This window comes from Leptosomus discolor, chromosome 4, assembly GCF_034619465.1.
Source record: "Leptosomus discolor isolate bLepDis1 chromosome 4, bLepDis1.hap2, whole genome shotgun sequence".
NCBI lineage: Eukaryota > Metazoa > Chordata > Aves > Leptosomiformes > Leptosomidae > Leptosomus > Leptosomus discolor.
In genome coordinates, this window is record NC_141394.1 from 25,990,910 (window position 1) to 26,062,998 (window position 72,089).

Here is a 72,089-nt window from a genome sequence, read left to right on the forward strand (position 1 = left end):
AGACTTACTTTAAAAAAGTATGTATAATCTACAGCTATTCCCCATGGAAATGGGATTTTCGGGATTGATGCATCTCTTTAGGTAAGTGAACCAAAAAAAAAAAATCAGGCTGAAATATGTTTAAGGCACCAGCTAAGCGCACAGTTGAACCTACCATAGCTGAAGAAGGATGTCATGGAAGTGTACAGGTTACAGTTAATGGCTGGAAAATATGTCAAAGCCTAACAAGCAGCATAGCGAATGTATTTTCCACTTTTTGATATAAAGCTGGTAACATGGCAAAACAGTGAGACAGTTACTTATGCTGCATAACTTGGATACAACAGTTCCTCACTTGTCACAAAAAGTTTCAATTAACATTTCAAAAAGACATTTTATACTTTTCAGATGAGACTGACATTCTAAAAGTAATATTTAATTTGTATGTCAGCAGCTAATTTTCCTGATGTATTATATCATTTTGTGAACATATCTAGAGAATATAGACCATTAATACTAAACATCTCTCTATTTTTTGTTGTTGTCACTTTTGGAATAATTATGGTGCAATTTTTATTAATGATGGAGAATGATAATCATTATCATAAAATGGAAATCTCATGTTCTGTGCATCTGTAACTTGCGTGAAGTGAATAGGACACTCCATTATTACCATTGGCAATAGCAACAACAATTCTTATTTTTTTCATATGAATCAGGCTTTATTAGTATCAGGATAAACATTATGTATTATGACAGAGTAAGTCTCTCTAAGTATGTGGGTAATGATGCATTGCTGGGGCACAAATGAGCAAAAAGGAACTGTGGCAAACTTTGGGTAATCCTGTGTTTTAATCCAATCCTGTAAACTTTTAAGCACATGTTAAACTTTACACGTATGAATGGTGAAGCTGCTGATTAAGACCTGAATTATCTAGTTGGAATGACCTTTAAAGCGGGAGCTGCCAGCCTGTGGCATAGATGGCACATGTGGCCTGTGAAACATCATGATGTATTTAATGAGAGCCCAGTGAAGAGGAAGACTAAATATCCACCAGCCAAGCATTAGCATGGTATAAACCCACTGAAAGCAGTTTCCTCAGCACCAGGAGGGCTCTGTTCCCAAATGGCTAAAAATGGACAGATGATCCAGTACAAAAGGACATGATACGGAAAATCCTTGCCCAGGGCCTCATGCTAGGAGATGTTCAGAGATGCGCTTCACTCCACGTTGTGTCAGTATAGAGAGCTTATTTCCAAAACACAGAAGAGCACATCCAAGCCATAACAGTACTGTGTGTATATTGGTACAATTACTATAGCTTCTGAGTTAGTAACATTCTGTGCATTTATTTCTCAGGGTTTTTTTTCCCCAAACGATAGGAAAATTCTTTTGAAATGGTCTTGATACAATGAGCCTTTGATACTTAGCTGGAGCAACAGGGCTTCTGTGGTTCCAAAGTCTAACTTTGTTTTAAATTTTGCTCGCTGGACTAAGTATTTGTGTTCCCTAATTCAGGCCATTTTGTTCCCTATCCTCAAAATAGAGACTTGCAGAGAGCTACATGATTCAGAGGGCTTGAGCTCAAAACACGTTGAGTACCTTTGAGAGAAAAATAGCACACGGTGGTGTAAAGAAACATCTCTTAAATGAGGTGACAGTTCTCTACCTAGCAAGATGTGTACAGTTGCTGTGTAGCTCACTAGAGGGCATGTGACCACACTTGAGAACCCCGAAGATAAAGAAATTCTGATTTAAGAGAGGGGAAAAAAAAAGAAAGGTACAAATTAGATATAGTTGCATTGCAAACAGAAAATACTAGAGTTGCAACCCACTTATTTCATATTTCAATTGATCATTCGAGTACAATTGTTTGGAAAGAAAGTTTAGATTGATCTTGTAGTATGCATATAGTGCCTTTTCTTTACCAGAGAACTGAGGCAGAGGTATGTTCTGCAATTGACTCTGAATTAATTTTATCCAATTCTTTGTTCTCACTGTTTTTTCTTAATGTTTCTCTGAAAAAAAAAAAAAAAAGTAGATACCATGCTGATCCCTTCTTAAGGAAGCTGCCAGAATAAGCAACTCAGATATTCACTATAAATGTTTCAGAATATCTAGCATTTCTATTTGTAACCGCTTAATCTTGTACACATGTTAAAGGAAATCAATTTTTAAAAACAATTATTTTAGATTTAAGTTTTCTGTAGGCAATAGAACCTAGAGGACTTGGTTATTTTTAATATGTAAACTATGCCCCTACCTTGGAGCTTTAAAATACAGAGGCATTTGAGTCCGTTGTTTTCATCTGCTGTATAAACAACCCTTAAATCTCCTGAATTTCCTAAGTATTTCCAGTCGCTTTCAATTTTGGGGTTAAAAAAAGGCATAATTCAAATAAGTCTAGTAAAACTGGTTTCTTCTTCATTTTTCTGTGGTATCTCATATTATGCCTAAGTGCAAAGCCATTTATGTCATTTACAGCTGTAACAATTTTGTATTTGCTGAAGTGAGAGGACACAGGTATAGTCCTGAGTGGTTAAGAATGGATGAAGAATGAAATGTGGCAGAAGACATTGCTTTGGGAGTCCTGGGCCAAACTTCAGACTTCTTCACTTATGTTTTGTTTTGGTTCAAACTCTTACTGGTACAAACAGAACTTTGTTGAGCAGTAGCCCATGGTTTTCCAAAGCATCATTCTTCATCTCCTAGCTCCAAGAGCTACACCTGAATGAGAACAAACAAACCAAAAAAAAGTAGTCCAGCAATTCCCTTGGACTTGGCAGTGAAGAGCCCAGCAGAGGGACTCTGTAGCTTCACTGTTTGCTGAGGTCGTTTGCTGCATCTCCCATCCATGTCCAAAGAGGCAAAAGGTGAAATATTTGTACGGTCCATGAGTGGCTGCTGAAACCTTCCAGCTCTTGTCTGGCGTGCAGCTCAGTTGAAACACATCTGCTAAATTTTTCTCCCTGACCCATGTCACTGATTATGGCATTGCTCTCTCTCAATTTTTCATTTGTGTGCTCCGGGTACAAGTGTCTGGTCAGCATCCAGCACCACCTGAGCTTCCGAAGCTCTTCACTTTGCTTTCTACCCCTGACATGCACTCTTATTTCTCTGAGCTTGCTCCTCTGCTCAGCCACTGAGTCACCCTGGATCTGCCTTCATGCAGCTCACATGGCTTTTCTCTCCCACACTGTTAGTATTCCCTTTGTGAACTGATAACTGTACATTTTATGGGGAAAAAAACATAGTGCATCTCTGCAGAGAATGTTAAAAACAGAGGAGAGATAAAAAGCTGCACTTTGGATGTATAATAGCTAGAAATTAAAATAAGTTATCCTCCTTAATCATTCCTCGAGCTTCTCTTTCGCAACAGTGCCTATAAAAAGACTCTGAAAGATGATATGGCTGAGTCACAGAGGAGACTAGATAACACTATGGCTTTAATTATGCTGCAAAAAGATGTAAACCATAAGTATACGAAAACTAAACATCAATGGCTATATACTCTTCCCATACCTTTCATAAGTCATTTTAAATGGTGGGGCCAGAACCCATGGTGGTATCTGCACTGCAGGCTGCAGCCTCATGTGCAGAGGCGGCTTTGAAACAGCGAGCGTCAGGGTCAGCCTGGTGCTGGTAGCAATCTAGGTGGGGTAGCCGTCAGCCCAGGGCAAACCACAAACCCTCTTGAGTAGCAGGGCAGGTTAACCTGTCATCTTCTGCAGCCAGCACCCAGCCAACTTGCTTAAAAATAGCTCTTGTAGCTTGATACAACGCTACCATGTGTTTGCTTAGTCACATCCACCGTTCAGAGAAGGGACATGAAGCTGGCCGGTGCTGCCGGGTGGCATAGCAACAGCAACATTAAATAAAAATCTGCGCTGGGAGATGGGGACAGTTGTTGCAGAGCCTCTGCAAAGCTCGTTTGTCATGTAAAAAAAGTCCCTGGGTACATTCTCAGGCTCATCTGCATCAAGACAGAAAACAGCTGGGATTAAGCTGACGCACCTCAAAATTGAATTTTAAGTCAAAGAGTTACATTAATGAGGGACTGATACCAACCATCCCCCTACATTACCTTACATTCTGACATGGTAAACGCTGTTCAGCCATAATTAGGAAAAGAATAAAAAGGTTAAAAAAAAAAGCAGCAAGCTCTTTACTGAAGAAAATAAACTCAATGTATTAAACTAGCAAGAAACTTTTTTTTTCAATATTGTTTTCCCTTGTTAAAGAGCAACCCCATTCTGCATCTGCCATGAAGATTTGGATGGTGGGTTGAGATCACACTGAAAGCCAGGGTGGCCTACATCAGAAAAGTTGCATTTCACAGAACATTTGCTATTGATATGTTGGGAAAGTGTCAGACTTGCGGGAGGACTGGAGAGTATTTGCATGATACATTAATAAGAAACAGTTTAGTATACTAGATTATTAAAGCATGGTTAATTTTGAAGCCAAAGCCCACACATTCTTAACTTTGTTTCCCAGCTGAAGAGCCAGTATACTCATGTATTGTACAGGAACCGGAGCGTTGTTCTTTGAAAGCAAATCCAGTGTTTAGAAAATCCAAAATTGAGCTAACAGCACAGCATATAGGCAACACACAGGATGTTATTTTAAGCTGTAATGCAGAAATGTCAGTATACTTGATATCTTTATTTGCAGCACGTGTGTTTTGAGAAAGCAGGTTACATACATTCCTGCTTTACAAGTCCTGTTAAATTGAGATAATTTCACTTGTCTTGGCAAATTCAGTATCTGATAGACTGACAGGAGGTCTACTCAGCAATTCTGAGAGATTTTAAAAGATGCAGGGGCATATGCTCCTCTCCTTCAGTTTTGAGAGGGAGCTTTTTGAGACTGCTCTCCTCATCCCCGGAACATTTAAAAAAACAAGTTAATTTGTGAACTGCAGAGTTTAACTCAGTTTGCTGTAAAATGTCCCCAGCTACCACACTTGTCTTCTGCAAGCATTCATTCTGCACCTTGAAAAAACCAACGAACTTATAGGAATGTATGTCCTCTAGAGCTAATTTTAAACGTAGTGTTGACATAGTCCTATTTCCTAAGATCACATGAAGAATTAAAACTAGAGTAGCTATATTCTCTGTTTAATCAATGCAATCAAAAAGTAATTCAACGTCCAAGTCAAAACCAGTCATGGCATCCATGTTCTGCAGAAGTTATCAAATGCTGCTCATCTGCAAATTTGGTGTTTAGAAACTGAGCAATAATTTTTAAAATGGTAAAGTCAGAGTGAGAGAGAATGTGTGTGCATGCAAGTGAGCTTCTGATCATCTTGATCTTTTCTTTCAGGAGGGAATTTTCTCTCTTTGATAATGAATGTACAGTAACAGGCAGTGGCTTTCACTGAAGCAGCAGAGCTCCACCTTCCAGCCACTCTGGGTTGGGCACTTGCGTTACAGTTAATTTCATTGTTGCTCCAGTGAGAAACTTGAGTTGTAGATGGTGTTCTCTGAAAAGTGCCTTAGTGCCTTAGATTCTTGCTCCTTCCTTTTTTTTTTTTTTTTTTTTTTTTCCTTTCTGAAAAATACATAGCTCTGATAGTAACCATCTGGATTGCTTTGTTGGTTTGTTACTGATGACGTGGGTTCTGTGTGGTAGCAAATAAATAATACAGAATAATGTCTTAGTCTCTGACTGGGTCATAAAGTAGTACTATGCAATTGGGAGGGGAGTATTTCCACAAAGACACTCCTCACTCCTGCCCCAGGGATGACGAGTTGATGATCATCTGTAAATCAGTGGGGACAGAGATAACAAAAAAGATGTGTAGTTAGACTACATGTATGTTTAAAAAATTAATAAAACAGATATTGTAACAGTAAACCCGTATTAATTTCGGGACATATAGAATCCTTGTGAAGAACCTTCTCTCATTCAGTTTTAGATAAGTATTATGGTTTTGTCACTATAGTACGCTTGTGATGCATGGAGACATGGATATAAAAGAATTTTTCAGTAAATCTGTACAGAATTTTAAAATGAATATAAAAATTGATGCTTTGCTTTAATAAGAAGCCATACATAGAAGTTAGCACTTTATTTTTCTTTCTTCTTCATTCCCCCCATTTCAATATTGAAGACTATTTACTGTTATTTTGTGAAAAATTTCTGACCAAGGAAGATTAAGATTTAGCATGTATCAGTAACAACTTATTTTCATTTTGTATGTAAAAAGTAGGAAGACAACATGGCCCAGACATAAAGTACAGGGTAGAAGTGAGGTATTCTTTGCACATTGGCAATCACGGACAAATGTAGGCAGACACATAGAAGTAAAAAATTTGAGATCAGACTGGTGAATGAAAAAAGAGTCAATGGATTAAGCCACAGGTTTGAAACCTTGGGTTAAAATCTACTAAAAAAATGCCATAAAACATTCCTAGATTATTATCTGATTTACTCCTTCCTGTTGACTCTCTTAGCACTTGTTCCCTTTCCCTATCAGCATTTGCTCTCTTCCTCATAATTTGAATTCTACTGTTTTAATAATTTAATCATTTGTTCTCTTTCTACTGGTACTTTATACAATTTTGACGTGGCTAGTAGCGCTTTTTGTTGCAATCAAGTACTTCTATGGGGATTCAAAATCTATCGTTATTGACCTGGGCAATATCAGTGGTTTCAGTACCTACTATGTCAAGATAAAAGTTAATATTTTGTATTATGAACTAATGCTTCAAGCCTCTAGGGAAGCCTAAAAGATCTAGTCTGGGCTGAAAGAATCAGAAACATGAAATGAGAATCATTCTAAAACCTAACATTTCCATGGTTCCATTAATTCATTATGTTTTGCTTGGAAAAAAATGGAAAATCAAATTCAAAGATCAAAGTCCACATAGCTTTCTACACACAAACTAGCATTTCATCTAGATTATACATGTAAATAAAGTTGCAGCTTGCTCCTAAGACATAAAAAGCAAAGGTCAGATGATGGAAATAAAGGGAAAAACATGTAAGTCTGTTTGTTCTGTATTTCTTGGCAGCCAATACATTCAGTATTCTGGTACTTGTTACGCAGAAAAATAGAGCTGCCTATTGTGGATAATAGCAAAAAAGGCAAAGGACCAGTTCTGTTCCTCTTGTAATTCCACCAGTGTCAATGGACTTAAACCAGGAATCCATTTGAATTTATGATCTTTGAGTCACCGCTTGAGGTTCTAACTTCTTCTAAGACCTAGAAAAGTTATGCCAAGTGAGGCTGGCAGAAAGGTCTGATTAACTCTTTTGTCTGGGAAAATCTGGGACAGAGCAGACCCTGGAGTGCAGTGCTAGGAAGAGCCAAGCTTTGGGAAGGAAGCTTAGGCTGAGGTTTACATAGCTGTCTTTGAATCACTGAAGGCCAGAGCGGGGCTGAGTTACCAAACACCAGAATGGAAGTAAATTTAGATACTCCCTGAGGTACTTCTGGTTTAGGCAGTGAAGCAAGCTCCCTTCTCTCTATCGCACTGGGCTGCACATCAAAGAGAAGATGCTCTCCTTCCTTCCCCTTCTGGTCATTTTTGTCATCTTACACTGAGAGAAAAATGGGGAAATGACTGCAGCAGGGAATGGAGTGTAAACGTACACGCACAAGAGGAAAACTGCAACACGTTGTTCTTACCTGTAACTATTGAGCTTCAGAGTTGTTCTCCATCACCTGTGCAACTAGCCACAAATGCAGCCTGCAGAGGTCATTGAGTGTCTAGCCTAATTTTACCCTCTTTGAAGATTTTAGGGGGGAAAAAAAGACCATAATTCTGGATTTTGCTGCTACTTTATTTAGCAGCCATATAGGCAATGTCTGTAAAACAATATGGATTGAATCTTTTCTTTTCTGTCCACTTTTAACAACAGATAGAGCAAAGAGATGGGTTATCTTTGGTGCTAGTTTGAGGTTCTTTTTCTCTGCTATGCAAAAGTAGGATACTAATTTGTTCTTTTCTCAGTTTTGTGAATATGGCATATGGAATATTTTTCTTCTTTGACAACAAACATCATGTTCCCTGTAAAGCGCGCCTTTGTAGGTGATCAGAAAGCAGACACTAAGTTAGCATTTCAATGGAAAAACTGTTTCAGTTGAAACAAATAAGAATTTTAAAAAATTCCAGAAATGAAATCCACTTGCAAACCAAAATGTTCCAATTTTTTTCATTTTTTTTTCTTATTTAGACTTTTACTTTCTATATTGCCAATTATTGCAAGCATATTGGAATGGCAGGACTAAGTTAATCAGGAATGACATTTAAAACATTAATTCACTAAGAAATGAGACTTCCCTCTTTTGGACAATTTATAAATTCTAGATTTCTTTTAGAGCACAACCCAGTTGGAGAGGCAGCTCATAAGAGGTCAATAACAGATTCTTATTTTATCAAATGCAGTCTTATTACCCTGTTAGTAGGACAGATTTTGACTCTCTTTAATGAACTAACCATTCAGCATAAATTCTTGTATTGCGGATAAGGAATTTTTGCCATGGCATACTATCTTCTGATTCTACAGCAACATACTTGTGCTAAAAAAAAAATACCTGGGGGGTTTATATTCTAGAAGACTTATCTCTTTATTTTTTCTTTGTTTTCTTAAATAAAGACAGGGAGTAACATTGAGCAGAGAAGGAAGCAACCTTCCTAACTCCCTTTTTCGCAAAGCAGAGGCTCTACTTTTTCTCTGAGTGGTATATTTATTACAGCCTGTAGACAGACCATCCTACCTCTGAAAACATTTGTTTAAGGTAGGTTTGCAAGCCAAAGCAAATGACCGAAAACATTTTTACATTTGCTGTTTTACACAGTCTTCAGATGTAACTGTATTCATCAGAAAGCAGGAGATAAAGGTAATAAACAGCAACCAGCTTTTTCAGTACTTATTATAGCTAAGGTTGCACAATGGTTTCCACTCTAACTCCTTTTTCAGCCTCATGATTTTCTGCTGCTTTCATTGCTGAGAAGGGAATTTTCCTTACAGTTATTTTTCTTTGGAAAGTTTGAGTAACTTGGCTCCAATATTGCCAAGAATATTGCAAAGAAAATGGGTGTATGTAGACTTGCTAATTATAAGTATTTTTATTGTCTTAACAACTCTTCAACATATGCAGCTGGGGGAGGGAGGCTGAAATTTCAGCTATTTCCATATCAAGTCAGCCGTCTTTCTGGGCTACCGCGAATTCATGTTTTGGTTTGTGCATTGTGAGCCTCTGGTAAACCACGTGCTGTGCATACGCAGCATAGCTCACATACGTCTTCTTTGCGGCGCTTCATGCTGGGGAGCGCTCTGGTGAGGCCAGCAGCAGCCCTGCACATGGACACGGGAGGACGATGAGAAAATACCGTCTGACCATTGCTGCTCGTCTCGCTCTGCACACGGGGCTCGTTCCCACTGGCCCCCATCGAGGAGACTAGAGGGTTTAACCTGTGGCCTCCTAGGCGTGAGACCTGCGCCTTCACTGTGCTTTGCTGAACCCTTTCATTTTGGAAAGTACTTCTTTCTCTGATTAATGCTGAAACATATACGGCTTTGGGAGTGTGGTCAGGCTGAGTTTAGTTCGGTGACACAGTGAAGATATTTCCGAGAAAATAATGAAGCAACGGAGTGGCTTAAAATAATTTAAATTGACTGGTTATTACGTTGGTTTTTGAAGCAATGTTTATGGATGGTTATTCATTTTACTAGGCTGGGAGTGTTCCCCTTTGTTTTCATTGTCCTCCCAAGAAATCAGTGCTTTCCACTCCGAAGGGTTAATGGTTGTCAGAAGGGCTGATTCAAATCCTGAACAGTGAGCAGCCAAGCCACTCACAGCACACTGTGTCGTTAATTAACTGTGACACCATCCTGCACTGTTTTAATCAGGAAAAGGAGTTATTTATGAGGAATAGCAGTAACATTCAGTACTTGTCTTTTTGGGGAAAAAAAAAAAAAAATCAGCAGGAGAAAAATCATAAATATAGATTTCAAAACAGTTTTATTGCATCATTTGCCTTCCTGTTCATGAGGAGCACGGCATTAGGAACTAGACCCAAAAATACCGAAATCAAAGGATGCAACATTTCTCGCCCTGTTTCCGCGGCCGGGGCTGCACGCTGCGAGCCGGCCTCCCCCCGGGCTGCGGTCCTGGGCAGCAACCACCCCAGCGGCCGTGCTTGCTGACAGTTTTGGGGAAGAGGGTAACCCTTCGGAGGGAGAGGTGAGCCGGTACCTCTTGATGTGGCCTGGCTAAGAGGGCGTGCCAGCCCGGCGCGGGGGTGCCCTGCGGCCGGCCTCGAGCCCGTGGTCCCGGGGCCCGGCGTGCGGGGCGGCGGGCGGTGCCCGGGGCGGCGGGCGGTGCCCGGGGCGGCGGGCGGTGCCCGGGGCGGCGGGCGGTGCCCGGGGCGGCGGGCGGTGCCCGGGGCGGCGGGCGGTGCCCGGGGCGGCGGGCGGCCCGGCGGGGCCCGGGCGCGAGGCCCAGTCGACAGCGCCTCGGCCCCGGGCTCCGCGGCAGCCGGGCTGGCAGCCTGTTCCACAGCACAGAGTGGTCGGGGGTGAAGGCTGAGGAGGAGGAAGGGCTTTACCCGCCTGGCAGCCTGTCCCGGCGGCTGCAGAAGGGGCTCCCTGGCACTTTCGGGCCACAGGGGTACGGCTGGGCCTGTCACCCATCCCCTGTCAAGAGAGAGGGGGAGGAACGGGCGAGCTCTTGGGGCAGTGGTCACACCTACGGACTTCAATGCTGGCAGAAACACAGCATAAGCTCTAAGGAGTGGTGCCCCTGATGCTGATACAGAGCTGTTACCTGTGGAGAAGGGTTTTGTGGAGGCCATAGACTGCATTAGCGTGGATTTCACAAATGGTGGGGGTTGGAAGGGACCTCCAGAGATCATGCAGTCCAACCCCCCTGCTGAAGCAGGTTCACCTACAGAAGGTGGCACAGGACTGCATCCAGGCAGGTTTTGAGTATCTCCAGAGAAGGAGACTCCACAGCCTCCCTGGGCAGCCTGTTCCAGTGCTCTGCCACCCGCAGAGTAAAGAAGTTTTTCCTCACGCTTCATTTCTGGAGCTGACACCCACCTGTTGTGCTTTTGGGTATTACATGCCCCAACCTATCCTCTGGGCACTCTGCTGGGGCCGCAATCCCAGGACGTGAAGAGCTTGGTGCAAATGCTGGAGTGAGTGGATCCGCCTGCCCTTTGTCCCCGTCCTACAACCAGTGCCTGTACCCTCTTGCCCTTGTACAGCCATGCAAAGCCTTCTCTGTGGACAGGGGAGAATTGCTTCAGGGCATTTGGCTGTGAGCTGAACACAAAAATGGTGAAAAAGGAAAGAAACTAACCCAAAATACATCCCCATAGAGAGTTGGAGGAGAGAGGGGAACAAGGAGCTCCTTAAATGTGTGGGGTTTTTTTTAAAGAAAATGTTATATTATTGAGCTGCAGCCCTAGCAAAACTAGATATTGCTCAATGGTCCTGATGGATTTTTTTTTCAGTCAGAAATTAAACAAAAGACAGAGTAGGCCCCAGGGTCAATGCTAACGGACATTTGGCCATCTCCGAGTTGTAAGAGTTGCTGTAAGAGGCAATGGAAATTCAGTGCAGCTGGTGAACCTAAAAAATAATAACAAAACACAATATACCTCTGTGTTATAGAATGTCTTTCATACGACAAGTATCCCAAAATGCTTTATATAGAATTAAAAACAGATTTAAATCGAAGAACAGGTAATTTTGTTTATTTAAGGGAAAGAAAAACATAGGACATTAGACTGAACGAAAGCTGGTGTAAATCAAAAACGGTTCAACTGAAGTCAAGTGTCTTAAAATATAGATGCTGTAAAAAATGCAGAGTATTATAATCTGGCCCATAATATTTTGCATTTACAGCATGTAATTTTGGCCCTTTGCAGGATGCTGGGTAAAGGATCTCCCCATTTTCATTGTATTTCCTTTTTGCCCTTAAATTGAATATATTAATTTCTTGTGTTCCTTCATTTCTTGCTTTTGTCTTGACTTCTGCTAGACTGTGCCTTTTCCAAATATTTCCTTTTTAAAAAAGTTTCAGATGCAAAAGGGGGGAAAAAAAGCAAGAGGAAAAAAGATTACTCTTCTTTTCCACGTCTTTCCTACCCCTGTAAAATCCTCTTCTCCTCCAAGAAAAAAATGAAAAAAGGGCTACAATGAACCTAATGAAACTCCCTGGCAAAGCATGTAAGGAGGGGAGTTCACACAGAAAAATAAAGAGATAGTAGAAAAGCAATTAAAATGTTGATATTTTTCAATGAAAATACAAAAAAAAAATTTTTTTCTTTGCCCTTCTTTTTTTTTTTGTTTTGGCAAGAATAAGTAGTAAAACTGGAAAAATTCTACAAAACCTTTATTTAAGGCCACTCATTTTTTTCATTAAATTTCTAAACAACCGTAATTAAAAGAAACACTAAAGCATTTATAAAACAGAAATATGTGTTTGGAACATTTAAACCACCAACGTTTGTTCACAGTATGAATACCTGATTTAGAAATAAATACAAGCTTTACTCTGTGGAGTATCTCCTCTCTACAGGTGCAAATAAGACAAAACAAAGACCTACTTTTCTTACAGAAAGCACAGCATGCTAGTTTAACCCAAAAGCGATACAAATGCATATTTCTGTATTGAAATAAATATATTTTTAACAATGAGTACTTGTGGCTCACTGGTGTAGGGCTCAGTGTTTGCAGCTGGAGGTCTCGCTGGTGTTTAATGAACATTTGCCCTCTTGGCCGTTGAGCTTCCATGCCTGGGTTGTAACCAGCATAGTCTCTCCTTTTGCCTGCTGGAAATCTGTGGGAAGAATTAGCAGTTAAAGCTGAGCATGGGGGTCTTCAAACAATCTGCCTCCCGAGTTGGGGCAGGAAGATTCATGGGTATGTACGCAATGGTCAGGAGCAGGTTCAGTCTCTGCAATATGGTACTTGAGAGATTTCTAGTGGCCATCCCATGCGTTACACAGCATTTGCCACTGAAATGGAGCCCTTTCAGAGCATTTGCTCTGAAATGTTTGACCACACACACACACACACACACACACACAGAGTATCATCTCCAAACCAGGCATCGAAGCTTAGCGGTGAACTTAGTGGTGAACTCTCTTTCTGCCTGATTTTCAGTAGTGTGACAGCCTCTGCTTAGTGTACTTCATGCACTTAACAACCCCTGTTTTTTGTAGCTGGTTCCTCTGGTAGATCCTCAATGGCATTTAAATGTTTTAGAAGTTCTCAGTGACTCTCAAAAATCTAGGTTGTAGTGGCACAGTTATAAATCTGAAAAGCAGAGATGCTTCTTGGTATTTTTGCCTCCATACCATCAAGCTCCTGCCCAACACAGGTTCAGTCTTCTGTCTGCCTACTTCTGATTTCTTTGGCCTTGAGCAGCGTGTTGGTCTGGCAGCAGTTGCCCTGCAGTGAAGTGGGCTGTTGCTTCCTCTGGAGGGCACCGTCTGCCAGGGTAGCAAAGCAAAACCTGGTTCCCATTCCTTGGAGTCCTCAGAGATGACACAGACTATCTTCCCGTCAGAGCAGTGAGTTACAAGATAGGTCTTGCCTTGTTGGAAAGATACCCATTTCCATTCACACTAAATTTAAATTAATGTCTGGAAACTTAGTTGAATCCAGCTGACGGATGAACTTCATACTTAGCTGAGTCTGGACTGATTTGAAAAAATGAGTTTTGGCACATGTTCTTAAATATCTGAAAAGCTTTGAGCATTCCTCCCTAGTTTTCTTCACATTTCTAAAGGTTATGAATATATGGGGACTTCGTTACTCACATCTAAGGACTTGGAACGTGGCTTGCTTTTTCACATTTATTATTCTAAGTAATAATGAATAGATATATAATTAATTCGACAGAGTCTACTTACAGTCTGCCTTTAGGTGCTGTGTGCCTCTCTTTAATACCACATATGTCCATTTATTTCAAGAGCTGAATGATACTCGCATGAGGTCATCATATTGTGTTTTTTATTGTCATGGATTCTCTTTGCGTGCCTCATCGGTTTATTTTGTTCTCTTTGTAATCTTCCCTTATTCAAAGCAACTCTGGTGGAGAATACTTCACCACTGACATAAATTCCTGTTCCTTCCTGGGTAAAAGAAACACAGATGAGATATCATCCAAAAAAGTTATAATTTGAGGGGGGATGCTATTGCTGTCACCAAAGTTAACAAACAAGTCAGTTAATAGATTCAGAACCCAGTTAAATATATCATAAATTCTGAGTTGTATAAAGGGGAGAAGGGGGCTGTTTGAAGCGTGAATTCACACAGCCTCCCATATGGGTTGATCAATGGTGCTGACCCACCTGTAATTTCGTCAAACGTCTTAGGGGTGAGAAAATGACATTTTGCTTGTCCAATTTTTGTGGTAATCTTGCAAAACCTGCTGACGTGATGTTTTTACAAATTTGGTACTGTCCATGAAGCAGGACAGATCAGGGCTAAGGCTCCGTGGTAGCATATACAAAGAATGCCAGGAAGAGAGATGTGAATTGCAACCTAAGTGCTCTCAGCAGCGTCTTTCTCCCCAGCAAGGAATCAAAATGCGACTAGGGCAGTCCCTGGTAATAGGAAAAGGAAAGGCAGGGTTGACTCGTTATTAGAAATCAGGGAGCTGTTACCGGTTTGTGTTTCTCCACCTCAGCTGGATCCTACACGTATGGGTAGGTGGACGTCGGCCCGGCTGTCTTTGCACGTGAGGCTGCCTGTGCACGTGTGTGCATGCACCACGCGCGGATGAGTGAATTGTGCATTTCCCTGTGGCTGTGATTTTACCCATTCTGTGTGTGTGGGGGGGTGTTTATATGTCCCTCTGCCAACTTGCTATGAAATTATCTGTTAGAGCTTTTGCTGTGGTCCTGATAGATGTTCGGTTTTGGGTTTGGGAGGGTTGAAACACCAGGAAGGCTGGGTGTCAAGAGTCAAGTCAAAAATAATCAAAAAGGACTGGCTTTTATCACTTTCTAGTGAAACCGCAAATTGCTTGCTGATATTTCAGAAACACTTCCTTACAAATGTCTTCAGGAATTATCTGGGATGAAGACAGAAACATAATTTTAGTTTATTTAAGGCTGCACAAAGATGGAAAAAAGGAAATGCTGTGAATGAGGCAAACTTTTTTTTTCATTCTTTACCCCTTGCAAAGATGAATACAGAAAAAAAGTGAAATTTTAATTTTGAATGTAATTTTCTGAAATCAAGCACTAATAAAATTGCTTCCATCTTCAAAACCAGTAAACATGAGCTCATCTGAAGCCTGAGTCACAGCAAATGCCGTGCTCCGTAGAACAGTTTAAAGTACAGTCTTGGGGGCTGATATGTCATTTCAGTTGTTACTTAAAAAAAATTAATAAAAAATCAGGAGTAGTCCCCTTAAGAGATCATTAGATAAGAAAGATTAAAAAAATATATATCCACCCTGCGAGATGGGATTAAATGCTTCCAAACAATTCTAAGGGTTGAGCTGTGGAAAAAAGACGTAAATTATTCTACTCTTTACAAGATGCTCTGTTTAATATAATACAAGCCCTAACGTTAGGACATACTGCTGACAGTCACATGTTGATAGATGGATAACATTTTAAAAAACTTACCAAGGTTATGTCGTTCGCCGAGTATTCCCTGCAGAAACCTCCTAAACCCCCAGGGGGGCTTCTGCTCACTGAGCGGGAGAAGGAGCACTGGGGGCCAAAAGAGTGCCCGTCTTGCCTTAGCGACTTCCTTTCACATAGCTGTTAATTTAGAAGAAATGAAATTTCACGTGCACATTTCATCTTCACCCCTTCTGCTGTGTAAAGAGGTGGAATAACTGGAAAGGATGGGTAGCTTACGGGAGGGACCCCTCAGGAGAGGGAGAAAACATCAAAATTCTCTGTCCTGTTCCCAGACAAGGTACTGTTCGAACGTGTGGGACAACAAGAGGGCTGCTCTGCTCGCCATCTTTTGTTCCCTCCACCCCACTTTCACATGCCTGGGGGAAAGACAAGGGCTTGTAGCTGCTCCACTGCAGTATGCAAGTACCCCATGGTGATGCTCCCTGCACTACATCTTGTGCAGGTGACAGGGTAAAGTTAAGAGCTGGGTTTACCCCAGTTCTGATAATTTTCCGCTCTGTGTCCCTGCTTCCCTTCCTTTTTCTGGAACCCAGTGGTTTGGTGCTGCGGCAGGGAGATGCGAGGCCCTCGGGGCGTGTGGGTGCAGCCAGCAGCACCCGGGTGTTCCCAGCAATGGGCTGCGTGCTCGTGCCGCGGCAATAGAGAGGACGAAGGCAAAAGAGGTCCCTCGGGTCGCCAGTGGCCCCGAGAAGTGTCACGTTTAGGAGCAGCGCGGCACCAGCGGCCGGCCGTGCCCCTGCGCGGGCAGGGGGCTCTGCGGGCGCGGCAGGCGGTGCGGCAGGCAGCGTTGGCGCCTCTGAGCGCTCCGCGGAGCTGCAGCACGTCCCCACCCGCTGCCGTTGGGCAGCGCCGTTCGGGCAGCCCGGGTGCGGAAAGCCCGCCGGCACCCGTCCCCTTCGGCGGGGCTGCGGGGCCGGGCAGGCCCCGGCCGGGGAGAGGGGGAGCCCGGCGGGCTGGGAGAGAGCGGCCTCCGGAGAGGTGGGAGCCCGGCGGGGGCACGGAGGGGGCGAAAGTGGCGTCGCGGCGTGTCCCTGCTCTGGGCCGGGGGGCGAGGGGAAGGGGAGACCCGCTGCCGGCGGCTGTAATAATAGTAACAAGGGGGGCAGCCAGAGGCTGCCGGAGAGCCCCGAGTGCGAGGGGAGCCGCGCAGGAAGGCGGCGGGGGGTCTGCCCGCCCTGCTCCCGCCGCGGGTGGGGGCCAGCCCCGGGGCTCCCCCGGCCCGCCCCGCCGCCGGCCGCCCAGAGCCCCTCGCCCCGCACCGCCAGGGCTGGAGGAGGAGGAGGAGGAGGAGGAGGAGGAGGAGGAGGAGGAGGAGGAAACCCGGCGCTTTCACTCCTGCTGGCTGCAGAGGCTGAGGCAAAAGACAGAAAAAGGAGGAGGGGAATAAAAATTAGAGAGGGGAGAGAGAGAGCGCGAAAGGAAACTAAGCCCAGCTTTTGCCGGTGCTGCTTCGATTGGATCTGGTTTGAGTTTCCTCTCTGCTGGCTTGTGCAGGCAGAGAGGAGGAGTGGGGGGAAGTAACTCGCTCGCTCTTCCTCTGAAGCTTAAGCAAACGTGCTGGTGCCGGCACTGGTGGGGACTTGCCTTGTAGCTTATTGCTCTCAGTTACTAAAGAATTGCCTGGACTTCTCGCGGACCCGGAGGAAAAAGCCATCACTTCACAGACCCGATAGTTTCTCAGTGCCTATAGACTAGACACTTTTTTTTTTTTTTTTTTTTTTTTTTGGTCCTAGGAGATTCTTTTTAAAATTATTTTTCTCCCGTGTCTCTCAGAACAGCAGTTCCTTGAGTGTGTGGCATTGAAATCCATTACTTGTCAACAACTTCGGGAGATATTTTTACAAACTTTCTTTTTCCCCCTCTCTTTTGTTTTATTTGCCTTAAGAAAAAAAAAAAAAAAAAGAAAAGAAAGAAAGGAAAAGATAATCCTTTTAGGGGGAGGGGAGATGATCGTGCTGATGTGGAATAAGTGCTCCTGCTGTCTCCTCTTACTAGCCGCGGTCCTGATCGTGGAGAGCTCCCAGCTAGACAGCTCCAGCTCCAAGGTGAACTCCATCAAGTCCACCCTGATGGGGGAGGCTCCAACTCAGGCAACCAACAGATCTGCAGGCATCCACCAGGGACTGATGCTTGCTAGCAGTAAGAAGGGCAAAATGCTAGAGCAGATGGGAAAACCTCCCAAGCATTATCACCGGCAAGGAGAGGTAGGACATCACTTCATTGCTTGAGTGTCCGTCTGTGTGCTATATGCAAGTAATTGCTAGTCTTCCCCTCACGTTGTTTTCAAAGCTTTACTGTGTTAAATTAATTCATATGCTTCATCAGGGATATCTGGGACAATATCATCTCACAATTGGTGTTAAGAACTGTGCAAGTGGGAGTTGGAAGGTTTTAAACCTTTCTTTTTTCTCTGTAGGAAGAATAACTGACAGAAGAAAGAGTAATCTAAAAAATTATCATCTTCAGCATTTCTTTGTTTGATTCCTTCAAAGTGCTGCTAGAAGTAAAGGAAGAAATTTCTTGTTAACTCTCAGGCACTAGATGAATTGAATTTGAATAGGTGAGGAAAATTTGAGCATGGAGTGGAAACTGCATTTGCAGCGGTGAAAAAAAGTTGGTTTAAAAAATCACACCTAGCAAGTTGATCTCTGCTATCTTTCTCCATGGGGAGAATAAAAAAGCATGCTGTCCCAGTGGCATAGTTTAAGGCCCATTCATTTGCTTAATATGACAGAAAATAAATTCTAGGTTTCTTGTCTAGAATTCGCTCCAGTGATTGTGGAAGTTTGGGAGTAACATCCCTGAATATGAAGTTTGAGTGAAAGGGAGAAAGAAAAGGTTATAGAAACTTTATGAAAAAAAGACCCTGACTTGCTCATGCAGTCTTCTTTCCTCTCTACCCTGCTTGGAAACTTGGAAGTCCCATAGAAATTTATCTTCATTCACCTATCTTTGTGGTAAACTATTTTCAGCCATCAGTTCTCTACTTCCCTATCAAGTCTCAAATTGGATGGTATGAATGTTGTGCATGTTGAACAAGGTAGACTTCTTCAGAAAATATAGGTTTTATACTATTGGGTATTATTAGTACCTCCAAATACAGCTGCTTTTCATAAGCAACAGACAGTGTAGCAGCAAGGGAGCTGCCAACATTCAGCACTAAAAAGGCGAAATACTCAATGCCTGAAGGGTCTGTATCTTGCCTTCATTTTTCTTAAAACAGCAGAGAGGCTGCAAATTCAAGTAATCCACTGAATTTACTAAAGTGTTTCACATCAGCTTCCCAATAGTTGGATGTTATCATTTGAGTTTGTGTGCAGGCGTAATAACAGTGGTGGTAGTTTTGGTTTTTGCGTGTGAGAAATTTGTTTTCAAACTCCTCCAAGCTTTCTTTCTCTAGCCACTCAATTGTTTTATAATTTACCCAGAATTTGGTTGCCTCTCCTTACCTCTGAGCAAAGTTTAGTAACAGATGCTGTGCTGAAGTTTCATATTACTGAAGTACTGTGCTCTTTCCTAGTGCACATTGTAATAATTACTATGTTAAATCACCTTCAGGAAATACAGGAGCATGATACCCTTTCTTATATATTCTCCTTGGGTTTTCTTTTGTTTTCTGTGTATTTGCAAGAAGTCAATATATAGGACCTATTTTCCCACTAAGTGTTATCTGAGTCTCATGACTTTCAGTGCAGGTACTTGAGGGGCTGCGCTGTACCGCCCCAAACATGATACATAATTTTTGCCTTTTGGGGAGGTCTTGCTACCTTTTCCTATGTACAACATCCTTATCACTTCAATGTGTATTCAGCGCAATGTTGAGAATGATGGATTATAATTCATCCAGTTCCTGGAAAACAAGTTGGGCTGCCCACTGGTTGCATTTGCAAGGTTTGCCCCTTACTTGCCAACCTGGATTGTTGGCTGGGAACTTCTGGTTACTGGCATAAACTCATGAGGTACACTTCAAGCCAGAGACAACACTGTAATCTGTAACAGTAGAAGAGATGGCTTGCACGTTAAGATGCCCTGCTTATAGCACAAGCAAAGACCCCTGGAGAATTTGTGACTTTGTCTCCCAGGGAGCAAAGCCTGACCTCCCGTCAAGGGCTGTTGGTGCTGATTTCACCCTCTCTCCCCAGGACTCCGTCCCTGGCTCCTGCATGGTCTCACACAGATGTAGTCCATGAAAACGACTCAGATTTGCTACCAATAATTGTAGATGCTACTTTCGGCCATCGCCTGAAACAACAAATTTAACACAGAAAGGCAATAAAAAGAAGAAAACAAAAAAGTAACTTTTGTGATAATGCTTTATCTTTGATGATACTTTCAGTTGCAGGGTTGGTAAGGTGCTGCAATTTTTAACAGCGGTGTCACACCTTTCAGCCAATTTAGACATGACATTTTCATAACCTTTTTTTTGAAAGTACTCTCTTATTAGGTTAGTACTTGATTTGTTTAGATTATGGGACTTCGTGCTGAAGTTTTGCATGCCATTTTCTAAAAGAACAGGCCTATGCCTTTGTTTCTAAAACAATCTGTTGCATTAGTGGAATTTATAATGTGTTGAAAGTAGGAGTACCTTTTATACCTTTGTAACACTAAAGGGTGAGTTGAGTGTCTTGTTTACAATTAGGAAGTAGTTTTAGTAAAGACAAAGGATATGGAGCTTAAAGGAAAATTAATAGAATTTTGCTGTTGTGACAGCTCTGAGCTGTGCATTCAACTCTCTGCATATACACGTAGTGGAAATCAGAGGACTCTCACCAAAATTGATGAAAGACTGTCAGCCAGCAACCTCTTTGCTTTTTCAGCTCAGTAGACTAACGCACTTTCAGAACATTTCTCTAATACGTTAATGTAACGTTGTCAATTATGTGAATTTTCAGGACTAGGAGCACCTTGGGAGTCTTTAATCAGCGATAAATTGATGGATACAATAGTTCATGGCTTATCTAGAGCGTTGATGTGTTTCAGCTGGTAGTTTCAGTGCTTCTGCCCAGAAAGGGAAGATCCAGTGCTCCTTTGTCAGGCAAAGTTCCAGTTCAAATTAAAGAAAATACTCACATGAGCAAAGCAAGCTGATCCGGCTTGCTGGAGGGACTGGCGGGGCAAATGTGGATTTTAGTAAGACTTACATTTTTATGTCTTTCTGAGGAATATTATTTATTTTCTATTCTTATTCCCTTTACTGCCTTGGATCAGCAGAGAATGAGAAGCACTGGCGTGCTAAATTGGTGAGATTTCACTGTCTTCACTGTTCTTCACTCTCACTCCTGTTTTCCCCTTTCTGCGAACTGTTAATGTTTTCCCAATTTCACAGAGAATCGAAAAGTATCTATAGCATTTGCACAAGGGAAAAATATGCTCAGAACTAGGACTGTAGATGTTAGACTAGGTTCCTTTCTGGGGGTGTCAGTACTGTATACTCTCTGCCATCTGTTTCTTCTGAACACTTGATTTGGAGAAATGGCCTTTAGGAACAACGAACACCTCAGTACTGTAGCCTGTCTGGGAAATTGTTCTGGATATATTATCTCTCTAAATAAATGCAGTCCATAGAGTCATAAAGGAAAAACGCCAGGTTAGCAGTGACAGTGGATTAATTTTTCTGCATGTTATGTATAGCTTCCACTGTGTTAGGGCAAACTTTCCCATGTGAGTGCTCTTGCTCAACTATAGAGATGCAACTTGAAAGGGAAAATCCCACATATCGTAGCTGTGATTGAAAGGCATAGCCATTCCTTAGATTCCTGGATGATGGCTCTGTAGCCTCTTTAATTCACTTCACCATCTTTTATGACTGGGTTAGAGTCTCCTCTCTCCTCTGAGACTTGTCCCCTCCGTCAGTGCTGGGGTTTGCACTCCTTCTCACTTAACCACCTTTAATGATCTTGTAGGCTGAGATCTATCAAACTTTATTTCCATCCGTTGTCCTTCTTTAATCTGTGGGCTCTGTTGTCTTGTGGGCTCTATTATCTTCTGCCCTTTCCAAGTCCTGGCCGCAAGCCCCTGTTTCGTCCCTTTCCCCAGCAAGATGTGTCTCTCATTCCCTTTGCTGCTGCATAGCTGGTTGGGTTTCTGCTGCCTGCTGGAACTGTCTCTCCCACTTCCCCCACGCGCACAACGGGGAGCAGCAGCAACTGAAGGGAAGATCCGGGACGGCCAAGAGAGAAGACCTGCACAACTGTGGGGCTGAACAAGAGATAATGAGGTCTGGAAAAGGGAGGGAGGAGTGAAAAGCTGGGACAGGTTTTAACGCTGCAGAGGCATGATAGACAAATCTCAGATAAGCCTCTCTATTCCAAATATGCTTGGTTTAATTTTAAAAATGTATTTTTTTTTTGAACTCTATCACAGCTTGAGCTGAGAGGCTTGAGACCACAGAAGCCAAAGCAACAAGGAATTAATCCAAATGGCTAAGTTGTCACTGATCTCATACCTAGCAGTGCATGGACATACATGTGTTTCTTGAACAGGACGTAGTTACCCACAAGGACTTGCTAGAAAATGCTTGGATGATGCTTTGTAGCAATTAAAACAGCATGAGATGTAGTAATTGACTGCGGTGCCCTGAGAATGTTACAATAAAATGTACCAAAGACACCAAAAATGTAACCACAATATCTTGAATAGCTTGCAACCAAGACAGTGTAAATTATTTCTCCATGGGATTAAAAATAAATTAATTACAATACCTAGAAATTACATCCAGCAACAGACGCCTTTTTTTTTTTTTTTCTTTTTTAATAAAAAAATAAATACAGAATTGCTAAATCTGCAGAGGTCACCAGACAATGTATTCTTTGCTCTTGCTGTTTGCTGTTAGGAATCTGGGAGATGCACTGGTTTACTGGCAGCAGTCTTACTAAATAGCTGAGTGGCTTGTCTCTTGATTGCAAAAATGGGACGTAGGGTATTATCTCCTTCCTGGGTCATGCTTGGTGTCCTCTTCAATTTGTCATTATTATTTGACTTCTTAATATAGAGCAAAAGCTGCTATGAAGTGGCTTTACTACAACTCTTTCCTATTAATGTTGCAAAAATGCCTAGAAAACTTCCAGGACTCTGATGTGCTGTTGGGTGTGCAAATACTTAGGAAGACTTAGTTTCTGTCTGGAAAGTTTGTCAGAGTCTAAGGACAACACAAAAGATGGTGAAGCATGATTATATTTTGTCCTCAGAAAAATGAGTCTGATTAACTCATTATGTTTGATTAACTGATGCTTTGCAGATGCAAATATAGCACAAGTTTAATTTTGATTTTAATTATCTCAACACCAGATGTATCTTGCAAGCACTTCATATCTCATGGTTTGTCAGTTAAGCCTTTGGTCCTTTTACAATTGTACTTACAAATGCCTTACCCTGGAAATGTCGTTTAGGAGGAATTTAACTCTGCGAAGGAGGAGTCCCATTAAGCTCCTGCTTCTGTTTGTTTTTCTTGCATTGCTTTCCTCTTCTGGTTTTGTGTATCTGAGAATTTTTTAAGTATATCCAAACAAGTTTTATATCTATGTAACAATGTTAATTTGGAGAACACCTTCAAAGCAGAGACCTTCCTTTCTTGGGCTTGCTGAAGTCCCTGTCAAGCTCATGTTACTCTCTTGTGCACACACGGGTCGTGGCTGGCGAGAGTCAGGGTGCAGTGGGCGAGACTGGGAGCCAGCAGCCCCCACCTGGCCCGTCGTCGGCACGCGGCTTGTCACCGTGTCCCGCTGCCGTGCTGGGGACCTTCGTGTCGGTGTCGACGCTGCAGTTGTTAGACGTTTATGATAGATTTGAAAAGCTGAAGTTTGTATGACGCTACAGAGATGACAAAGAAAACAAGGAGCCACCTCTCTGCTTTTCCTGCATCTGTAGAACTCCAAGTGTATTTAGGTTTTTAAAATTTTTTTAACTGAGGATGATTCTATGGAAATCCTTGTCTTTCAGTGCTATGTTCTAGGCTGTGTTTCTGGTACCTTTAGGTTGTAGTCATCTTCTATAAGCTTTGTATCTATGGATGTGAAAAGTCCATACAAAAGCCAAGAAGATCAGAAGGTTTGTTTTGTTACTTTTTAAAAAAAATAATTTTGCCTGCAAAAGTCTTTATTTTGATTAGAGAACATGAGCATTCATCTCTTCTTTATTTGATCAAGTATAGGATGTGCAATGACTCCGTGTGTCCCCAAACTGTCACTTTTCTTCAGTGTAAATTTTTCCTTTTTGATTGAAGGGCAGATTTATTTTAATGGAAAATTTATTGAACACAAAGCAATTTTTAAATTGCAGTTTAAATATTAAAACAGGTGAATTTATGATACTTCCAAGCTCATTGCAGAATCCTTTGCTCCAGAACGAGCTGCAGAAAGCAGTGTTACGAGAGAGAGATGGTGTAAAAGGACACATATGGTCATGCTAAATGACCAAAGCACAGCAGTTTTCAAACAAAATCATGAGTTTTCTTCATCTTAGTTACAGTTTTCTTGGGATCGGCCCTAAATCCATCTATGATTTATATATTTGTGTTCGTGCAAACAGAACTCGAGTTATGAAAATGAATGGATATGAACACACACTGGGATCATGGAGTTCACTCATTTAGCATCTATTTTGTTCTTACTAAAGACTGGGGCAATACTGCAAAAAAAGAAAAAAAAATTGAGTTGGTTTTTTCCCCCTCAAAGCGCATAAGCACACGGTTCAGCCTCTTGGGACTTTCTTAAAGCTAAGCTTTGATATGATTGAATTTTCGTATGCACAGTAATGAATCTTGGAGACATGCATGTTGCACATATGTAGTGCAAATGGCACTGGCTTAGCATTTTTAGCAGTAAGCGAAGGTGGACTGTTGTGCACATGCTCGGGAACGAGGTGTTGCTTTGCTCTGCAAGCCCTCGACCTCATTCTCTGTGCATCATGTAAGTGTGAACCAGGCTGTGCATGCTTTTAAAAGCATATTTATCGGTCCACTGAATGAGAGGACAGGGTTCAGTTCTACACATTTTGGCAGCTTGCGCTGATTGAAGCAGTGACTTGCTGTCAGTGTGATCTCTTCCCTGCAAGTCTGAAATGCCTAAAGCAGAGATCTCTTAAAAGGAATTGCAAATAGAATATATCTATGTTGCAGCAGGAAACTTTTGTTATTGGAATCTCATTCTTGACTAGAACAGCATCAGGGAAAATAATGTATCTAATGGGAGAAATCTCTATTTTTCCTTTTGCAGGGTAGTTTCCAAAATAATTTCTTTTCGTATGTGTTCCTACAGAAAATGGTGCACCTCTTCTTGACAGCCTGCAAAGATTCTAAAGCTGGACACTTTGCTGCAAAATAAGATCTCTGGGATCAGGGGAGAGAACTGTATGTAAAACCACTAACAGAAATGCAAAATGCTAATCCTAACTAGTCTAGTTGGGGTTAACTTAGTTCGATTCATTTTCAGAAGTATCAGAAAGATTTAGACTGTGTCAAAAAAAAAGGTGCTGATAGATGTGCTGCCATCTTGTATTTAACCTTTTTACTTTCATGTGACTTTCTCCCCTCCTTTTAGTACTTTTTATTTTACAGCAAAACTCTAGTGTTTCGTGAAGTATAGCACAGTACTCTGGATGGCGAGTGTCAAGTACTCATGCCAACTCAAAAGAAGCCGTAGAAATCTAGGTCCTGTGTCTATCTGGGGCTCGGGTCCCATCTCAAATAACTTAGGTTGTTTTCTGAAGTCGCTGCTGAAAATGGATTTTGGGCTTCCTGATGCTGCAAATTCTGAGGAAGATTCCACCTGCCCACCCACTCTTATGGCTAGACTTACTGGTGTGCTTGAGTGCTTTCCCTGATGTTCTTACAGCGGGTGTGTACATGTGGAGTGTAACACAGAGTGCTTTGGCTTATATGGTCTCTGTTCAGGGTGAGTTTTTATTGAGCATGGCTTTAAAAGGAGAAAAACCTTGGTCCCATACGACATAAATCTGAAAGCAAGAGATGGTGTTAGGGAGCCTTGGGCTTGGCAGACAGGTGGTCTTTGCAGTGTGTCTTCAGCAGCAGCTGAGTGAAACATGGCCAAATGAAGTGTCTGTTGGCCTGACCTGGCAGGGTGAGTACAGACTGCAGAACTTGCCATATTTCTTTTCTTCTCTTTTGGCTTGAAAACGAGAAAGCAGAGCCTGCCTCCCATCCAGTTAATTGTGAACTTCCTGGGAGACTCAGGATCCTGTTTTCTGTCATAAAAAAGAAAAGTTTTTGCTTCTGTCTGTCTTGTGGGGCATTAGGTTGTCCAGGACATGGAGACTGAGCTGTGAGTCTCCTACTTCTCTTTGGTCGGAGGAGTACTGGGTGGATACTTACTTTCTTTTTCAAACACCGCTTCCCCTGTCACTCTTCAGGCAGAAGGGAAGGAGAGAGGAGATGTCAAATGGCCATTTCTTCTTTTAGAGGTGGACAGGACAATGGCGTTTCTTACCAAAGAAAGAGTTACAAATTGTGATTGAATAGTTAACATACATAGAGAGAGACCATATGGTGAGTAGCATGAAGGGATAACAATAATGGAAGAAGCAGAAGAGAAGAAAAAGCTGGCTGCTATCTTGTGCTTGCATTAGGGAACAAGGTGACCATTTGGCAGGCTAGAAAAGGTGGCGTGGCTGGTGTGTTACCTAATATTAAATTCATGAGTGTTTACAGAGATAAACAGCCTGGAATCGGGCACTAGTCTTCTCTTTGCATGGGGTTGACCTCATTAACTGATGATGGGAGCCACCAAGTAAATGTGAAGACTGTTTCATCTAATTAGCACAGCCTGAAAGTTTTACCAGACTTGTCATTCTTAAATTTCAGTTTATCGTCCACTCAGGTAGTAATAATGATACCATCTGACCCATATAACCAACCACATGCCACAATGTGTGAGCTGAACACTATGGTGTTGCCCAGCGAGAATGGAAGGTATTCTTCCAGACCCTCTCAGTTCCTGTTACTCCCAACAAAGCTAAATTTGCAACGTAATATTATTCATAAATGAGTAGTTCAAACAGCTTCTGTGGTGGGGAGAGAGGGTGGGTGTGGGTCAGAACTGAAGAATGGAAACCCCTGGAAAGACTGGGAAACCAGAGGGTTGCCGTCCTCTCTCTACACCTTCTCCAGAGTGGAGCCAAGTGTTGATGCTGCCTTATGTGTCGTCTTAGGGGTAATGAGGAAAAGTGCCTGTCAAAAGTTAGGCTTAAAAGTCTACTTTCTATTTTGGTGGAGGGTCTAAACTGCTTAGCTGCATAAAATGTTTTTGTAATTGTTTGAATAAATACAGGGGTTTTAAAATGCTCTTCAGGAATGCTCGTAAACTTCTGTGCTTGGTTTTGTCCCTGTTGCTATCTTCCAGACATCCCACTCCTCGCCAAGGAAATGGCTTTTTAACAAGAAGAATCCTCTGGAAATTACTTTCTGAGGGGGTCCTTGCCACAGCAGCTGCAACAAATTGCAACTGAAGTTCAGTCCAATTGTTTTTTATTGCTAAAAGGATAAGTGACCAAGTGAATACTTGTATTATAGCTTCGCGACAATTTATAAAGTATCAAATTGTAGTGTGTGGTGTTGTCTAACCAGAAGATTAATGTTTCCTCTGTGGAGGGAAATTTCTCTCAGACTTTGTACCAGTGTTTAAGCTGAAAGAGGCTGGGAAAGTCTTGCCGATCCCAAACTGTCCTGTGGTTAGGCCAACTTAGGGTTTTCCTTCCACCGAGACCCTTGGCATCGGGGCCTGGCCAGTGATGTCAGTGGAAGCACAGTATAAGCAGCACAAGGCAGCTGAAAAGAGGAGTCACGGCGGTGCAGTCTAATGCATGCTGATCCACTTCCCGCTGTGTAAACAAGTCTCCAGGGGGCATTTTCTGAGCAAGTTGTTTTTGAGTAGCAGCATAGCTTTAGCATAGCTCAGCTTATGCTAATTGGGAGGCATTTTTGGCATCATTTTCCAAATGAGCAACACGGAGTCCAGGGAGGTCAAGGAAGGATGGAGCAAAACCTTGGGATGGTACGGGCTGCTTCCTTGTCTCTTTGAGCAGGGTTTGCCATCTGGAAAGGAGTCGCAGGTCTGCTTGCTTTCCCCGCAGCCTCTCTGCTCCATCTTCAGGGACAGTAGGGATGATAAGGAAGACCCTGTACCTTCATTTCTCTAGAGAAGTGACTAGAATGGGAAAGGAGATGCATCTTTTATTATGTGGGAAATAGGAGGTTCTGAGTTTTGGTATTGCACAAATAGATAAATGTGCTAGATAGTGCAAAATTTTCTAAGGCTTTCAGAGGTAGGAACTCAGGCTTTCTTAGTCTATGTGTTTGTCTATATGAGTATGAAAATCTTGGTTTAGGTATTCTGTAAACAGCAGTAGTAGGCAGAGATAAATCATACATTAAATTATTATTATAATATTATTATTATTATTATTGAAAATGCAAAAGCTTTATTTATCTTTGGATTTCACTAGAATTGTGCAAGAAACAACTGGCTGGAGCACTGAAGGTGGATTGTGATCAGGTGGTTGGAAGAAAGAGTTTGAAAGTCAATAGTTTCCCCCCCCTTGCTTTCCTGATTTGCCAAGCTGGGAAGCACATATTTGGCCCAGTGCTTGAAAGGAATTTTGACGCTTTATTAAAAAAATTTGTAAAATGTTTGAAGACCTTCCTACATGGAGGTGCCTGATAGACAGAAGAAGTTAATTTGAAATGCAGTGTCTGTTATTTGTGCACTTCAATGAGCTCAGGCTATGGAGGGTTTAAATACTGGGCAGCAAAACTGGAGACACTCCTCAGTCCCTGAGAAAGCAGATTTCTGATGAGCTTCGTGGGTCAGGTTCCCTCCTTCCCCAGGCATGCTGGCCTTATGCTGGCCTTACTGTCGCTGCTGTAGGTTTGGGATTTGGGTTTGGTTTTGTTCATTGCAGTTGCAAGGATGGTGCCTTTTCTTGAGCACTGTACTCTTAAGTTATCAGTGAAGGGTAGATAAGAGAATCTTTATTACAGGCACACATGTGCACTGCAGGTGTGAAGGGAACTCTTAAACTGTTTATGAGTGCACAAAGCCCCACGAACAAAGAGGGCAGAAAAGAATGTTGTCATTTTAAGGAAAAAATATGTTTTAAGTCCCTGTTAAAAATAAAGCCAAAAAGGAATAGCAAATGGGCTGCAGATTGTCTGCATAACAGGGATTAGCACTGTGAAAATCTTTCATTTTTCTGAACAGGCATGTACACAGACAGGCCAGTGCTGCCGAGATGCCATTCAACACTGGAGGGGGTATCCACTTTCAGCCCCTTGTCTCAGTGGATTACGCACAAAATCCCCCTCCAATAGGAATAAACAGACAAAGAGCAGGATAGCACTGTCTTAACTCTGTTTTAAAGGTTTTGGGTGAGTAGAAGCCAGTGCATACGCTGTACAAACAGGTATGATAGTGGCGTATGAGTTCCAAGTCTGGGGTGCAGTTGTCATTCTAGAATTTGGTGGGACTGAGGTCTTTTTTACAGCTAAAGGGTCAGAACAGAAGGGTCAAGGATGGGGAAAATGAGAGAAAACCCATTATCTTCTATAACAGCTGCATAATGATATCTTCACTTGTTCAGGAACGCCTTTCAGATCCACTGAGGGGAACATCCATAATGGTAGTGACAATTCAGTACCCAAAGTGATGTAACTCAGTCCCCTCCAGCACTGTTTCCCAGCAGATACACCAAAAAAATGTGGCTACAGACCCAAGTTCCTTCTGTGCAGAAATGCCACACTTCAGCTCCTTACTCTGCAAAACATGCCTATTGCCCATGTTATCCAAGGGGTGCCACATGCTTCAAGCCATCTGAAAGGTTAGGACCTCTTTATAGATAGTATTAATTTGAAAGGTATTTATGCACCTAAATCCCTGAATGTTTTCAGTGGGAATTAGGTTCTGCATGCCTTCAGAGAGCGAGATCATGGCATTTTCCATGCAGGAGAGAAATTCAGCTTAGGAAATCATCCGGCTGAGACTCCCTCATTGCAAAGCATGCTCAGGGACAAGTTGCTCTCTTGTCTTTCATCACCTGTATAAGATAGTCTAAATTTGGTCATCAGAATAATTTGTTATAATTATTATTATGGAAAAAGTTAAATCAGAGTAATTTACGCTGTTCCCTCAACGATGAAATAATGATATGAAAGATCAGTGACAGAATGTATCTAATGTACCAGACACAGTTCCTCTGGCCCTTCTGTATGAGTTTTGATCACCATCCAGAGTAACCCTTTTCTTAAAGCAGTGTCATTTTTTTTTTTGGGGGTGTAAAACTGGACAAGGGTGCAGAGCTGTTGCAAGCAGAGCTGTAGCGTTTCTCTTTAATGAGCCTCTTCCTGACCCACCCTATGTAAAGCAGTTGACACATCATGTGTTGTGCAGCTGGGGCAGCTACCCTGGCACATGTATGTGACACATGAACGAATTGACTTTGGCCTTTTGGAAGCACTGGACCCATGCTGTTCTCCAAAGATGTGTCTAAGTAATTTCACAGATAGCATGGGTATAACGGCAGCGGGAGCAAGGGCTGGAGTGGAATTCACTAATTCAGATTTAGCTGATTCTGTGAAAACAGATTGCATGACAGAGACTGACACTCGGTTTCTGGATCTGATTTCCTCTCTTTCCCTGGTTTGACCTACAGTGCTTCTTCTGGCTGTTGGTCAGTATTTGGGTCTCAGGTTGTAGAGTCTGTGTGCGTGGGGGGGTTTATTTGGGTTTTTTTTTGGGGTGGTTATTTTTTAGGGATTTTTTTTTTTTTTAGTGCAAGACTTCTGCGATGTAGCACTTTAAATTTATCCCTTGACCGAAGGGCAGACCAGTTTCTGTGAGATACTAGCTGGAGGGTTTGAAGGGCTGCTTAGGTGGCGCAGGGCTGAATTTCAGCCTGGATGATTCACGCTGCTGAAATGGCATGAGCAGACAAGAGCAGCCATGAACACGTTTCGTGTGCTGTTGGTGGTACAACATGTGTCTGTGTTGCTGCAGGACAGGGAGCTCGGCTGCTTCTGGTGCTGCTGACTTCACCGGAAGTCCTTGTCCTTGTGTGCTTTGACCACTTGGTAGTAAAATACCACACTGCTTTTACTTTTAATCCCCTTCTGTCCTAAGTGACCCTATTGGCAGGAAATTAATTTAAACAGTAGCTACTAGAAGACATTTTGTGAACATTTGCTTCTTCTAAAGTTTATTTTCACAGTATGTTTCACCTGAATATTTTCCAGAACAAATGCACTGCTGTCCTGATAACATGTGCAAGGCTGAGGCTTCCCTCTTCCTCCCAGCCTACTTCACAAAACACTCTTAATACTCAACCTTAATCATATTTGTAAAGATAATATTAAGGTTAATGTTTCAAAACAGCACTCTCTTACCAGGGTAATGACAGATCAAAATCAAATACCACCATTTCTGGCCAGTAATTTACCACTGCTCTTCAAACACTTACGTGAACAGAGCTGTAGCTTGAGCACAAAAACTTCAAAGAAAATGATTTGCCAAGGGATAACCCATTTCATAACTGATTATAATAACTAATAACTGATCAGTAGACAGGGAAAATTAAGCAGGACTAAATGGCCAGCTTTCACAATGCAGGGAGACTATAAGCAAAGTTTCATGCAAATCTTTTGGAGATTGATGCTGTTCAACTGATTGGCAAATTGTCTGGAAAATGGAGGATTAGTGAGGCATGAAAGTTTTAATGAAATGTATTCAGAATAGTAAGAACTTAAATGGACCACAAAGAGTTGCAGTAAATGTCAGTATGCTGAGCACCTGAGAAATAAAACCCACAGATAAAATTCCATTTCTATAGCTATAAACCAATTTACATGGTGTAATGTAATGGCACTTATGCACATACAGTGATAACTTCTAAATTAAAGTCACTTTAGCTCTCAGTTAATGGCAAAGCAGCAGTAGAGACAAAAATTAAATATTAAAAAGGCAAAACAAAACCCAAGCAAAATATCAGGAACTGAGAACAAAACAGAGTGCATTTTTACACTACTTCTAAATTCATGGTGCTGAATAACTGCTAAAAGGATATAGAAGCAGTCAGGATTAGATGGGGGAGGAGGACAGGAGGGATGATCAGAGCAGCAGAACTGTTTTAAGACAGGAGAAATTAAATAGGACACAACACCGCAGTTTGGCAAACGGATGCCCGTGGGAGAACAGGACAAAGATATAAAATAATGAAGAACAAGGAAAAGGTGAGCGGGGAGCAATCACTCAGTATTTGCCCTAGAAGAAGAGCCAAGAGCAGACAGTGTGAAATTATCAGACAGCCAGGAACTACTTTTTCATATTGTACAGCTCATTGCCACATGATGCTATAGGAGCCATATGGAACTGCTCAAATGGAGATGAGACAGACGCACACAAGAGATTGCACTGGTAGGTACTAAACACAGTGGTAAAACTTCCATCTTCAGATGTGTCTAAGCTGCTGTTGGCTGAAGCTGGGAGAATGCATCTGGGAGAAATCCTTCTGTACTTGCCTATGTTCTTACTCCTTGGAGTATTTGGAACTAGCGGGACACTGGCCTGACCGCTTTGCTCTGATATGTTATGGCAACGTTTATGTACTTAGGTAGTTTGTCAATAATTATTTTTTATCAATATAATAATTCAAAATCATTTTATATTTTATCAGTATCATAAATAATCGATGTTGTTACCTCAGTTTATCAGGAAACTTAAACATATGTGGTTCAACGTAAGCATTCGTGTTGTCTTGTTTACCTCAGTTAGGTTGTGCATATATAAATATTTAACTACTTTGCTAGACTCAATCTTTAGGTCTATGACAGTGAGCACTGATTTTCATATCCTCTCCAATGCCCATGGACATCAGCGTGTATACTCCCACAAAGTTTGTTATGGGTTTGTTATCTGGAGAGACTTCTAGGAAAAATGTTCCAAAGAGGTTGCAGTGGTGAATGGAAAACATGACTATAATGAAAAGGAAATGGAAAACCGAAGAAATAGACAAAGAGGCTTAGGACAGATTTACAAAGTATGTAGCACACACAAGTCAAGGGAGACTTTTTGAAGAATTTTGCTACCATTTAGTCAGCTATGAAAGTGAACACTTTCAAAAAATTGTCAGATTTTCAAGGTATTCATCATTCAGAATGAAGGTTTTTGGTTTTGAGGGGTCTTTTTGCTTCCTTTTGTTACTTCCTCAAGCTTTTTTTTTTTTGCTCATGAGTAAATTCTTCCCTCCCAAATTATCATTATACTTAGGGATGAATATCTTCTTTATAGAAACTTCATAAATACATCCTGTAATTTTGTAGTGAGCTTCTGTGGTAAACTGTATAACTCAGTGAATTGACTTAAATTTACCTTCAGAATGCACCTTCTTTTTCTGCTCAGACCTCAGCCCTTCTGTATGCACAGCTACCTTTGAAGGCAGAGTTCACTATAGTCCAGGTCAGCAAACCTGGACTCAGCAGCAGAGTGAGTGTCACTTCCTCGTGAGCTCCTGGCAGAAGCAGTCCTGCCTCTTGGTGAAGTATATTCTAAGCTGATGAAAATACACAACTCAGGAAGATAAAAGTGAGATTTTTATCCTTTAAATATACTCTGTATTTCAATGATACATTAACAGAACACTTTAGTAGTGCAATTTATATTTATCACTTCTGCTCTTAGAACAACCTCACAGCTTTTTGGAAAGTGTGATGTTTCCAAAGTTGCTACAGTTTTGATGGAAACTATTCTCACACCAGGGAAGTACAGAGTTGGTTGGGTCTATCTACAAATAGACACAGGCAGCTGAGGACAAAGAGCAACTCAGGATTATAGTCAATCAACCCAAGAATCTCCTACTTTTCTTTCAAATCTATTTGGTCAGAGATTTCAGGGAGCCTAAATAAAAGTCACGGTGTTGTAAGTGCTGGTGGGGTTGTGTGTGTGTGCACATATATGTCTTTCCCTGCTTTCATCAGATGCCCCCCCCGTGTCAGGCAAAAGTGGGAATTTGCAATCTGAAAAATATTGTGTTCCCTCCAGTGCTCCCCCTAGCTGCAGTCTCTGGTTACCAGCTCTGATTTGGTGAATATTGGTAGTATTAGGAAAAAAAAATTTAAACCCCTGGTTTGATCTCTTCTACCTGCAAACTCCTGACCAGTTAAGAGCCGCAGTTAACACATGTTTAAAATACTTTGGTGTTCAAACCTGGGTTCCAACCATACAGGTTCAGTAAAGAGCTTGGCAGAGCTGCTGCCTCTCCACTGATAATGAGAGCAAGATATGATGTTTTGTGACTAGTTGATTGATGCAATGAGTTTTGTCACATTTATGGCTAACGCCATACATAATTTTTGATTGATGTGACTTAGTCCAGTTTGCTCCCTTCTTTAAAGCAGAAGTGGAAAGGAACTTGCTATCCTGAACTTGACTGCTTGTTAAAATCTCCAATTTTGACACCATTTTTGCTGGGGAAAAAAATCCCAACTAATGGTGTGTTTTTGTTCATTCTGCTGGTTTTGTGCAGATAGCATGTTGGTTATCTGAGCACACCATTTTCAATGGGCATGTGATATAGTATTTACAAGGGCCACAAATGCTTGGTTGGTTGGTTGGTTGTGGGTTTTTTTCAGACTAATGTGGGACTGTCAGGTCCCTTTTACAGTTTTAGGTACATAGTCTGACTTTTCAAATTGAGCTTCCAGCAATATTTATCGGTTGTAGCTGGAAGGCACTGGGTGCTTAGTCACTTTTGAAAATCAGCCCACTTATCTAGATGACTAGAGAATGCCTGGGTCACAGCTCCACTCCGTTGTCAGTGTCAGTTCTCATTTCAGCATTTTCAAAAATTAATCAAAATCTACAAATTCTTCCCTCCTGTCCTCCTTCAAGGCAGCAGTATTATCCCTTTGCATGATGGTGTGTTTAAAAGCAAAGAACTGCTGTTTTTAGCAATTAGAGTGCATGGACCTACACCGCACAAATGTGTTCAAGAATAAAATAGAGTCGGTATTAGATGTCTAATAAAAAATAATGTATCTCCTCCATATTGATGGGCTCATGAATGGAGAAGTTCCCAAGTCCTTTCTAGCCTGCGCACTGTCAGCGACCCAAGCCAATACAGGTCTGCATGACATGGTAATAAAAACATTGGTGTGCAACTTGCATCTTGACACCACAGCATTACTGTTGCCGATAGAAATGCACAGGTGAGACCAATATAAATTTTGTGTCCTGGAGATTGTTCTTGGTTTTTCAATGACATTTCTTTGCTTAAAAAAAAAATTTAGAAATTGTTTTTATGACACATAATTTGAAATAAGTAGTAGGCACTAAACTTCTCTGGATTTGGAGCAGAATCCCACCTCTCCTTTTCCCAAAGACATCTGTTCAGGCCCGTGTAAGTCTCTTCTTGTGATTCAGCAAGACTTCCTACATAGGCAAAAAGAAATATTTTAACTTTAGTGTTTTATTACCTTCAAAGCATTGTATTGTTAGTGTTAGAGTGCATAAGCACAAGTTAAACTGGAATAGAAGAACTGAGTCATTCAAACAGTTATAGGTGGACAAAGTATTGGAGAAAGAGTGGAATTACCTTCCCAAGACGGTCCAATATCAGGTGAGTGTAAATCAAACTGAATGCAGTGAAACTTGTTCTAAGAGCTGTATTCAATACATGACTATCTCATTCAGAAGCATAAACAGACCACTTGGTCCTCCCATGACTGGAAGCCTGTCATTTTAAGCATGCTGTTTGGTTGGCTCAGTCATCAGTTATGCTAAACTTCTATGGCATTGATTCCAAAAACTTGTTATTGTATGCCATCTGAATTTCCCCATTATGTAAAAATGCTCTTCTCTGAAACACATCTATGATATTTTAAGGAACTCAAAACATTTGGAAGATGATAACATAGATGACCATCCAAACATTTACACAGTGGGAAATAGACTATTTTCAGAGAAGACAGACAGAGACAAAATTAATAAACAATGGTGTTAAATGTCTAAAGTTTAATGGGAAGTACACAGGTTGAAAATGATAGTGTTTAAATCAATATTCCTTTAAACAGTAGTTTTTCCTAAACTTGCCTTGGAAATATTTGTTTTTGAAAGATGCGTACCTAACGTATTTTCTACTTTTGGAACTGCATTTTTTGACAAAACACTCTGGTTCCAGAATTCCTGGAAAGAACAGAACTTAGTGAGTGCTTTTTATGCTTAAGAGGAAACAGAAAAAAATGTAATGGAAACTGCAAGACTTCAGTGGGACTGCTCCATTTTCCCATAAAAATTCTTGGAATAAAAAGATGCTTTTTTTCTTCCTAATCATTCAATAAAAAAAATGTGCTGTATTCACAATTTGTACAGGTTCTAAGCAGAAGAATATCACAATTTATTGCAGATAGGAAAAATATTTGCTTTGGGAACTTGTGTTTGCTCTTGAATCGGCAGGTTACTGCTGCATTCATTTTCCATCCTTCTCAGCTTTCATTGCTCGTTCATCCATCTCTTTGCAATACTATATTGTTCAGTTTAGTAAACTCTTGAGTGTATAGAAGTCTTAAGTTCCCAGGACTCTGAATTAGACTGGAACTCAATTTATCTGACAGGCTTTCAAAACTGGGGCTGTAATTCCCCGTTCATTTAGATACTTAATGATCATTTAACCTCCTGTCTGTATTTGTACTTGCTGACTTGCTTTTTAGGCAGTAGAAGTCAGTCAGTCTCCAGATCAGAAGCATGTGGTGCCCCTGCAGCAGACAAACGTTTTCCACCAACATTTTGGAGAGAATGAAAATCTAAATAAATAACCCCCAAGGTTGAAAAGAGCCTGTTCACCAAACATTAGTAAAGCAATTCCACAGGAAAAATAAATGTTCAGCAAAGTGATCTTTCATTTGAAAATTGGATCCAGATTTTACAAACCGAGAAGGGTGAACAACTGTGACAAATGCAGGGCAATGCAGTTTGTCTGCAAAGTGTGCTGCCACAAGGTACTAATATTCTGCTTATGGAGAAGTGCAATCTGGGCAAAAAATAAACAGTTTATTTATCAGCAAATATCAGTTGAAATCACCGTACCATGAACGCTATCCCTCATGGATTAGATACAATGTGTGTATCATCTACCAGATAGTCCAGAGTGCTACAATTCAGAACAGATTCATCTGGTAGCACATCCTTTTGAAAATGAAGATTTCTGTTCTTTGAAGAACGATGGTAAAATCATTATATCTGGAACGCAACAAAAATAGAGCACAAAATGAGACTTTCGGGAAAACCAAGCATTTGGTTCTCTGTTTATCTGTTGTTCCTTGGTTAATTCATTGTTATTGCCTTTATAGTCTCCTTTCATGAGGAAAAGAATTCGCTCCTACCATGGAGCTAACTTTAGTAGTAGTGTCTTATCAAGGATGGAGGAAAGGAAAGTAGCATAGGGACTTAATAGCCAGCTGCACTATTAAAATGCAGTGTTACAACTCTGCTGCATCTTCAAGCGGCAATGTGAATCTGAAATCCAAGGTTCTTTTTCTGAAAAGAAAAATCACTGTAAGATATTATAACTTGGAAAACCTCATTCTCCCTGAATTGAACTGACTTTGTTCCACCTGTGCAAGTCCTCTGAATTGAAAGGAAATTTCAACAATACAATACTTGTAAGTTTGTGATATTTGTAAGATATCACAATACCTTTGTGCTCCAGGCTAAGGTGAATTTGCACTGCAATCAACTTAGCAAATGATCGGTCAGGCTGAGGAAAAAGATTTTCAGAGGTAACTAAAACATTTCTACCTTTAAAATCCTTTCAGAATTTTAGCCAAGGACATAATTTTAAGGATGGTATAGTAAGGAGAATGTCTCTGTTTTTTCCACTGTTAAAGCGTATCCCAATTTGGATCTATATATCATGTTTTACATTGTATCTGACTTATATCTGCACATATATGCATATATATACTAAGACTATTTATGGTATGTGGATTAAGCAGGAAGGTTATAATTGATTTTCTGTGGGTTTTTTACCGATACTCTGATGTTATTAGAACTGCTTTTGCAATCTCTAGTACCAGGAAAAGGAAAAATGTCATAAAAGAACATTTTCTCGAGAAGTTGTTATAAAGACACAAAACCTTCAGTTCTTGTTCAGGAAAAAAACCTTCTAGAAATTAGGTCTCTTCAAAACTAAATTATTCACAATTCTAGGTTTCATTACGCAGTCTCATTCACTGCTCAAAGCATAGCAAATTTCCTTTTCAAAATAGTTTGTGAAGATAAGTTTGAAGTTTGGAATTAAAGTAAAATAATTGTAAAACAGGTTTCTTTAAAAATGGCCTAATGTGTATTGTTTTCCAATGTTTAAATTTAGTCAGTTCACAAACAGGATGAGGATGATTTTATCTGTTGGAGATTAAACCTTTCCTGGGGTCAGGCTGTGTGCTTTTTCTGATTCAATCAACACCAGAATAATAATTCTGTGATTATCTTTTGGTCAAGAATTTTGCTGGTGATGCACACGCTAGAAGAGATTTCAATTATGTAGCTGGATCCAGGTTAACAGGCGTGATAAATGGGGGGAAATATTTACTGTATTAAGGAAATTCAGAAACCAGATGATTCTAGAGAGATGTGATGGAATAATATATATATAAAAATATATAAAATATAATAATATATAGATAATACAATAATATAATTCCTTACTTCAGCAACCTGATTTCAGGTGGAAAGACTAGTTAAGACTTAGTTTTTCTAGTGCAAAACTAGTGTTTCTTAGGTTAAAAAACCGCTGTGACAACTGTTGTGTTTTTCATCTTGGAAAACAAACTTTAAAGAGAAAAACTGTTGTTAGCATGATGCCAAGAAGAAAAAGTAGTATTTGCCATCATCTTCCCCCTCATACTTTTGTCTTTTGCCATCTCTCCCAGTTTTGTAGGCTGGGCTTGTTTTGCTTCTGTAAGATGGAGTTTCTTCTGTAGTATCTTTAAAGCAATGGACACTTTTAAATTTTCTTCTGTTATAGACACAGGGCTTCAAGTGGAGAGACACTTAACTTGTTGGAGAACAGGACATTCTCTCTGTATTAAGACTTTGAGGGAAACCAGAAGCAGTAAAAGAATTTCCTGATCACTGTTGAATCAGAATATGATTTCTGTAGAGTTGCAGCTCATCACACTGCCTCCTGTTTTAGAGGAAAGCTGACACAGGTGAAACTGAAGATGGCTAAAATGTACATACTCTGCCCCAAAGCCTGTTGAAGTTAGCCTGGTGTCAACTGATTTCAGCTTGCAAGGACTACTTTGACTTTGACTAAGGTCTCCCAAAAGAAATAACCACAGTAATAATAAATGTTAACATGTGAGAAATCTGGAATGCGAAGTACGATCTGACTACTTGGTGCAACTTGACATATTCCTGGGGAAATCAGTGGGAGACTGCCCATTTCCACCAACAGAAAATCTGGCCCTGCAAATAATTTTGTCTTCTTTTAATTCCTATCGTTCCTGAACTACAATGCCACAAAACAAACCTGCATTAACTGTTTCCTCACATAAGTGTGTATCTTGGTATATGTGACACAGAAGAGTAGTTAGGTATGTCAGCCAGCCTTCCATGTCTGGTTTTGTAAAATTGTATGTCAGTTGAAATTGCCATGCAAATAAATGTTGTCTTTGTCCTACTCCTCAGCTTCAGAGCCAAATTTTAAAACATGGCTATAATGCTTATTTGCTTTTGTATAGATCTGTTAGCTGGTGTCTCTGTCTCATGTTCATCATGAGAACACATCGGGCAACAGTTGTCGGTTATATAGATTATGTCTAAACAACTTCCTACTTGGTAAGGTAAGAACAAGATTGATAAAACAAAGGAATGTCCATTTGACAAGCGGTGTTGTGACTCACTGGGTAAAACTATTTGTGTAGTGTGACATCAGTAGGTTTTCAAACTACATCAAAGAGATATTTATTGGAACTGCTGTTTTTGTGGTGCTGAGAAAAGAATAAATAAGTGTAAAGGAACAGCTTTTTGAAGTTCTTCTAGGAGAGTTTAAATCCCATATTTTCCAACAACGTGAATGTGGCTGCATTTGAACGCTAAACCAGAAAGGTTTATAGTGCATATGGTACCTATTTGAATTTTTTAAATGTCTAATTTCTGCTGTGGAAATAGAGGCCAGCTTGAGTTATTTATTGTGGGATGCAGAAGGAAATCATGACCCTTTGCAGGGACACGTTAGAATCCCTGTGCCATTCAGCCAGTTTTCTCCTGTCACACCTACTTAAATTTTCAAAAAGACGCTTTAATGTATTGAGTGTGCTCTGGATCATACTAGTTCCTGAGCACTTATGACAGCTTTCAGAGATTGCTGGTGGCTCCCAGTAGATTGTAATTCTAGAAACAGGAGCCTGATGCTAAGCATCACCACCTGTTCTCCATTATTTTCCTTCAGAAGAAAACAATGCAAGTATAAGATTACATACTAATGGAACCCATTTTCACTAAATAGGTACATTTGGTCACATGTAATTTGGTGGCCCATAAAAGAAAAAAAGAAAATAGTAAGCTGTTTTCAAAAGGGAGAAGCAAATAAAACTTAAATGAAGAGTTTCCTAGCTACGTTAACTAAACCCAATGCTTACATGGCAGGTATACCGAGATGCAGTATGTAAGTACATACAGATCCCTTGTTGGGATAGCTGTGTTTTCAATTTGATTTGTTGACATATCCTAAAAGACTTTGGACCTCATTCAGCTCTTTGTAAATCCACTACAGAGCTAGATTTGAACCCTTCTGGCATTTACACTGAAATTCCTATTTCTGCTTTGCTTAGAACAATGCAAGTCTTGTCTCTAACTGAGGTTCCTCTGCTGCCTCTCAGTAGAAAAAAATCATAAGCATATATAACATTGTTGTAATGATACTTGCAAATTCTATAGTTGTTTGTAATATTCCGTTATCATTTGCCATATGCCAGCTCCCACGTTATATCTCTGCTATACACTCATGTGACATATATCTAGATAAGTGAAGGAATTTTAGAAATGAAGTTGTCAATGCATTTCTGTATAGGTTTTAGCGTGTGCATTTGGTTTAGGTAGGACGTACTTTTTTCAAGCATGAAAGCATACGTATGTATCCATCCCTTGAAATCCTGAACATGGTAGCGTTCATATAGAACCTGTGACAGCCTGGTTCAGGGTAGTCAGCAGTCCTGGTTATGGATGCAGACCAGTCTCTAAATGGTACCCATATCTGATTCTTAGCACTTTTTGTTGCTGTTCTTGTTTTACCAATATGTTATTCCCAAGGCTGTTATGAAAAAGCAGATTTTTTTTTTTTTTTTTTTAAAGAAAGTGCTGCTTAATGATTCTCCTCCGAGAGTCCAGATCAAACTGTTGGTAGCCTTCCCATAATACTGCTTCCTGAAAACTTTTTTGGTAAAAATTAGTGGGTTTTTTTGAAATAATGTTTGTTTTCTGAAGTGGGTTAGTTCTCAAATTTTGAAAGCAAGATTCTGCAGTTAATTGAAAGGCGGCAAATGAAGGGTCATGGTACTTTATTCAGAGCTTTGCACTTTTGGGGTGATGAGGTGTTGCTAGCTGTGCTCGTTTGCTGTGTGCATGCTCAGGAGGTGCCACCTGCCAGTGCCTGTAGCCTTGTGCCCCAGCACCCTGCTGGGAAGCAGCTCCAGAGCTCCCTTGGTGGCAGGCACCCTGCTGGGAGGCAGACAGGTTTAACTCCTCCCAAACAACAGTAAAAGTTTACCAGTCATTTTAAGCCCCTTTTTTGGACAAAACTTAGCCAGGATCTGGAGAACTAAAAGGTTTGTAGCCCAGATTTCCTGTGTGATCCATGGGAAGGCATCCAGCAGACACGCAACACTGTGCACTGAAGTTAGAGCTCACAGTAGCTGTTAGAGATCCACCACCCTTCTCAGCTGGGGCTTGACTACAAACCTGTGGGTCTTTTCTGTTTCGCCACAAGCAGCCTGATATTTGTGATACAGAGCTCCTGTATTCCCTCATTTAGGGCAAAACCTTCAATCAGTAATCCAATCAGAATCGACAGGGCCACGCATGTACTGGACACTTGGTAGGTACTTGGGTCATTTTCTAGAATAGGTTTGGTCACTGCATGAAGCAGCCTAAATGTAAGCGCTGTCTTAGCCATAATTACCGGTGGAGAAAGGTTTAGGATCAAAAACTAATCTGTTTTATTTTCTCAGATGTGTTTGTTCTGTAGTATTGAACTGGAGTCTTAACTCTGAAATTGGACAGGTTTTGCTCAGAGGAAGCAGAAAAAGTAGATTTATGGAGTGCTCTACAGCTGCTTTTTCTGAATGCAGTAATGGGTTTTAAAGTATGTTTAGATTTGCAAATGTGTCTAATGACTTAAATATTTATGACTTGGTTAGTCTACAAAAGCAGATTATTTAAGCTTTGAAAGAGTTTTATTTCAGGTGTGCAAAATGGATTTTCGAGGACACTGTCAGACCGTGACATTACTCTGTGCACAGATGAGTGGATGTGGTGTTTCAGAAAAATTGGCACATACAGTCTTAGCTTTTCTGTGAACAAACCAGAACATTTGTATGCCTCTTCTCAAGAGTTTGTCAGCGTTGCTCTAAAATAACTTAAAGTGAATGTTTCCACCTAACACATAATTTACATTTCATAATACTTTTTTGCTGTCGTGTATTGATGACCTGCTCTTCAAATCTTTACTCATGTGCTAAGTCTTTAATGAGTAAATCCATTGTGAAGCCCATTGAAACCACGGGATTATATATCACAGCAAGGACTGCTCGCATTAGGGAGAGATTGAAAGATCATGACTTTTTAGCCTTTTGATTTCCGAAATAAATTAAAACCTTTGTTCTGATTTTGGCTGGGAAAACGCCTTTGTTGGCCAGCCACAAAACTTCCATTCATTTGCATCAGGTTTTTTTCTGCACAGAGCAGATAACAGCAGTGCTGGATTGAACATCTAAAAGACAGCGCTCTGGCAGAGCGGGAGCCTGCACCCGAGCAATGAGCGCTGTACAAATAGCTTTGCTGTTATTCATGTAGCTTGCTAATGAAAACAATGATCTGGGAGAGTCATGAACAGAGTTCTGCCTAATGGAGTCTCATTAAAACGAGAGTTTGCCGCTTCTTTTGAACTCTTCAAAAGTCTTTCTTGAGTTACACCCGACAGGAATGATAAGAGTACTACTGCACGTTCCTCAGCAAATCTGTAACATGCAGGCGTTTTTCCATTCAGATGTATGTGTGTGTATTTACATGAAAGACGGGCCTAAGACAGACTCTCATTTCCAAACCAGATGTACTTTGACTTGAAGACCTTAAGATAATTAACTGGAATTTTTTGGTATATGGTAAACAACTGTGGCTTAGCCATAAGTAAAAAGAAGCTGAAACTGAAAAGAAATGAGGAAAGGTTGGCAAAGCTTAGTACAAATAGCTGGAAGAGGTGCTGGGGATGATCCAGGCATTTGTATTTTGCTCCTAGCACGCAGTCCCTGCTGGCCATCACTCTACAAACAGCTGGGTTTCCTTGGTGTGACAGATTGTTGCACTGCTGCTAATGTTGATATTTGTCAGTGCCTTCGATTTCCCTTCACTAAGTTTTATAACGAGGACTTAAAAATACAGGAGAGAAATAGTGAGGTCAGTGATTGCAAAGGTGTGCGTGAGGACAGACTTCGTCCTCTGTTTAAAGAAAAATGGGCTAACTGCATTAGCATGTGCTTCTTCCTTTATTTTTCCAGATCTCACGATCAAGCATGGTAAATCTTGTTAATACAAGACGAGGAAAAATGAGAAGAGATTTGATGAGGGATGTTTTGGGGCAGAGCGATTATGTTCACTCAGATTGTTCTAGAAAAATGTCAGAAAAGTGATGTAGTTATATTTGCATGTTCAAGAAATATTCTCAAGTATACAGAGGACTAACTAATGAGCAGTACTTGTATGATAAAGCTTACTGAGGGACTTCTCTTGGTACCTACACCAATATCATTGATCCCAATGTTCTTTTACACATTCAAAATGTAGGCTTCAGCATGATTGGATTGGTTTAATTGAGAAAAACACCTCTTCTATTGAATAAAGCTAGATAAAGGTACTTAAATTAGATTAAATCCTTGTAAGTACACTATGTGCTGTCTAAAGCTTAAGCTAAGTATTAAGTAATTCATAAGCCCTATTGTTGCAGCTCAAGATAGCGTGACACCCTCAAACCAAGAATTTTGACTGATCATTTTAATTATACTGATGAAAATGCATGTTTTTCCTTAGTGAAAAAGCTTACCTCTTACAGTATCTATCCTAATTGTTAACCCTCTAAGGTAGAGCACTGTCTTGCCTTTGGGCCAAGTCCTGAAGTGTTATGTTTAAATGAGGTTCTGTTGATTAAAATAAGAACAATGCACCAAAGGGACCACGTGTGGGTTTTCAGGAATAAAACCAGTGTTTGCTATGCACCATACCTTTATATGTCCAAAAAAAAGAAAAAAAAAAATTGTAACAGCCTAACTCTAGCACGGCCTCAGAGAGTCCAGGCTTTGGAGTGGACTTTACGGGAGTGTTCAGAGCAGCAGCTTCCCACAGCAGGAACTCGGACTCTGTAGCAACTTCCCGTGTAGGCGCTGGGGGTGGAGGAATAATTTTTTCTTCCTTTAGCCTTTGCATCCCATGCTTAGCATGTGGAGCATTGGCACCTGTAAAGCAGGCTGCAGTAGAAGCTGATGGCTTCTGTGCCACTGATGCCAGGGAAAACAAATAGCAATGGAAATGGCATTTCAGCTTTTCCAGGGCAGAGCATTTCTGCTCATACTTGCCTGGACAGGGGTCAAAATGCTAAATTGTATCAGCAAGACACTAGAGAGGTCTTGTACTCTCTCCTTTCTTCCCTCCCTATGCATGCAGGAAGGCCAGCAAGAGACTGGCTTAGGAAATGATGGCAAAAACTGGTGTTTAGCTGTTCTCCACTGTATTCTAGTGACCATTTTACATGACTCTCGGGAAGCTAAGTTCCTGAATTAATGAGGCAGAAAGAAGCTGTGGACTGTCCCAGTGCCTCAGTTTTGAGAGATCCTCTTAGTAGGCACAGTGCTGTTTGCTTGTATTGCATATGATCCTTTGAATTGGTTTCAAGGAAAATGCACCAAATTTAGGAGACATTCTAACATTTTAACAGTGATACTTTGCTGTTTTATGGACCAATTTTCCTACTTGGAAGAAACTTCTGAAGCCAGTGGGAATTGTGCCTGTTTTGGGACTGAGTGGTCTGTAGGAAAGGGTACATTTTCTGCTTTTTTTCAGCATGTTTTCACAAAACATGCAAACATTTAGGTGAATTTAGACACTTGGATATGCAAAGAGCTGCCTAGTGTTTTTTGCAGCTCTTTCAGCAGGTAGGTGTGTAACTGCCACTGATGTACCTGTTGGTTCAGTGGCAGGTGGAGAGAAATCCTTGATCCTGAGCACTCATCAGAACACACTGCTAAAGACATGGTGCAAAGGGCACCTTGCCAGGGAAATGTGCTCTCTCACTTGTTTCAAGTGCAAAGTTTTCTGTACAGTCCTGTCTCCTGGAGAATTAGAAGAGCAGGAAAATGAAAGGGAGTTGGTTGATTTGGGAAATACCCTTCTCATGACAGAGGAAAGCCATCTGGTGTTACTTCATTACTTTTCAGTGATGAAGGACTTTTCATTCATGTCAGTCTAGTCTGGTTTTCTGCCTCCTTGTGATGTAACTAGGGAAATAACCTGTTGCCTAAGAAGTGAATCATGCTTTGTGTACAGTAAACTATTACAAATATGCTTATGTTCTCACAAGCATAAACATATAAGTAACGTCAAGCATTTGAATAATTCCACTGCTGCCAGCTGAACTACCCAACATTTAGTTATAAATATTTTTATCTACCAAATTAAAACGTCCTTTTTTCTTTTTTTTTTTTTTTTTTTTTTCCTGGAGTGGAATGTGAAATACAGGGAAAACAATAAATCACATCTCCTTTATATCTTCCAGCGAACACTCTAGCAAGAAGGTAAGGAAGGAAATCTTCCTTTGCCATAATCCTGTAGCCATGGTCAATGGTTGGTTTCAGCATGGAGTTTGAGACCTCTGCACATATCCATGCTCTAACAAATGTTTGGCAGTTGTTTAAAATAGACTGAGTAAATTAATCTGTAAAATATGCTTCAGGCAATCAATTTATGTAAAATATGCTTCCATGGGTATCACTAGAAAGTAGGACTACATTTTTTCATCCTTGGCTGGTAAATATGGCCACCTTGATTTGTGTTTATATCCCTATGTAGAAGAGATAATTGTTAAAGACACAGTCACATCTTTAGCACATCTGAAGGGAAGGGTACAAGTTCAGAAAAAGGAAAGAATCATACAGTTAAATGGATGAGCGTTGAAGAAAATTACTTGTATACTGTGGACTTTTTAGGTGGCCTTGGCATAGCCAAGCCATTTAACCTCCACTACCTTGGGTCCATCTGTTAAGAAGAAAGAAAAAAAAAAAGGCAAACCCAACCAACCAAAACCCTTAAAATCTTTTCTGCCTTTGTTTGGTCTTGCTTATGTAGACTATCTAGCAGTTAAAGAACTAATCGTGTAGAATCAGAAGAAAGCATGGCACCTAGGTACTGCCTCTGGCCATCATTATAATGCAAGTAATACCAACAAGAAGAGTTCGGATACGGATTGACTCCGTTTTGCACTCTGGGGCATCTAAATGTGAAAAATGCTTGCTAATGAAGCATGCAATACCCTGGAGAATCCAACTCATGCAGAATAAAAGTTGTGAAGAAGGTGGTGCAATATTACCATGGTTCCTGTTTCTTTGGCTTTCCTAACAAGTATCAGATATACACGGAAGTTTTTATTACAATAACGTTGCATGAACTAGAAAGTAGTATCGAGTTGCTGCATCTGGCTTAGCTTTAGAAATGGAAATATAGCAACAGGATAAACGAAAGGGCCACCCACTATAAAGTGTGGGTGACTAGTATAAGGAGAAAAAAAAATTTAATGGATATTTATTCTAAAGGCTGTTACAAAGAAACTGCTCTCAGTCGGATGTAGTGCCAAGCATAGAGGATTAAACTTTTTAATTTTTTTTGTTATCAACATCCAAGATGTCTAGGAACAAAGAAGAGATTCCATAACTCCACATAAAGAATATTATTTTCAGACAAGAAAAGAGTACTTGAAAATGTAAGTTCAGAAGATGCAGTAAAATGTAGCAGGGAAGAGGATAAATACAAGTCTAATCTGCAGAACAACTTATTTTGAGGGTGGAGAACAGATTTATAGTCAATTCGGTGTTATATGCCAGAATCCTAGGTCACTGCATGCTGGTAACAGCTAGAATAGGACAGTGTCTGTTTTGGCCTGGTTCAGAAATTGCATGGGATTATTCCCATTTCTTTGGACTTTTTTTTTTTTTTTCTGGTGCCTTTGTCAAGAAATGACTATGCTCTGTAGGGAGTGGACCTGAGTCTGAATTTTTTTTTTATCTCTTTTTTTTTTTTTTTCCCCCTCTCATTTCTGTGATGTTAGGTATTCTTTCTATGAGTTAGCTATTCTTTAAAATCCTATTGTCCTGTCTCTTCTGTGTTATGGTCCCTAGCACTGAAGGAAGTCTTGCTTGAAAATGGAAAGGGGCCCATAAGATTGAGAAGAGGGTGTAGTCGGAGTACAACGTCTGGAATGAAAGATGGTCCCTCAGTGGCTATTGCAGACTGAAACTAAGAGCAGTCCCTACTAACTCAGGGGCTGCAGACATAAATGTAGTCTGAAGCCACCCTGTTCTTGCCTCCTGGACTGTGTGTGCTCGGTTCTCTCTTCTGAGAATTGGGGCCTGGGTTTGTTTGAATTAATAGTGAAGTCATTACACTATGTAAATATGTTAGTGTTCATCTGGTTTTACTCACAAGTTATTCTTGCCTTGCTGTGTTGTTCCTGTTTTCTTGTTTGTGCAAAATTAATCAAGAGTGTTTTAAAAGAGAAGGGAATAAAGGGTAAATTGTGTTGAAACCTTGTGTGCTACGTTATTTACCACAGGCTGAAGTTGAATAGGCAGCTTTAACATAATTGTATAATAAGAGTACAATGATTATTTTATTTTTTTTTTTTTTAATGATCCTATTAGGGCTCCTTTCCTTTTCTGCTATCTTTGGCCTCTTTTGAATAGACTGTGATAATTTGCCTTAATAGCTTAGTATTATAGTATTTCCTTTTACTGAGGAGTCAGCTGAACAGCAATATGAGTCTAAGCACTTTGCAAAGTTTGACTGTGCCCTCAGGGTCCTGTGACCAAGTCCTTTCCCAGGACAGCTGCTCTTTTGCAGGTGTGCCACTGCACGAGCGCTGCTGGATCCTCATACAAGCAGAACTGCTCCTAGAATGAGTTAGGATGAGAAGCTGCACTCTCATATTGTAATTCTTCCTGTTGTTATGAAGGGGAAAGCCCCAAGTTGCATTATTGACTCATCCTGTTTCTCAGTCCCACTCACGCAGACCAAATGTGAGAACTGAAGAAATACCACCCTTTTTTTTTTTTTCCTTTTTTTTTTTTTTTTTTTAAAATTTTATTCTTTCCCTGTCCTTAAAACCCATGAACTTCTGTGGCCACATCTCTGAATTCTCTGTAGTGCATAAGACTGGAGAGTGGGAGCTGCTGCAGGTGCCCTGCTCATGTTTGTTCTGATATTGAAACTGGGCTGACTGGTCTGATTTCAATTCTCTGTAGGTGTTTTGGAGTTCAATGGACTTGGTCTGCCTCAGTTCCCCTCACAATGGAGCAGTCACAGCCATCATGTTGCAGAGGGGCTCATATAGAGCAGGAAAAGAGGGGAGGTGTTTTGAATATCAGATGACAATGGTGGTTTCTGATGCATAGAGGAAGAATTGGGGATTGAAAGAGGCATATGAGCCAGGTGTTCTCACATAAATGACCATCAGGGAGACAAACAATAACACTGACATTCAGTAACAATGTTAGATTGCAGTCAGAAGTCTGCTGAGATGGAGACTGTGGTTCATCCTTCTCAGACATACGGCATCTGGCTGTCTCGCCAGCTGACATGAACTCATATTTTCAGGGCTGTCCTTTTAAATATGAGGGCCAGAGAAACTGCATTTTGAAAATTGATGTCTTAAATGCTTTGTGTTATGCAATGCAAAGTGTATTCTGCAAGGAATACCTAAGAGTTGTTTCCAGGGTGAGGACTGCAGACACTGTATGAATGTTTATGATCTGGAAACATCGTCTCTCCAGATGCTATAGCAGACAAAGGGAGTTTTTGCACCGACTTCAATAGGACAGGGCTCGCCCTTGCTTTTTCTAGATTTTTGTGGATGTTTAAAAGCAAAGGAAGTTTACTTCCTTAGCTATACTACAGAAGGTAAAGCTGTCATCTCATTTTTCTTGCTGTGAATACATGCTTGCAGAGATGGTTCCCCATAAAAGCTCTGCCTTGAAAGTACATCATGATTTGGGGATGTTCAGACCCAGGTGTTAGAACAGTAACTTACTGCCAGTTCCCAGCAGTGTTACTCTACTCCCAACCACTACCTGTGGTTTAATGCTTGGTGCTTTGTGAGCCATAGGATCTGCTAGCTGTTTCCATCTGGATAGTATTCTTAGATTAATAAAAAAATCCGTACTTCTAGAGTTAATGTTTTTGGCAACCCACTGTTCATCCATTGCCGTAAACATGTTGATCAAAAAGCCAGAATAAGCTCACTCTGGAACAGATGATAAATAGCCAATTAGAGACAAAACTAAAAAGCAAAACCGTCAGAAAAGGGGTGGGGAAAAGGCAGAGATAAAAGGGCAAGAACAGTCTGCTGAAAAGGCTGGACATAGAACAAAGTGCCTGTTAACAAACCTTTATTCTTCAAGCAGTCTTGGTGATGCATTCAAAATTGACATAAAATCAAGACCTAGAGGCTTCCTGTCATGCTGATTTAGTACTACATTGTTGACTTCAAAGATTACCTAACAGTGTGTTGATGCTCTCTGTTGTAATGCTGCTGCTGGTAGTTCACCAAACAATACGAATCATACATTGAGACAAAGTCCATGAAATTTGGGGTCAAACTGACTGTCTCCCAAACTTTTGAGCCTTCTTTAATCATCTCCTGTAAGGTGTCTGTTCTATGGAGCAGGAAGCCTCCTTCAAAACCAAGCAGCGTAGGAGGCTCATAATCTCTCCAAATGTTGAGAGGGAAGCGCTTCTGTGTAATCCCGTAGTCATGATATGAGGTAGGGAGGAAAAACTTGAGCATCTGTTTATGCATACTGTGCGTGGGGCAGGAAACACAGCAATGCTTCCTTCGAAATGGCAAGATTCAGCAGGGTGACACCAATATGGATCTAAGGTTGATAATTTGCCTTAAAGATGTGATAGAACAGGAATACCCAGAGCTGTGCTGCCTTGGGAATTACGATGTATATGCTGTGTCCTGGTGATAGTTTTATGCTGTTCTGTGGTATAAACAACATACATCTGTGCATATTTTGGGCATAGTGTGCTGCCCTTTAAGTCATTTGGAAATATAAGTAATTTCAGGTTTTACCTAGATGATGAATGGAAGGTGAATCAAGTTGAATAAGCTTGTAAGGTGGATTACTTTAAGTGCCTTAAACCTTTGAGTTTATACATTTGTAATGCATGCAAAATGTACTGACTTAAGGCCAATTTAATTTGTATAACAGTATCTACCAAAGAATTTAATCGATCCACTTACAGTCTTTCGGATTACCTTCTCTGTATGTCCTCCTGAAGCCGAGGCCAGCTTTAAACAGACACCACCTCCTCCCAGTAGGACACAAAATGTAGGCAGTTCTGTAAAAGAAGAAGAATAAGAGGTTCTGCTGTAGACCTAAAATGCTCATTGAAATCCACCATGTGGGCCAGGAGATCACACAGGGTCAAAGCGTGAGTGAGATTTCATACGGGAAAAGTCTTTAGAGGTTTACTGTCTGCAGTGTAAGAGGCACCATGCATGCTGGCTAGCTCTGTGTGGAACAGGGCAACACAGCTCCCGTGTTTATTTTAAGGTGTTTGACTCTCTTTCCACCAGGTGCAGCCACATGCTTCCCCTAAGCACAGCTCCCCAAACAACTGCGTACCGCTTGCAGAATGGGAATTTGTTTTCCATGACTTCTTTGTTGGGATGAGGAAAGCCTGAGTCAGGACCCACGTGAGTCCTGCAGCCTTGTCAGTTCAGAGGGAGCTCAATGAGGTTTGTTTTTTGGTTGTTAAGATCTGAGTTTCTTTGGCTGTAGCAAATCATGAGAGCTGGACTACTGCACATTTTAGAAACGTTCTTCCCCTGGTGGTCTAGCAGTGCATTGAGTATTACTTTGAAACATGAATTTTTATTGTCTTAATAATACAGGCTTCTGGGGCCATTAGCCACACAGTTTGAAGGAATGATCTTTGGAGGCTGCAATATACGTATCCATGACGTAGCACCCTGTGAATAAGACCTCATGAACAGCAGTGTTGTTTTAACTTGAAGAGTTAAAAATAAGTTATTGCTAGAAGAAAGTGCCTGCAGTTAATCTAGAGGCAGAAGATGGTGCTTTTCTCTCTGGGTCTGGCAGAGAAGTGGGTCAGAGATACATTATTTTAACAAGAAGGAGGTTCGGTGAGAACAATTGAATCGTTAAACTTGCCATGGCAACTGAACTGAGTAAATCTGTTTCATTGCAACTACTGTGAGTTTTGCTTTCAGGAATGGTCTGTGCCACAGCAGTCACTGAGAGTTGAGAGTTTCTGGTGAGATCAGTCTGAGACAGGATCCAAGTCTGGAGCTGTCTGAGAGCACAGCATGATTTCCTCCGTGGGATAAATTAACCATGGCTTTCTGCTTGCGCACAGTGAGATCCCTCACTATCATCTATGCTTGTGTTGAGCTAAGAATAGAAAAAAAGCAACATCAGCAGTGCTGTGGGAAAACTGCATTGCTCCAGATGGCTGCTGATAAACTGTTTTCTCATTTGGGATTAAATACAAAGTAGAAGTAAATGATGGTAATTTCCCATCCTCATCTTAGTGTACATGTTTGCTTAGCAGCTAGGAGAAAGCTAGGCTGAAGTTTGTCAGACATGGATTTGTCTGAATACACTTGAGAAGCTATCAGAAAGTAGTTTAATTGCCTTGCAGGGAGAAAAACAACCCACAAAGAGTTGGGAGTTTGTTTGGTTTGTTTGTTCATTCATTGAAAATCTTCGACTTCCCCCCCCTTTCCCCCTCCATTTTACTTTATCACATTTACGTGGTTCTGAATGAAGAGCTTTTATTTTCCTTGTTACAAAGGTTTGTATCCTTGAGATCATGTTAGGTCTTCTTGACTTTCATAGAGAGGATCTTCGTTCTATCGCTAAAGAGGTGAGTGGGACAAATCCCACGTGTGATGTACTCATCTAGCTCTACAGGCCACATGTTGCGTGCAACTGTCCCACCAACATTGATCTGCTAAAAGCCAAAACAAATTTGAGATCCAAAGTCAGAATCAGGCCCAACCAAGGAGCCAAACAATGACTTGCATTCTTTGTAATTAATCTTGACAGTGGGCTATTTGGTTAAAGCATATGTTTGCATTTCCTAATCGATTGGCATGTTTTTACTTTGGATTAACTAATTCTTCAGCGAGAGAGAGAAAAGCAAAAGCAGATCTGGCACCCCTGTGGCTATTTCATATGTTTGCACTATGGGGACCAAGTCCTTGCTCAGAAAGATAGTTCTGTCCTGTCCGAAGCAGGATGAGAAGGAGAGGCTCTCACCATGACTGAGCCAGTTGGTTGCCTCATCATGCCTGATGGCTGTGGAATATTAAGCAATATGTGCAGTCCAGAGACTAAAGGGCAAACAAGCTCTATTGTTCATCCCTTATGTAGAGGATGGAAACTCTGTCCTCTTGCCTGTAGTTCAGGACAGTTTTGATCATCTAGTTAGCACACTGGCTATAGAGAAGTCAGCTTCCACCTCCTTTACGGTCATTATTTTAAAATTTAGATAAGTATAATTAATTGAAATAGAGAAAATAACCTTTTTTTCCTTAAGTAACAAGGGAGTAATAGACTGAGTTGCAGTACCTGTTTATTTGTGGTAAGCTGTCTTACAGGCGCGGTATGAATATAAAAGATAAGGTAGGTATGATATAAAAGAGAAGTCCCTTGAAAGCAGAAGATGACATTTCTGCTGGATGTGATAGCATAATCTAGGGGCACAGGTATTTGCACAGCGAATTAATAACTAGGGATTCTGTATGTACAAGACTCTAAGTAGTAGCCTAAAATTGATTTCTAAAACACTGTTACCTAGGAAGCAAAACCATTCCTGCGATAAAGTATGTCTCCGTTTTCTTGAGCCACTTGTCTCACCTTTGCAATGGCTACTGCCTCTTTGCCAGGCGAGAGTGATGAAGGATTGACTTGGTAGCTCTACAGTGCTCTTACTTTCCATCTGTACGGCTGGCTGTTCTTCTGTTCTTCAGCTCAGTCCCCGGTACCATCACGGGATGATTGTATGAGACAGAAGCTGGCCAATTGTCCAGTACAGTAACCACAGTAATATTGACATTTATGTGGTACATGAGACTTTAGTTCTCTTCTTGAGTGCTGCTCAGCATCCATGCTAATAGAGTAATGAATATCCTCCATGCTGTTTCTTCTGCTGGGAGTGGTAGTAGCCATGATCTCCTGCCAGGACCGACTCTGCACTTGGACTTTATGATGTGCTTGGAAAAAAAAAAAGTTAACTGCTTCTGGGGGAGTCACTACTGATATCTGTTCCACCAAATCACTTATTTAGGCACAGCTCCTCTCAGCATTCAAGGTGGGTCTGAAGCCAGCAGTGTCTAGAACTGCTTGTGCTGAATAAGTGATGACACAGCGCAGGTAAAAATGCCAGTGGCTCTTCCCACCTTTCTCTGACATTGTTCGCTACTACAGCGTGGAGTAGCTTCAGCATAAAACCAAATGAGACATCATAATAAGAGCAAATGAGAGCTTGGTGACTAAGACACTGGCTGGGAATATTGTCTTCAAATATTTGCTGGAGGCCATGCTGAAATTCAAGCCCTTATCTCACAAAGCTCAATAAAATGTGTTTGCCATTACTCTACTCACTCACCCTTCAGCGCATCAAAGCGTCTGTCTTTCCCCCTGGAGTGCTTCTCCATTACATTTTATAGGGCCAGACAGAGACACTTGGACTGACTGACTCCATAGCACAACAGTCCCACTACTTAGTATTGCTCCAGCTTGCGGTGAAACTCTGCGGTTCAGGATGACCATATAAAATATACAGGATAGCAAATGACTCCAGAAAAAAAAAAAAAAAAAAGAAAAAAAAAGAAAAAAAATCATTGCACTGAGAAAAGGTGCTAAATTCGATCTCTTCCACCAAAAGGGGAAGATTAAGGTAGAAATAAACCTCATTCCTGCACGCTTCTCAAATCAAGGGAATATCATTAGCCACTTAGTCACAAAAGTTAGATAGTCAGTCCCTTCCTTGGCCTTACTGTGAAGTTAAAAGCCTAAATAGCTTGGAAAGACTTGTTCAACTATAAAGTTCCCCAACTTTTCTCCCCTATAATCTGTACTGCTTTCTTTGAGTATTTCTGTCGTGCACTCTTGGCACTTTGAATATAAATTCAGGAAGCACAGGATCGGAGATTCATATTATCTCTCTCAAAAAAAGCAAAATTTAACATTTACATGTTGCTACAACCTGACTGACAAAGGTTAGTCTTGGTGGACTGATGCAGGGGACATCCTGGGACAGCATGAGCAGCACCCATTTAAATATCTAGCGTGAATCCTCCAACATTGAAAAAAAAGTCCAGTACATCTTTGCTGTATATTTTTGGTCATGCATTCAACAGTATCTTTTATACAAAGATACAAAAGTAATTGTGATGACTGAGGAGAAAACATCTCAGCAAGCAATGCTCTTAATCAGACAACATATTCTGAAAATGTGACTCAGTATCACAGGTAAATCTAGTTTATGTCATGCTACGGGTGACTTGATCTTGGGCTAAAAAAATTAAATACGACTGTTTAAATGCAGCTTCAGGGAGTGCTACATATTTTATCTCGGTTTCATCTGGTTTCCCATAATATCAAAGCTATGTTTAGTGGATAGAGATTTACGACCAGAAAATGATATGTATAGCTGAAGAATGTGAAGGGGTGATGTGCCTTGTAGAATTAGTTATCATTGCTGGGGAAGTAGAGCTGGTTTACAGCTTGCTTTTTCCCTCTCCATCTGGGACTGATCTGTGTCTTTGCGTTGTATATAGGAAATGTTCTCTGCAATTCTCTAAACGTAAAGACTGTGTTTCAGGCACTGTGGTGTAGGAGATTTTGAAAACGTTGACTCATGCCTAGACATTTGTTAGCATGTACATTTTTACAAGTATGTTTTCTTTATCCTGTTTTTTTTTTTTTAAAAAAAAAATAAATATATGTGTATATATATATATTTATACCTAGCTACTGCCAACAATAGGACAATTATGAATGCATTTTTCCCTCCTGTTAGCCAAGGCTATGTACAAACTGTATTATTTTGGTTTATTTTTGTGTTTTAATACTGAATACTGCGCAGTGATAGAAATTACGTTGCTGGGAGCAGGACATTCCAGCGAATGTTTAGTGACTAAAAGGCAGACACAAGGCTATGTAGGCATTTTGTTTCATGCTCCCTGTGATTGATAGCTAGGATATCAAATGGATGGTGGTTTTGGAAGAAAGATCAAGGCAATTGCTGGCATCAGGCATTTGCAGGAGGGTTTTTCATATAGCTGGCTGGCAGCTGGTCTTTCAGGGTTTTGAATGGACTTGCCAGTTGTCTGGGCTACATGTAACACAAAATTATTTTTTGATGTGCCGCAGTCATTTGCCTTAGGTAGGTCAATGTTTGGCTTATGTTTTCATTTCACAAGTGTCATCTTTATTTAGGATGGAGCTCTAGAGTGGGACTAAAGGGTGAGTTACATCACTTTCCTTGGCAATTTTTAGTGTTAAAATTGCCTTTTGTTACTTTTACCATTCTTAAAGACAGAGCTGAGAGTTGGCAATTAGATGCATATCTTAAAATATCTTTTACATGTCACTCAGCCTAAAAGCCGAAAGTAAAACAGTCACTAGATATGGTATGTGAGAGCATTCATTAGCACCATTCAGGATCAGGGAACTTTTTTTTTTTTTTTTTTTTTTTTAAAGCTATTTGAGGAACCAAAAGAAAACTGCAAGTAGGCTTCTTGCTGACAAGTTGCAGGTGTATACCACATGCCTATATTGGAAAAAAGATGCGGTTATGAAGGTCTTGATGACAGACAAGGGTCTAAAATGCCTTCATCTCCAGGTTTTAGCTAGTCCATCTGCTTTCTATTTGCATTTCCCCCAGCTAGCAGTGTATTTTCCAAAGTCAGTATAACCACGCACAGGTCTACATGAAATTGCTTTTCTACATTGTAAGATCTTTAGTTTAGTAAGGTCTCATTTAAGTCAGGAAAGCCTTACTTTTATGGTAACTATATCATAACTTGTAAGTCAGTGTTAACATTTTCTTTCTGGAAAAATGAGGGAAAGGAGTGATGAGATTGAGGGGAGAGCACTTTAGTTCTGCTTTGCTAGAATAGGTAGAATTCACTTATGCCTTAAGAGTACCAAACAGGTGAGCGTTTGCATTTGTCTCTCATTGCTACTTCTAGCTAAAAGATCTGATCTTCTTTGATGTTCATCCTCTTGAGGATGAACTCAAGTGGAAATGTTTATTCTTAAGGGAGAAAGACTTACACATACGCCTGGTTACTGCAAACAGCTGCATTCTGGAATAATTCTTCAAAGACTCATAATCAGAGGGCAGAAGTAATGGGGTAGCAGCACTTGGGAAATATCCAAGCACAAAGACAGAGAAGGAAGAAGTTCTCCATCTAAAAGAACAATTTTCAGAGAATTTTCAACAGCCTTCGAGTTTTTAATTTCTGAGAACAATATAATTAAGCCTTGATTTAAAATGTTATTAGAAAAGTAATCAGCCCTCATTGAAAATTAGTCAGTTGAGCTTTTTGTTTGTGGCGAATAATTAACTGCAAGAGTAATTTTGAAAACAATAAAAGGAATACTTTGATTTATTTAAAATGCTGGAGAAAATCAGTTGAGGAAGTGTAAATATAATTTTCCAGAAAGCGCCCAAAATTTATTCTTGTCTTTTTATCTAAAGATATTCCTCAATTATAATTTTGAGGCATGAAAAAAAATCTTTGATTAATTTAATAGGCAGTAAAATTAGATGCAGACAGAGAGCATAGTTGTAGCTGTGTGGGAGTCAGCAGAAAGGGTCCTGGAACATAGCAGTGTGTGGTGATATGTCTCCCTAAAGCATCATGTCTTTTCCTTTTATAGGAAAAAACTTTTCTTACTCTTTCTTTATGGGAGAATACAGTGCTTTCACACCCTATTTTAAAAAGCCCGTTTTCCTGTAAGATAGTGCTGGTTTTGGTGAATATAAGAGAACTGTATATGTGTGTCTCTGCTTGCAGGGAGTTATAGGTGCAAGACAGTTTGTGCTCTGTAATATATTCCATGCTGCATACCATAGGGTGTTGTTTAGCCAGTGGCAGGTTTAAGGAGTGTACTAAGCCCACAAGTGAGGTAAAAGTTATCAAAGTGAAATGCTGACCAGTGACTGTTCACTTCCCAGGAGTCCAGCTGGTGTGGGCCAGTGGGGAGTGGTGCAATTGCAATTGGTGCTTGTACCAATGTGGTGTACATGTTCGCTGTGAGAACAGTGAACTTCCTATCCACCAGTGTGTTGGACAGGTATGAAAGAAAAATTCCTCCTTGGAGTTTAAATTAAAATGTTACCTATTGCAGGGTGTGTTCCAGGATTTTTACTGACTGAGGGTAGTTCTATGGCTCTGTTTATTCATCATTGTGGAGTTTTAAGCTCTTGTCTACGAATCAGAGGCCTGAACCCACAAGAATGAGTTCTCTTGTGACAACACATGTTTGAGGCAAGAAAAGATGAAACCAGGTGTTTTGGTTTTTTTCGTTGGGTGTGGGTTTTTTTTTTTTCCAATGGGCTGCATACATACCTCGTACAAAGGAGTGCTTCACTGTAAACCTTTCTTTTACTCACCAGGCCTATCCTTGTACCAATGATAAGGAATGTGAAGTTGGGCGATACTGTCACAGTCCTCATCAAGCAACGTCTGCATGCATGATGTGCCGGAGGAAGAAGAAGCGTTGCCACAGAGATGGCATGTGTTGCCCTGGGAACCGCTGCAACAATGGTACATCAGTCATTTCTTGATTTTCATACATAAAATCAGCATTTTGATAGCATCTATTTCTCTGAGTGTTCCCAGCAACAGTGTTTTTTTTTTTTTTTCTGGGTGACTACACTACTTTTTCTAAACCAAGAAAACTTAATTTTCTCCTTCATTCTACTCCACATTTTCTTTAATAGTATTTCTATGTTTAAGGCTTGTGTACTACCAGACTTTCTCCCATTTTAGGGTGGGGAAACCCAAAAATTCTGCTGCTGCTGACTGAAATCACAGAACTACATTCAATGTGGTTTGGTTCACTGGAAGACTGCATAGAACCCATATTTTTAAGGGAGCAAAAGAGACTTAGTAAATCCATGATCTACTCTCCCTGGTGGGGGTTGTAACTGTACTGTTTGCATTCCCATACTCTCCTCTGGAGACTGAAGAAAGATGCCTACAAGGCAGTCTCCAGGTGCTCAGACCATAAAGCCAGAGCGACATTGAGACTGTCTGACAGTGAGTGAAGCAGAGCTGTGGTGAAGTTAGGTGCCGGGGATCAGGGACAGAGGTGCGAATAGAGCTGAGCATCACTGAGGCCAAGGCCCAGCACTTTCACGGTCCTGGTCCTTGTTTATGTCTCTTGGTTGCTTTTCCTCTCTTTCTAATCTTTGACTGACTGTCTTTTCCTTGCAGGTATCTGCATACCAGTAACTGAAAGCATCCTTACACCTCACATCCCTGCTCTAGAAGGGCCACGCAACAAAAAGAACGGTCATTATGCTAGCAAGGATTTGGGATGGCAAAACCTAGGGAGGCCACGCTCCAAGCTGTCACACATAAAAGGTAAAATCACATTTGCACAACACTGCTTTGTTCCTTCATGTTATGAATCATGTTATTGCTGTTAAGATACAGCAATGCAAACCAGAAATAGGCAGTAATTTCACAGGAGGTGAATGTCTATTGTGAGAATTCACAGCATGTCTCAAAAAGTGGTGTAACATCAACCAGCAGTTCCTGTGATTGAAATAACATCTGCTTTCTTCTCTGTATCAGAGGTGGACTGATGATCCATTTTTCAGTTGTGCGAGATTGCACATGTCCTCCTCCTGTAAGTCATGTACTTAAGCACTTGTAATTCTGCTTACAATCCTGTAGCTGAATTTCTCCTTATTAAGTCTTATGGCAGGTCTCATTAATTACCCCTCTGAACCTTCCTAATTCATATCTTCCCTTGTGTTTATGGCCTTCAAATAGCCACAGATGGAAATATCATCTCTCCTTTTTCTGAGCTTCATTTGCATCAGTCTGCACTTAATCTGTACTTTCACATTTTCCCATGAGGTAAAATAGTTTGGTTGCTCTTTTTAGGACATGAAGGCGATCCCTGCCTACGGTCATCAGACTGTATTGAGGGACACTGCTGTGCTCGCCATTTCTGGACCAAAATTTGCAAGCCTGTGTTGCATCAGGGGGAGGTGTGCACCAAACAGCGCAAGAAAGGCTCCCATGGACTGGAGATTTTCCAACGATGTGACTGTGCCAAGGGGCTGTCTTGCAAAGTATGGAAAGATGCGACCTCCTCTTCTAAATCAAGACTTCACGTGTGCCAGAAGATCTGAATGAGAATTGGGAAGACAGTATTAAGTGACTGTGGCTTTGTGTATTTAATGCATTATGGTATGGTGGGAAATGAGGACTGCAAATGAAAGCGGAATGGCTAAAGTAACAGTTAGGGTAGGAGTAGAAGTCACACCAAATGCATTTCTCTTTGAGCTGGTGGCAAACACAAGTGCAGCTGCAGTTCCCCTACTGTGCAGCTCTTCTGTAAATAACTTCTACAGTTTGTGGGAAATGCTAGTATGCAAACAAGCACAGTGGAAATTAATGTCACTTACCTTGCTGTGTTGTCCTGTGATGTTTCAGGGGTTCAGCGTCAGGGCTACAGTGAGTTTCCAGCGTGGTGATGACCGCTAAATAAATTGTATACATTGTACTCTTATAAGAAGCAGTGCATGCCAGGAAGACTCATCTGTCAACACATTATTGGCCACATTGCAGGTGTGAGAAGTGGAAATAAAGTGGCTGTGAATGTCCGCACACCCTTGTCATTCAGCAAAGGAAGCACTCCTGCAGGACAAGAGTGCTGTGTTTTGCAAGTCCTCATGAAAGAGATGAAAACTCACCATCTCGCAATTTCAAGACAGCAGCAGTTTCTCTAATAGGAGGCATTTAAACAGGGTTTTCTTTCCTATACATAGGTAAATTGAAATGCTTTAAGTAGTTCAACGTCATAGTATTTGTCTCAGTTTACTGCTAGTATACATTGGGTTGAACAGATGAAGCAAATACGTGCATGCTGAATGCAGAATTATATACAGGCAGTTGCTCATTAGTCCTAAATATACTTTCCTTGCCTAAGCATACTTGCATTATAGACATTTCCAAAAGAAATAGCAGAATGTTGAAGTGCCTGACATGAAGAGCTATGAAGTTGTTCCACTGTTGCTGTTAAAACAGATAACGTAGACATTTGTTGAGGTGTTTAGAGGGTACTGCTACAAACTCAAATCTTTACATTTTATGAGTAGCAACAGGCTACTGATGGCACTCTGCAGAACTATAACAGATACGTTTCTTGAGGCAGCAAAGAAAAATGAGTTGGTTCTTGTGAGCACCTCCTCTCTTGCCAAAAAGGATGTAAGAAGATGGTACGACCGCAAATTACTTGTTAAACATCATGCGATGTCACAGCATACCAGCCTCCGGCATGTATTCAGCCTGAACTTGATGTCCTCTCAGTCTGGACTGTTCTGCCAGTAATGATGGAAGTACATGGACTGTGGAAACAGCTGACAACTCTACATTGTTTGTGTACTGGTTAAAAATTGGACAATTTCTTTCCCTTGACTTGTCTCCCAGGTCTTTTCAAACTTTTTTCCTTTTACTTATTTGCAAGTATTCATTTGTATAGACATTGCTGAAGAGACTTTTATTTCTTTAAAGAAGTCTGATTCTATAATTGACCTACTGCTAAGTTGTGATTACCCATTTGTAATTACTCATTTTCATGTTTTGTAATACAAGGGACTCTTCTGTTTAATCAGTTCTGAACTATTCAGGTAGACCACGATATAGTTTAACTTTGAAGACCTTGTCACCCATACCTGACGTCTTTTTCCACCAGTGGTTGTTTTAATGCTATAGCGTAGCTACACCACCTGACTCAGACTTCCTAATTAGAGCACAGACCTCAGCTGCGTTGCCTTTAGCTTTCATAAGAGGCCAAGTAAGAGAATTTCACATGCCTCTTTCGCTACTAGAGTTAGTTTTTATTGACCTAAAGGGACTGCTCAGAGACAGGGTCTTCTGTTTTTTCATAGTCTCAGTCCAAGTTTTATCTTGCAGTCCTATCATTTGAGCTCTGCTGATTTCAGAGTTTTTCTGTTATAATTAACTGAAACAGGAACAAGGCTCAGAAATAGCATAATTTCAAGATATTAAAAAAGTCCAGAAACCAATTTTGCAAGTGTTATTTACACTGACACAGCACATACTCTGTTGCTCTCATTGTGACTACATATAAAAGAAAATGATATTCAGTGAGAGCAGGGGGGGTTTGCAGCAATGGGCTCTCAGCAAATTTTAGCTCTTCTTATCATTGGCCTGGCATCCTTCCCCCCCCCCCCCCCCCCCCCTTTTCCTCTTGTAAAACATAGTTATTTGGGATAATTTATTTACAGGAAATGTTTAATGAGATGTATTTTCTTATAGAGATATTTCTTACACAAAGCTTTGTAGCAGAATATATTTGCAGGCTGTTGACTTTAATGTAGAAAAATGTATAATAAGATTAAATATATTAAATGTCTTTTCCCATTCCTCCCCAACTATATTACCCATATTCTTTTCCTTACCTGCTGCTTAAGAGTAGTTCTTTCTGGAAAGATATGCAAATATATTGGAAAAAAAACCCCACATATTTTAGCTGTATGAGAAAAAGCATCTGATTGTACCTGTATCTCAAAACACTACATAGGCTGTTTTGGTAAAACACATGAAAGTCATCTTAAAATCCCCATGCGTTGTTTCTGCAAAACTGGTTTAAGTGGCAACTACCTATATGCTTCTTTTGGGACAGTTTACACCTAAACATTGAAGACTAAGTTTTGAAAATAATGGGCCTGGATGCATGATGTTCAATCAACCAGGCTAAATAGGAAAGGTGCCCAGATACATTCCCTGGATAGTGATATGTACCAGAGAGACTCACAGTGGGTAAAGCTGGCATTCAAATTACATAGCATGTTGCTATAGGTTACAGCATACAAACATACTGCTGCAAGATCTGTAACTAGCAATTCTGAAATGGCAGATAACAGCATTCAGCTCTAATAGCATGAAACAATCCATACGACACAACTGAAAGTATCGCTACTAAAACCAGGCAAGTTTGATCCCAGGAAAACCCCTGCAGAGTTCAATAAATATTGCAAAATAATGGCTGTGGTTATTGAGCAATGGCCTCAATATCCGTGTTACTTATTTCTGGTAACTCTTTGCTCAAACAGATGTACATTTGGCACACAGAATGGTCTCCAAGTTGCACTAGTGTTTGTACAAAATGAAAAGGTTTTGCTACTGTTATTTGCAATATTTGGTGGGTAGGCCTTTGAAAATTCTAACACTTTTAGCAACAACATAATAAATTTGTGAGCATGTTCAGAGCCCAGTGACTTCAACAGCGCTTGAGGCTGCCAAACCCTTCAGAGATTTAATCTGGGAACAAAAACAATAGGCACAGGCGGTTCACTGCACACCACAAATAGTGAGCAACATAGCTGGGCTGAATAGCATGCAAGCAGTTTTGCAAGACTGAAGTTTGATTGTTTAGAAGCCATTCAGTTAATATTTTTGGGAAATATACATCAGTTTGAGACTAAACAGCTAAATTTGGGGATAATTGCTCTCACTCACTGTGCCATTCATCAAAGGAATTAAGACTGACTTCGGCTCAGTACCATTTCAGAAATCTGCTGTTGTGACACAAGTACTGAAGAGATTATTGCTGAACAATTCAAATACTCTTCCTATTAGCCTAGAATAGCCTCAGCAGTGCAACATCTCTTTGGAAATACTTAGTAACTTTCCTAAAATAATGGATTTCTATGCTACAACAGCGTATATATGATTTACATACAGTATAAATGTGGGTGTGTATCTATTTCTGTACTATTTGCTTTGTCTTACATTGTTTGCAACCTATAGTATTTATGATTTTAAATGGTTTTTAATGAAGGCAATTAAAATAGATTTATGCACTTACTTGTATAACAGCACTTTCAATAGCATACATCTAGAACCTGACACCTAAAACACAATTCCCTGTCATTCAAGCCATCTTCTGCATATTCCTGACTTTCCTGCTTGTTGTCTCAACAACAGAAAAAAAACCCCAACAACCAAAAACCAACCAACCAACCCTCATAAAACACCATGAACTGTCTTGGGCAGAGGCTGAGAAGAGGCATTCCTATACTATTCCTTGTCACCAACCCACCAGCCCTCTCTGCTTGCGCCTCAGAGCCCTGCATCGTCACCCCCAATAGGAAAGGTAAACACTATCAAAGTAAATTTGTGGTTTTCGTCCCTTCCAGGTTCCCTTCCTTCTAGGAAAGCCACTTAAAATAAGATACCCTGAAGGTAGTAATATTATTACTAAATAAAAAATTATAAGAAAGCCAGCAGAAACACTAAGCTGATAGATACCTCTAAGCCAATGCTTTTACAAGTCTTGCTATCTATCCTCTAACTTTCAAAAACTTAATTGCTAAGAGAGTTATGTAGATAGTAAGACATTTATAAAAAATAAAGAACCCTAGCTCTTTGGATTGTCAGTCAAGTATTCTGAAAATAACTGTCCACAGTGGAGAGGGGAAAGCAAACAATTCCTCCTCCAACCAACCTCATCTGTAGTCCTTGACAAAGGGAATGCGTGATGGTTTTTTGCACTAGGCAGTTTCACTCCACACAAAGCTGTCATTAGTTTTGTTTTAAAATCACACTAATAATAAAGTTATGCTTTCTTACCTTGCTCACCAGTCTAATGTATGGCATATCTTACTGATACTGCATTAGACAGGAGTGAAGCAACAGTTAGTCTAGAGGTTTGCACTCCCTCATTTAAATCATGACGTTTCACTGAGATGAACAGACACTTTCTGTGCAAGTCCCTTATTATCTAATACAGTTTTTAACATGCCCAAAGAGCGCTTACAGTTCAACACAGACTCTACACCCATTCTTACCTTGTGTTTTACCTTCAACATGGTATGACTGTTGTCAGTTGCTGAAATGTGGCAAATGTCTGCTGCAGCCCCCTGTTACCATACTGCTCTGCCAGCTCTTTACAAACCTGCTTAAGGCAGCAACGCAGGAGGTAACAAGAAAGCACAGAAAATGGTGTGTGGGAGGGAGGGTGGACCGGAGAGAGCCAGCCAGAAGCTTGAAATGGTGGAGAGAGGAGGAAACCCCCCTCAAAATTCAATTAGATGTTACTGCAAAAAACCATGAATGTTCATTGTAGCCCACCCAGTTACTGAGGAGGAAGAGCAAACGTGCTCTGTCTGATCCTGAGCCGCAGCCCTGCAGTGGGGCTGACCCAAATTGGGGAGGCCCGATTCATGATGCTGGTCCCTCAAAAGCTGAAGTGTTGAGACTATGTCCCCTTGGCAGCAGCACCTTGGTCCTCTGTGTATCCAAATCCCAATAATTCCAGAGGCTTGGATTTTTCACCAACCTTCAGGCACATTGTTCAGACACCATTGCTATAGCTCACGGCCTGCCCATGCCTAGGGATCCCGCTGGAAGACTGCAGACAAGGAAGGAAGAGACAAAAGCAGGAGACGGCTGCTGTGTTGCAGAACTCCAGCTGGTCCCAGAGCTATTATTTTGACCACCACTGATGGGCCTGACCCTGATGGATATACAGCATTGGATGGAGCTCATTGCAAACTTGTTTATTCTGGCAGCTCCCTGTTTTTTTTGGAATTGCTTATTGTTATAGCACGAGTGTCAATTACTTATTTACAAATGTCTGGTACCAATAAACTCTTCGTTGGGGTTTGGTTTTTTTTTTTACAGCACCGGCTTGCAGCTTGATTTAGAAGTGGTTTACTGCTTGCCAACTTCCTGAAGCAGAGGACATAATCTTTCAGAGGAAAGTAACATTTTAAGAAGCACAGGCTTTTTCTTTTTTTTTTTTTTTTTCTTTTTAGGAAAATCCAAAACCCTATTTATATTTAGAAAAAGGGAAGGAAAAAGTACATAATTAACACAAAAAGGTTTCCTGACACAAGCCTTAGTCTCCGAGTTCTTGGCAAAACTCATACTGTAATTCTCCACTGCTATTGTCAAAGTTGACCAAAGAGTAGTCAACAAATCAGATTCCTATACCTCTGTGGCTGCTGTGGCATGTATATTCCTGTTTTCTGTTCCTTATAAGCTATACTTTATTTCTGAGAGCATGTTATTCATCTATATTTACTCAATAGGCTTGCAAACTTTTTTAAAAATCAACTATTAATCAAACATTCAATAATTCAGTACAACTGTAAGCGTAGGGCTCACAGACATTGTTTCTTTCCTTAATAACAGTAATTTTCAATGGAGCTATAAGGTATATAGATACATTCAAAGTAATGAATAACATGGTTCTAGAAGAAATTTGCCAGGAATTTTGGAATGCATCACACTAATGAATCCAATGACCACCCAAAGCTTTAGAAAAATCCACCTCAAAATTGCCTGGGCAATGCCTTTGTCTTACTATCTGAGCAGTTATAGCTATTGTAGCAGTGTTTCTTTAGAACAATAGATGATAAAAGAAAATCTCACATATGTGCTCTGAAAGAACAATTAAATTTTCTGTTTCAAATAACATTTAACTCTTCTGTTGCATTAAGTTCAGAAGGTGATACTGCCTTTCCCGATGCGGCACTGTTAACAAGCAATACTGTGTTAAGTTTGGAGAACTACTGGATTAAGTTATTAAAACTTTTTAATTATTTGAAAGCTAGTGCTCTTTATCCTGGAGCTTCCTTCTAACCTGTGTGGAGATCAATGTTTACAGAAGGAACAGCCTGCAAGTCATAAATAATCTCCATTAGAAATTCATCAGGATGACTGTAAATAACTGTGAGGCAAGAGGCCTTCCCTCTGCTACCATAGCATCCAGCGAGACCTCAAAATGTATCAAAAGCCATTAATTTATCAGATTTTAATTTCTCTGCATCTCTGTATTTTCAGTTCTGGCATAGTCAGATGTGGGGACACCAAAATATAATTCTCAGAGTATGTCCAGCCTGACAACGAATAGAATCTTACAATAATAATTCCCATGGCAGAGCCTGTTTCCATGAGATTTGCAGCTCAAAACATTTATTCAAAAGGTTCAGAATCTTTGAAGCACAATCCAGAATTCTTTACGTTTATTCAAGCACCAACTTTCAAACATTTTGGGATTCACTTGTTAAAAGCTCTTGTAGAAATGTATGGCTATTCAATTGCAGTTACATACCATATTGTGCAATAATATGCACAATAAGTGCATCTTCAAAAAGCAGAAGGAATCAAATGAAGAAATTTTCCCTCTAAAGTTTAATGCTGAAGTCTAAAAAGTCACTCACAACAGAGTGCAATCATCTTGCACTCGTATTGTACAGGGACTATCTTAATGATTCAAACTATAAGTATGTAAGTGCTTTAGTAAAACTCACCTGAATGCTTGAACAGCACCAAGACTGTAACATGTCATCAGGGTACACATTGTGCTGCTGTATACGTTTCAGCATTTACAACAATAGGATTTGACCCTGAGTGTGTTGTAATACTTATTTATTGAAAATAAACAGGCAATTCCCATCACAATGCCATAAATCTAGCTGCATAATTTACTTATTGACGGTCATTATCACCTTTGGTGACATAACCTCTCTGAATAAAACACTCAATGCAGAACCAAAAAGTCTTCAGAGGTCAGCAGTAACAACATCTAGGAACGGAAAACTGTTGCAAGAAAAGATTCACAGAGGAGAATAAGGAGGATTGGTTCAGAAGTTGAGGGTTTACTGACTATTTTACAAAGAAAATTACTGTGAAGATGATGATGAAGTGCTATAAAGTAACAAGCGGTTGAGAGAAGGTAACCTGACACAAGAATTTAAAATTCTTCATGTTAGAAAGAAACAGTAGGCCATCATAATACTCCTGTGCATAGTAAGTTACTGTATTTCACTCAGCCCTTTTAAACACAGTCATGAACACTTTCCTAAAGCACAACTTGCACATGATGTCAAATAATATTTCCGTCAAAGTCATCTCAGTTTGAAGTCATCAAAAGAGCAAGTTGCTTGTTCCATACTTAAATGCATCTGGCTTATCCCCATTTGTTTTTATTTGGATTTTTTTTTTTTTTGTGCCAGATGGAGGAGACATCTAGTACCTACTAATTTCTCCTCATCAGGCTACTTCTACACTGAAAGTCACACACATTTCAATCTCCTTGTTAGCCTTTGTATCATGGTCCTGAATGCACGTGTTAGCATTATAGAATAGCTGAAGAGAGGTAGCAGGAGTTTTTTGACAGTTATACTGGGGACATCTGAGGCTTTTGCATCTAGGGAAATTGGTGAGACTGGGATTTTGGGACAAGTATGGTAACTGCTAAAGTGATCAGCAGGTAAATGCTCATATCAGCTTTGTTGACATTTAAATTAGTACCCATGGAGACACTCAAATAAATGCTGTAGTTTAAAGCTCATCAGAACTACAGCTAGTGGAAAACCCCTTATTATTGTTTTCTTTCACCGCTTCCATTTCAGGGTAGAAAACATTTTTGAACATGGATTTTTGTGTTTAGTCAGCTCTAGATAAAAATACATTTTATACTAACAAAGTGTTCATTATTGGTGCTGCATCTTTTTTTGCAAAAAATAATTTTGCAGCATTGATATTTAGAAAATTTCCTCAGGTCTTGCTATGAGCTGTGGACTCCAGCCCTCCCTGTTTAAGCTCCCATCACAGAAATGGTTTCCAGTTCTTAGGAGGGTAACATTTCCTTCTTCTGTTTGGTACAAGGGCCAGAAAATACATTATCTCTAGAAACCATTGTTTTGAATATCCCTGGAACTTGAGGTTTACTACATTTTTGAAGTTGTTATTTTTAATGCTTCAAAAATTTATAGGTACTTAATAAGGGATTTAGCAAAAGAGGAGACCTGGCACAGGATTCCTTTCAGCTAATTTGAACTGTCTGGAGGTTAGGTGTCATGACAAGATTAGCCATACAGACAAGAGACGCTGAGAAAATTAATTCACCCAGCCCATGTTAGAGCCTGCTCCTGTAGATGACTACCTGCTGCTTGCCTCTGAGCTTCTACTCTGAGTTCTTCACAGACATATAGATTTCAGATGGGTAAGGACAGAGAAGATGAATTGCAGTCTTGGTGCACAGAAGGAAGGGGTTTAAGCAGTGTACGCACGGCAGGAAGAAAAGAGTAGGTCAAATACTGCCTAAGATGAATATTTGAAAAACTGTCGCTGTCCATAATTTAAGCTTCCCATAGCTAACCATAACATGGTGCAGTTCTGTCCCTGTCTAATGAACACTTTGCAAACTGCCTCTCGTTGCATCTGGATCTTGTTCTCTGTTCTTCCTACCTCTAACAGAGTACAGAGCTGCCTTGGCCCTTGAGGGACACCTCTCATGCCCTCCAGAGCATCTCTCCCTCCCTCTGGCTTTGGTACCAGATCATCTGCCTCATTATGCCCCCCTCATTGCTCATTAAATTTTCAACCAGAGTTTTCACTGTCATTAACCCTTTGTTTCTGGAAGAGACTCCCTATAAACAACCAGGACACCCACAAGCATCTTTGACAGCAGCTGAATCGCCAACAAGGCCCTATTGTTTTGTTTTACCCATTCATCCCCACTACGCTCCCCAAGTCTGCAGCCATCTCTCTACTTGAAATCTAAGCTCTTTGGTGCTGGGACTGACTTTTTGTTCTGTATTCATACAGCACTTAGCACAAGTGCATCCTGGTTCACAGCTAAAGGTCTATCATCTTCACTATTTTTGCTATCATATATAATTGGAAACATAAACATCAGATGGGATTATTCTGTTAACGATTCCTAAAGTAGAATGAAAACACAGCACCATCCTGCCTCGCACTAAACAGTTTTCAACATGTGATCCATGAAAGCCACTCAGAGAGCTTAAGCTAGAAAGCACGTCTGTTGTCAGTAAGTTGGAAAAAAAATAGGAGTTTGCAATTGAAAATAGAGGCTAGAAAAATACTGTACTAAGCCAAGATGAAAAACCTCATACTCTGCATAAAGGTGAGCCTGTTACAGGCTCTGGGAAGTTATTCCATCTTTTCAGCACAAATGTGAATCAAGCTGCAGGTAGCTGGGAGGATACACACCCTGCAAATGCAAGCAAGCTGATGGCAGTGCTTCAGTGTCTTCTCCCAGGAAGGTGGAACTGCTGTTTCTGGGGCTGTATGTTTCCACCTACGACAATAATAAAGCGTAGCTTGCCATCACACTTGATAGCATGCTAACTGCAGAAACTCTTATTATCTGCTATTCCCATCCCACGAAAAACATAAGACTTTGCTATACGGGGATTACAAACTGCTCCTAAAGCAACGCTGTAACTTAAATTCCATTTCCCAGAAGGGCAAGGCAAACAAGCAGTAGATGGGCCTTCCAGTTAGTCTTTTTTTTTTTAACAAATGATGCATGACAGTCATATGCTAAACTCATTTGTCAATCTTACCTTTTTTATCTATTGCCTGGAAAATGCAGCAACAAAACCCTGCACTGATATGGAAGGGAGACTTTGGGGCTGTGAATTAAAAACAGCCTGCTAGGGGGAGTGAGGACAGGTGCAGGCTTTGGCCAGCCAACGAGGTGGAGGAGTTGATTGTGAGAAGGGTCTAGACAGGACCATTAACTAGGAAAGGGGGAAGAACAGGGCACTTTGTCAAGCCAATTTTAAAACCGTTGACCATTCATCTGAAGCACCCTGGTCCAAGTCCAGCCATGACCAAAGGGACTCCAGCTTGTCCTGCTGATGTGATGGTAAAATGTTCTGCATACACGGTGGTTGGTGGTCTTGGACCTATTCCCAGAGAAGTAGAGTTCCCAGCTTGCCTCAACTTTGGTCCAGCTGGCAATCACTGTTTTGTTATAATGAGGCCCAAGGCAGAAATAAGCTGGAGAGGCACATTCTTTCTTTCCTCCTGACGGGTGCCTCTCCAAGGAGCTGCTCACACATTGGCATGGCCACGTGAATTGGGCCATAGACATTAGCTCAAGCCACACCACGCTGAGCCTGGCCACAGCACAGCCCATGAGGAGGGGACTCCTTGAGAAAGGAAGAGGCCATGTGCACCTTTGGTTTTATAAAAAAACTCTGACCAGGCCCCCAGGAGCACAGGGCGTCCCACATGGAAAGGCAGAGTGATTTCATTCACAGCCAACGCAAGGCAGCCCTCAAGGAGATGGGAGGGATAAGCGGAGTGGTGCAGTCCAGTAGAGCTGTTCACTTCTCCTGGGAGAAGAGCTTATGCCACATGTAGAAGAGCTTATGGACGTGTGTCTCCCTGCTCAGACAAAGGAACAACTCTGACACTGACAGACCCACACGGGTGTGATTCTGCATAAGCCCTGTTTGGTGCCCTGCATGCCAGGCAGATTCATGCGGTTATTAAGAACCATTCATCTACTGACTCAGGAAAAGGAAAGACATCAAAATAAGCTTTGTAATACAGGGACTCACTACATTATATGAAATATAATGAGATCTAAAGGAAACCCATACTTGTCACCAATAAATTAAGTGAACACTATATAGATTTTGACCATAAAATGATGCCAACCTTCAAAAAGGCAAGCTGGACACAGAAACATCTTTTGTATAGGACTGTCATGCTTTTTTTTTTTTCCCTAAGTAGACGTACTTCCCTCCTTCTTCCCTTCCTATCTTCCTAATGCTATCAGTCTTTCCTTTACTAGCCAATATCAAACCATTAAAACCAGTGAAGACTCACAAAACTATCACATCACTCCTTCCCCTGAAGGGGCAAGATTTCCGCTCAGGGTAATTTTCTTGCATCTTTTTCTTTGAAATTGCTTTATTTTTAGTTTTTGAAAAGTTGTTTTCCTCAGGACAGTTTATTCTCTGCTGTTTGGTTGATTTTGCAGTGGAAAGGGAAGGGGTGATTAGACTCACAAACTGGGAAGGTCGATGCTGCGGTGGAAGGGCCTCTCAGGTATTTTCCAGGAAGTCAGACTGCATCTGCCCATTGGCTTTTGTTTGCTGGTAGTTACTGACCCAAGTCTGGAGCTCTGGGACAAACACTGGAGTCAGCTATGCCTGGGCAGTAACAGGAGACTGAACTTTTACATATTAATCTTTACCTATTCCTGAGTTTACAAAACTTTCCGTTTTTAAGAGCACTTAGGAGAAGTCTATGTATCAGAGGAATGTAGGTCAATGAGTCATAACAGAGTTTATCTGGAAGCATCCCTTACTCTTTGCAGCCAAGCTGTATGTCTATTACCCTCACTATCTTCAAAACAATCCTAAAAATACTAGAGATATAGAGAGGGACAAAAATCTACAGTTAATTTCAAATCCTGAGGTAATTTGCCCAGGTCTCAAGATAAAAATATGTCGGAATAAACTTTTTTTCGTTTTTATAACCAGCTATGCCGTCATACATCTGTTTATATCACTCTTTCCACTTAAAAACCACTTTCCCTTTTTTTTACCGCATCTATTAACAAGCCCATTTCCCTAAAAAAAAAAATAATCTTGAAGACCATGCTTCTATATAATTTAAATGATTTTCAACTCCTGTTGAAAATTTTCAAACATGGACATCACATTTCTAACAAAAAAGTATAGTTCTACTTGTATTAGTTTTGCCCCTTAGAGCCCTTTTCCTTTTTTTTTTCAAATGCATGAGCTAGGAAAACCAAGGATAAATTTAAAAAAATCTGTAGTTATTGAGGCAAATTGTGAAACAATATTTTGGAATTGGTTTTGGCTGGTGAGGTGAGTGAAGGGAAATACAGCCACTTT

General features: G+C 40.6%; 1 protein-coding gene across 1 annotated transcript; it reads left to right on the forward strand.

Annotated features, from left to right (window-relative positions):
- Nucleotides 1-17,555: 17,555 nt before the first annotated feature.
- On the forward strand, nt 17,556-59,555 carry DKK2 (dickkopf Wnt signaling pathway inhibitor 2). The gene is made up of 4 exons (XM_009962223.2): nt 17,556-17,813; nt 57,804-57,954; nt 58,627-58,776; nt 59,305-59,555. Exons 1-4 carry the CDS (start codon nt 17,556-17,558, stop codon nt 59,553-59,555), a joined length of 810 nt encoding a protein of 269 aa, XP_009960525.1.
- Nucleotides 59,556-72,089: the final 12,534 nt, after the last annotated feature.

Bases quoted from the DNA above. Each gene is read 5' to 3' on its own strand.
- DKK2 (XM_009962223.2), top strand. From the start codon at position 17,556: ATGATCGTGCTGATGTGGAATAAGTGCTCCTGCTGTCTCCTCTTACTA. The intron at 17,814-57,803 runs GTAGGACATCAC...TTTACTCACCAG, and splicing joins ATTATCACCGGCAAGGAGAG to GCCTATCCTTGTACCAATGA. The intron at 57,955-58,626 runs GTACATCAGTCA...TTTTCCTTGCAG, and splicing joins TGGGAACCGCTGCAACAATG to GTATCTGCATACCAGTAACT.